This window comes from Perca fluviatilis, chromosome 5 (genome assembly GCF_010015445.1).
Source record: "Perca fluviatilis chromosome 5, GENO_Pfluv_1.0, whole genome shotgun sequence".
Classification (NCBI taxonomy): Eukaryota; Metazoa; Chordata; class Actinopteri; order Perciformes; family Percidae; genus Perca; species Perca fluviatilis.
The window spans coordinates 33973445-34045533 of record NC_053116.1 but is presented as its reverse complement, the minus strand read 5'-3'; the positions used below and the strand labels follow the sequence as shown (position 1 = coordinate 34045533).

The 72089-nt window shown below is 41.8% G+C and overlaps 1 protein-coding gene across 1 annotated transcript; it reads right to left on the bottom strand.

Annotated features, from left to right (window-relative positions):
* Nucleotides 1-18425: 18425 nt before the first annotated feature.
* On the bottom strand, nt 18426-52928 carry wu:fa11c10 (protein FAM110A). Its single transcript, XM_039801233.1, is given in 5 exon segments — nt 18426-20855; nt 20857-21513; nt 21978-22395; nt 30706-30782; nt 52802-52928. Coding segments are annotated over 2 exon segments (1449 nt in total). The 5' UTR covers nt 21504-21513; nt 21978-22395; nt 30706-30782; nt 52802-52928; the 3' UTR covers nt 18426-20053.
* Between the last annotated feature and the right edge of the window lie 19161 nt (nt 52929-72089).

Below are 72089 nucleotides of genomic sequence, written 5' to 3'. Positions count from 1 at the left end.
AGCACACATTTAGAATTCTCTCCCCAGACCCAAATAAATCAAACCAGAAGCATTCACTCAGGCCCGAGCCATTACACCTTAATAATGCACTGCATACACACACACACACACACACACACACACACACACACACACACTCACAAACTTTCTTTCCTGTCTTGCAAAATTCCTTGGATCATTCTGGCGACCTAGTTTACAGCCCTCGCCTCTGAGCCAGAGAGAGTTGGTTCCTTTTGAAGATGCATTGAGCAGCGCAGCATGACAAGCCCATTATACAGCCGGAGGAGGAAAAATCGCTCAATTACAAACTGGCAACTCTTTAGGGGAAAGCAACGTGCACTATTCACTTAACCATATCAGTTTTTATGACTCGATAATAATAGTAAAATAATAAAAGTGTTAGGTTGCACACAATAATCTATTCTCTCTTGATGTATGATATAGGATACGGCCTCACATAATACATAGTAAGTATACTGACATATTTTGCTAATGCAATTTTGATACATGAGTGATGATGTGACAGACATCCTCCAGTGTGGAAGCTCCAGTGGATCCACCGTATCTGCCTCTGCTGTACCAGATGGATGCTTCGGTGCCAGGCAGCATAATTGACATTACTTTTTGTTGCACTTTTGTGTTGGTGATTATACATTTCTGTGCTCATAAACGCTGTCTTACAAATTTTCCCAGCCCATGGAAAGTTGGAATTAGAGTGTTGTTATGACGTTTTTAGAAGCCAAAGAGAAAACCACAGATTATTGTGTGTAAAGCAGTGATGAATCAACAAATATGCATCACCACACATCCAGTGGCTTTGGACTTTTTGCACACATTTGTAGATTTAATTTAACATGGAATAAATTGTTTTTGTTTTTTTTTACCAAGAATCAAAAACATAAAATCTCCGGTTTACATACAGTAAGTATTCTGAGCATTGATTCATTACTTTAGAGAAGCACCTTCAGCAGTAAATACAGTTTCAGGTCTTCCTAATTAAGGCCAGGTCACACCAGAAAGTGACACAGCAACGTACATTCACACATCTTTGGGAAATATGTGACATATATGCACTACTCGCAGGGCTAGTTGGTGAACCACTGTAGCTGGAGAGCTAACCGCTAACACCCTAGCAAGCCATAACTATATTGTTCGACCCAAGCATTTTGGCTCGTGGCCTTCATCAGGGTGCACAAGCCGAAAGGTGTTTGGTCTATCTATATAGTTGTTCTGCAGACTACAAGTGATGCTGGAGCTTTGATCTCTTCAGACTTCTTTCAGTTACACTTTACTTGAAGGTATCTACATAAGAGTGACATGACACTGTCATGAACGTGTCATAAACATTATAAACAAGTCATAAACGTTTATGACATAACGCTTCTTTTATTAAGTGTCATTCGGGTTTTTTCAGGACAAGTTTTTGTTATGGTTATGGTTATGGTTATGGTTATGGTTAGGGTTAGGGTTCATGTGTCATGACTGTGTCATGACAGTGTCATGTCACTCTTATAGATACCTTCAAGTAAAGTGTTACCCTTTTTTCCCTTTTCCATCCACCTTGGAAGTAGCTGAAGTTATGCCGTATGCCATACTCAGTTTCTCCAATCCTTCCTGGCATATCCATAATGATATAATCATTGGATTAAATGAAATCTATAACACAAGAAAGTGTGCAAAAAGTGAATGGGTCTGAATACTTTAGTAAGCCACTGTAGTATAGTACTGGATTTAAAGATAACAGTACGTGTGGGGTCTTGTTTGTACTGTTGCAAAGAGGCACATCTGCGGGACTTATTATCCAGCATCAAGAACACAACAGTGACCTTTGCCCTCATAAAGTGATAATGGTTGGGTAAAATAATGTTAGTGTACATACAAACACACTAGAGCACACCCACCCACACAAGCGCATGAAGGCATTCGCAGATGCAATCAGGCAGATATGCAGTACAGTAGATGCAACCACGCTGCACTGATGAATCTGCACAAACACACACACACACACACACACACACGCACAGACACAAGCCTCTGCACATGCACACCTAAATGCATGCATGCATGCACAAATGCAATGGACACAAACACTCTCACAAATACACACGCACACAATTTAAATTTTCTTGTGTTTTTTATATATATATATACAGTTTATATATACTTTGTGATATATATTTACATCTGTACATAGTAGTCAATGTTCATGTTTACCTCTTTCAAGCTTTGCTGGCCTTTGTTTCAAGCGGTTATCGCACTCACACACACACACACACACACACACACACACACACACACACACACACACACACACACACACACACACACACACACACACACACACACAAAATCCCTTGTATAACAATAGTGAAATATTAATCCAGGCTCACAGGCGGACCCTTCCTCAGTAGTGAGATGGGCTGATGAGACGAGACAGTAACCTACATATCATGAGGTTTCCGGCTGGATCACCAGGTTACTTCACATTAAAAATCGCTCCACTTATTTTACCGGCTTTCATTGCACTGTTACAATTTAGCTACAGTCTTCTGGCTGCATTATGCCGTGCAGCCTGGCATGGAAGATGAAAGGAAGTGTTAAAATAGAATAAAATCAGTGTAACAAAATGCCGCGACAGCCCTCTAAATCAGTTTATGATCCTGAAAAAAATATTTATTTGACAAAGCAGATTCCTGAAGGAAACTGGAAGCACACCAGTCTGTATTGCTGCGGCACTATCTCATCATGCACAGATTCAATGTGACACAACGTTTACACAGTCTGTGTTTGATAGGATGCTGCAGCTCAAACAGTGTTTGATCCACCAGAACATCTTTCATTCTCTGTGTATGGGATGTCGGTTACTGCTTCAAACGCTCTGCCATCATCAGAGTGGTTTTCAGCATCTGCACCATCAGAGAAGGGTTTCATTTACTATACTATGCCAAATAAGAGTATAAGGTATGGGTGTGTGGTGCATGTAAGAGGGTGCATGTGCATTCAAGATGGGACATAACATTAGCATGTTCGTCCATGTGACATACTGCACGCCAAACTGAAAGAAAAGAGACGCGGCCGATTATAAGCTTTGCAGCCTTACGGAGGCAGTTTTACCAACATTAGCTCGAGCCAAAAGTGGGCTACATCGTGCATGTGTAATTAGAGCAGGGTTTTTACTCCCTGAAAAGCTCCTCAGCTATGTGAAGAGGGGGAGAACACAGAAGAGGATGAAAACCAAACTGAGAGAAAGAAATAAAGGGCTGTCATTGTTTTTTTGTGAGAATGGTGCTGTTGTGTGTATTATTTACATGGTCTGAACGCCCTGAGTGTGTTTCTGTCTCTGCGTGTATCTATTGTCTGTCTTTGTTCAAGGCTGTTTTTAGTTTTTAAGATGGAGGAAGAGATTTGGGCTCAATTGATTACAAACTCTAGTCAATTTGTGAAATCGAGGTTCTCTCGCTGGGGAGTCACCTTACCGTCTCAGCGGGGAATCAGCGCCCGAATCAACTTGAATTCTCCTTAAATTGTAAAAGCATCCGGCCTGTCTTTCTCCTCTGGGAAATGCTCTTCTGGGACGGCAATGCTTAAAGTACAGATGAAGCCATCAAGCGAGTTTTTTTCCAACGCGCTCGCTGTGCTGCTGCTCTGCACACAAGAAACAGGTTTCAGTGTGATCCACACGTACAAATCACTTTCACGCACAATTTATTTTCTATATTTTGAATGAAACAGAATGAGACATGAACACATACTGTACATGTGAAATGTCAATTTTTTTGTTTTGTTGTTTTTTTTCAGCGTGGTTGTTTTTAATCTGCAACATCATAACTGGCACAAGCACACCATGCTAAGCTGGTTGTTAGATACATTCCCACAGTTCAGTTCAGTCCAAACGACAGCTGCTCATGACCGTTTCACTGTATTGCTGAGTACCAGCTGTGATGCAACGGTCCTCTTAGAGACAACTGGCTCTCTCTCACACACACACACACACACACAAATTCTCTACGCACATGAGGCCCCAGTGACCCATCGGCATAATGACTCAAGTGGCCTTATGAGGAGGCGATCGAGGCACACGTTGAGAACATCACTGTACTGATTTCTCAAAAAAAAAAAATAATACTTGAAAAGATCGTTCCAGTTTGTTGAGGCCACCCGTAACTGATGTGCCGCAAAGTTTTAAATGGACTTTACATAATGTCTGGTGATGAACTAGATAAGCATTCAGAACTAATCCTGTACAAATGACGGCCTTAATTAGATGTTACTTTCAATTCATCTCCTCATATCTTAAAATCAAAGTGAAATTTGTATTCCTCCTCACTTTTTGTCTACGGAAATAGAAGCTAAAACGATGCTGCAGCTAAGTGTGCATGTTCTTTCCATTTTTCAACAGAGGATAAAACCGTATGACAGCCGGCATTGATAGGAGACCTTACATACTGTCTATGTAGGAGTCACGCTGGCAGCCTCCATGGTGCGCTATTTTTTTTTTTAACCCTTTTTAAACAAGCCCACAGAGAGTTGGTGATCAACCTGTTGTCCTTTTACAACATTCAACATTTGGGAGGAGGACCCATTGTGCTGTGAACGTGGACTGTATATAAAGATGGACGACGCGTCTCCACTTCCTCCCACTGTACAAAAGTGAAGCAAAAATATCCCAGATGCGGGCGCTGCCATCTTGCAATTTTGCAGCAAGAGTCTGCGCAGTAGTGATCGGGCGGTGGTGCCGCAGTATATACGTCCCGCCCATACACCCGCTCGACCAATCGTGAGTCAATTTAGAGCTGAAGATCTTTGCCCGAACCGACAGGACCCGACACGACCCGACACGACACGACCCGACAGTCGGGTTCGGTCTTAATTTCTATCATTTTACACGGGCTCGGGCTTGTACTCCGGGTTGCGCGGTAGTAAATGAGCGGTCAGGTGATGTGTTAGCGCAAAAATGGATGCTGAGGAGGTGAAACGGAGGCTGGCCTCTGGAGGACTTATTTTATTTCTTTGTTCCAACTTCCAAGTGGCCTATAGCCTACGTTAGTCATGATGTTTAAAAATGTATAAATGACTCAATTCTTGACAAAAGATAAAAGAGCTGTGTGCGTGCGCACATTTGAATAATGTTGGGCTGTAAACAGGTTCGGGCTTTTAAAAAGCTGTCAATCAAAATGTACTTGTCAGGCCGAATTCTCTATTCCGTTGCTCTAGATATCTCATTTAAGGACGAGATCTTAATCAAACACATATGCAGGGTAGTGACTTCCCATGCATCTGTCACAGTGCAGAGACAATGCTGCAAATATGTAACCAAGGGCAAAAAATCCTGCTATCTTATCACACACACACACACACACACACACACACACACACCTATAGAAAAAAACTTATGTGCACATGTTCAAACAGTTCAGACGTGATCAGATTCTCACGGGGAAGCATATAAGAGCGATGAAGAAATGAGGCTGATGTTATGACAGGAGAGGACACAAACAGAAAGGAATGTGCTGGTTTATTGTCTCACTCAACAATATTATTCATTTTGCGTGCTTTGATTGGGCCTGCGTGTGTTTTTGACAGCATGTCTAAGCGTTTGTTCCTGGCAGAAGCAGGCACACAAAAGGAAGAGGAATCATCATTTCGTGGTATTTTAGTTCTCATTCGGTCTAAAACAAAAGGCCAAATGAGCAGAGATGTTACATGCCGAGAGAGGGCCGATCAGTTCAGTGAACACTGAGCCAGTATAGTGGTGCTTTTATGTAGATGGATGGTTAATGGGTCACGAGTTCACAGGTCATTCAGCTGTAAAGATCCCACACCGCCGTCACAACAGCCAAGGGACACAGGATGAAACGTGTCAACTGACACAGTCTGCAACACAACCAACCATTTAGCTGCTATATTTCAGTCCTTTAGCTGCATGATGTCTGCCAATCCAACTAGCTATTGGTTTCCCTTCCATTCTGTACGATAGATCAGTCAAACCACCACCTCACGGCGAGGCCAATGAGGTGGAAGGGCGTTTTGAGGAAGTCGGACAGGAAGCTCGAGAAGTGCAAAAACTGGTGTTCATTAACAAAACAACAACAAAACTATACTCAAACAGAGGGCACAAACTGAACCCCGAGAAATACAAAAAACTAAATTAAACCGAGGCAAAATAACATCAAACAAACAAAACGGCAACCACGCAGCAAGCTGCCAAGTCCTTTCGGGTACTGCTGACATTGCTATTTATACATATATGTTCACCCACAACAATAGGCACCCCAAGTATCATGCAGAACTGTCTTACCTATTGTTCTACACCTTATCAGTGCCCATCCCCTCCCTGCTGAAAGGACCTAATCAGGCAAACCTGTATGCACTCTCCTTGATTCAGCTGATCTACCCCCCTACATCACAGGCAGAACAATAACTAAAATACTAGCTCAATGGTGTTTTAAGCCCCCACTGTCAACTTCAAGGCAGCGCTGCGACCGTCAACTTCAAGGCACCTAACCCTAACCCTTGCCTAACCCTAGTGCCTTCCATGCAGCACTGCCTGGAAGACGACGTTGGGGGCTTAACACACCGAAATGTACTATGAACCCATACACCCACTAAACAGGCCTATGTCAAATGATAAAGTATCAAATAAACTAAAGCATTACACTGAAATTAAGGATTAAACAGATACTAGTCTTTTTTCATTTTGGGAAAAGAGGCTAGTGCAAAGGAAGGAAGGCAGCCTTTATCACAAGATACGATAACTTCCGGTCCCGTACAATTTAACGGAGCCGAACAAACGGGGGATGAGGAACAGCTGAATGTACTCTCATTCCATCCATCTAATATGCATGTTTGATGCTTTCATATGTCGACACTTTCACTCATACTAGCAGTCAGGCCGACCGGCGGTCAGATGTTGCTGGTCGTGACGCTAGATTTGGTTTATCAAAGATGCTAGCAAAGCAACACGGTGCAGAAAATAAGCACAGCAGAAATGTCAGATAGGTCGGACCTCCGTTTTTAACTATACATCTTTAAACGTTGAAAGCGCTGAAAATGGCATCAGAAATAAACCAGTCTGCCGATTTCACATATCTCCGCAATTCAAATCAACTGCCAGTTGTCTACCCGGAAGGGATTTTTTTGTTTTTCTATTCACGTTTTAAAAAAAATGGAACAATGCAATGTCCGTCTCTGTTGTCAATCAAATGGCAACGCTGTTCTCGTAACTTCTTTCCATGTTATCAATCAAATCAAAGGATATAAATTGGGTTAATTTCATTCATTTGACTCCCTCACATTTCTGTTCATTGTCATTCATTCATGATGTTGCCTTTAACTAATCAGTGTCTGTGTTGTAAGTGTAATACATAATCTCATTTTGAGTTCTGCTCTGTATTTGTTAAGAAGTGGCAGGATACCTGAAAGTTGGAAATAACAGCAGGGTGGGAAACTTCCTACATTGTAGTCAGTCAGAGAAGGGGACTTTTCATTCAGTCAGAGGTTAGGTAAACATTAAGCCTCTGGAAGCCAGCTCTGTTTCTTTTTCTCTCTCACACACTTGCCAGTCACATTTTCTGTGCGTTTGGCAGCCTTCGTAGGCGGGTAAACTCCATGTTTCCGCTGATTGCTGCTGTGGAGCTGCTGGCCAGAGATTTTGTTTTGGCTGCAGATGACCGGTGTGAATTCCCTTCCAAACATTAAAAAAAAAATAAAAATCCTTCACACAGCTTTTAAGCTTTGCAATGACGTATATAGAAATCAAAATTTCCTTGCTTCTACTTTGCTTTTTCCCTCGATGAGTGTGCTGTCCTGTCAAGAGTTATTTTGTCTAATTTTTCCACTTTCTGTCGTCCCTAACGTACAACGGAGCATTAGGGCCACATCAAGGGGAAAAATAATGGAGGAAGATTTTTTATTTATTTAGCATTTCAAGAATAAAGTCAAAATGTAGAGAATAAAGTCAACATGACGAGAATAAAGTTGAAATACTTTTTTGAGAATAAAGTCAAAATGTCGAGAATAAAGTCAACATGACGAGAATAAAGTTGAAAATACCATTTCGAGAATAAAGTTGACATGTCCAGAAAAAACTTGATATTTCAAGAATCAAGTCGGACTTTTGAGAATAAACCAAACTACTAGTCTTCTACAAAATGCCTTGTGAAGGCCTATATGAACTCGTGAAATTATACTTCAGAATCGGTTTTAATAACAAGGAAATTCTTTCTCTTTTAGCGCATAAACACAGTATGGTGACAAGTATTAGGACTTTGAAGACATAGTGCCGAAAATTGCGTCTGTTCAGAAGGAGAAACCACACAAACTTGGAAGAGGTGGCCGTATTCCTGCTGAAACTGAAATAGCTTGTAATGGACAGATGCAAGGCTATCGATGGTTACACCTACGCGCAATACAGAGAGGATCTGTTGTATCACAAGACACAATAAGACCATTGATCAAATTTTTTTATCCTGAAGGAGTGGAGCTCAGGCGAGCGTGGCACTCCAAGGATGTAACCCATATCTACGATGATGCCTACATGGCAGCTGGCATGGCGGACAGTCGCTCTAACGGGATTAAGTTGAATTTATTCTCGTCATTTCAACTTTAATCTCGAAATGCAAAATAAATAAATAAATCTTCCTCCTTAATTTTTTCCCCCTTGATGTGGCCCTAATGCTCCGTCGTACTAACAGGCACTGGCTAGTGAATGAAAGAGAATTTACATGAGCGAAGAAGGATCCAGACACAGCCAGCGAGGCAAGTCTGCTTGGTGTGTGCACATGGGACTGTTGCCATGTCAAAGTCCAGCAGATCTGTTCCCAGGATTCTTGGCTGAGTCCGAGGCCTTCAAACCCACAGGTTCAGTCCACGTCCGGTCGGGAACGTCCTCACATGAGTCCAGGCGCCGTGGCTGAGTCATAAAAATGGAAGGAAAAGTCAGTAAGACTTACAGAAAGAAAAATATAAAACAAAAGGAAAAATACTAGATTCAGCTAATTGTTCTGAGACTTAAAGACAACAACACACACAGTCAAGTTGTTCACATGAGTGCTCTGGCCGAATCACTGGAAGGAATAGCAATTTGGTCACAGTGCTCGTGTTAAGTGCCGTGAAATTAATACTCCGCTGTTGCCCTGTTTCTCGTTTCTATGGATTTCCAGATTCATAGGAAAATATTGGTATTTTTAAACCTGAGTCTTAGTCCCATAAATGTGGCCATTCGGATTATGGTTCATTTTTTGTCAACTTTTCACTTGCTACCTCTGTTATAGAGAAATGGTAAAATGCGAACAAAACAAGGTATATTAGGACAAGCAGCACGAGCCTCCTGTAGAGCTTAAGGGCCCTATTTTAACGATCTAAGCGAATGGCGTGAAGCGCCTGGCGCAGGAGCATTTAGGGCGTGTCCAAATCCGCTTTTGCTAGTTTGACGGCGGAAAAAAGGGTCCGTGCGCCGAGCACATGGTTCAAAAGGGTTGTACTTAGTGTCTTCATGAATTCATAGGTGTGTTTTGGGCGTAACATGCAATAAACCAATCAGTGTCATCTCCCATTCCCTTTAAAAGCCAGGCGCGTTTGTACCTTGGTGCATTGCTATTATGATGGAGGATTTGCACCTTAATATTTTATGTAATCTTTTGCATGTGTGCTGCTGCGCTTCCCTGTGTGTGTGTAACAAGCATAGTGTGCACGCGCTGTGCTCGAGCCTAGGCGCATTTTACTAATGCGCTGTTGACTTTAGACCAGGTTTTTGTTGGTCAATGGCGCGATCACTTCCCGCTGCCTCAAGATAGCAATACGCCAAGAATGCACCTGAACACACCTCCCTGTAAGACCAGCACGCCCATGGGTGCACAGATGGGCGCAGGTGCATTTGCGAAACGGGAACTTGACAACTGCGTCGGCCTTAAACTAGCAAAGACACTTCGTCGGGCTTCGTGCTGCGCCGGGTGCGAGATAGGGCCCTAACAGTGACGTTTTGAACGGCTCCGGTTCCGGAAGTGATTCTCCCCGTTCAATATCTCCATTGACGTTTCAGAAAATGCTTATATAAAGAGTTTTAAGCCTGGAACAAAACTTTTTTTTATTAAATAAATAACACAAGAAAAACTGAGTCAACAACTTTGTGTTTTACTTTGTTGTCCGTATGGCCATAGATATGAGAATAAAACCCAGGTTGAAGAATAGTGTGATGTTTGTATAGTAGTTCTGTTCCTTATGTCTAACTGACACACATAACTGACAGTGAGTGATAGTCCGTGAAATAGAAAACGACTGAAGAGTAAGTAATCATTTCACCGTTGGTGAGGTCGCACTCATCTTCTGTGGTGCTGAGTGTCTCTTAGGCTTTCACACACCAATTTATATTCAAAATGAATTATTGACAAAATCTCTTTGCACTTATCCTCCTTAAAGACTCTTAATGTGGTCCTTGTGAGTGTGTGTGTGTGTGTGTGTGTGTGTGTGTGTGTGTGTGTGTGTGTGTGTGTGTGTGTGTGTGTGTGTGTGTGTGTGTGTGTGTGTGTGTGTGGCTGTGTGTGTGGCTGTGTGTGTTTTATATGAGTGTGTGTGTTAGGAAAATGTTCCTCTTTGCTGTGGCTGTGTGTGTTTTATATGAGTGTGTGTGTTAGGAAAATGTTCCTCTTTGCTGTGGTCTGTGAGTACATAGTGTTGCGAAACATCCACAGTCCACCTCATTAAAACTGAGCGTACACAAACACACACACACACACACACACACACACTAATGTAACACTCTTAATCACAACGCCAAGTCATGCTTTCCTGCTCATCCACACATCGTCTTCTCTTCTGAGAAAACAGGACTAATTATACGTCTGCTGGAAGACAGTCAATGTACGAAACATTAGGAATCCCAGTTAGTGCAATTCTGGAGGGATTAAGTCAATAATAAATTTAAAATTACTCAACCTTTTTTTGTTCCACAGGGGTATAATTAATCAATTACCAATGTATTTCTTAACGGTTTTGTCTCTTTTGGCGCTTTTTTCAATGTTTTTGGCACTTTTTTGACGTTTAACGCTTCTTTTCACTACCATGTATAAACACCACTAACACCAACATATTACTACATAGATAAAAAGCAGAAATTATTATTATTATATATTATTTAGACTAATATTAAAGGAAGGGTAATCACAGAATTGCATATGTCAATGTTCAGTAAAGATTTCTATTTCTTTTCAAATGCTAAAAACACAAAATTCAATGAAAGTAGAGATTTTTGTTGCACTTGCGAAGCGCGTTATATGGAATCATCCATGTTATTTTTGGGTAATCAAAATTAGGTCGTTAAAAAGAAACCCATATTTCTGATATAGACATTTAGACAACGGGTCAAATTTGACCCGAAGACAACACAAGGGTTAAGCATCAAAATGCTGCTTTCCTAAGCCCTTCTAAAAAACTTTTTTCCCACAGGACCTTACATATGTCTCGGTATGATGACGCTGCTTCAGTAACAGTACAGTAACAGTACAGTAACAGTACTGGAACAGTACTGGAACTTGGATTGCGGTCTGGAGAAGCAGACAGGAAGCTGAGCAGTGTACTGCTGCTTAGGGCAGATCTGTCACACAATAACACAAACACATTAGGCCCTTCATTTCACTGCTCCACACACTTGGACCGACACATCACTACTGCAGCACAGAAATCTCCAAAGAGTCATCTTTCCAGGAAATCCAATTTTTTATTTTATTTTTTTTAACTGTGTTCACTGTCACCAGTCACATTCAAAAGCCTGGAATAAGATTGATGGTATTTGCTGTTTGATCCTGGCTGGATGAAAGATGAAATATGCACTGTGTCCAAATCTATAGAGGAGCATAAAGAAAACAGAGTGTGCTGTGTATTTAGGCAGCAGGCAGCGTCCAGAGGCTGATATGATTTAGATGAACAGATAGAGACAAAGAGAGGGAGATGGAAAGATGGACGTCAAGCGATAAGGGAAGCAACGCAGCACACTGCAACAATGCGTTAAGCTAACACAGACAACCCAGTTTTGTTTTCCCACGGGATATACAGTTGGTCCCAGTGAGAAATATATACACACACACACACACACACACACACACACACACACACAAACACAAATATAGTCATAAACAGAGATCCCATCTGCCCTGGTGCTTTAATCAGCTTATCACTCCCTGCACTGAGGCTGTTCAGAAGGACTATATCAAGCTTTGACATACATTAGTGTTACTACTGGGATAAAGCAATATACGGTTCCTAACAGAGCACCCCCCATCATACACACACACACACACACATCGTGCCATGTACACATGTCCAACACACTGGAGCTGACAACACACTAAGCATGCAAAGAGAACACACTGATGAAAGATTGGAAACATCCTCTGCATGTAAGCACCATAAAAATCATTAAACATGCACACACACTTGGAGGACTTACTGCTTGGAAAAACAACACAAACAAGGCCGAGACATGCAACATGGCAAAAATACAAACTCTGTGTGTGTGTGTGTGTGTGTGTGTGTGTGTGTGTGTGTGTGTGTGTGTGTGTGTGTGTGTGTTCTGACAAGATGCCAAAGCCCAGCTGATCTCTCAGTAAATATGGACATATGGTCAGCCTCTGTGGTGAGAGAGAGAGAGAGAGAGAGAGAGAGAGAGAGAGAGATGACACTGGGATGGTTCTTGGCGAGTATCCCTTATCCGTCCACAGGGAGACCGCAGCAGGCAGAGACATCTTATCCTCCCAGGACATGTGTTCCTTTCCCAAAGCTGAAGCGTTTAGTCTTTTTGACTCTTCACATCACCCCGGGGAGCAGGTCAGAGGTGTCCACTCTGGGTTATCTAATGATGAGACTGCAACGGGATGAAAACAAGGGAACTGTCGTGCCAGACCGACTAGTTAGTTATGTAACTTCCACCGAGCGGTTCGAAGGAGCGATGTGAAACGTGTACATCATGTGTCAAAACGAAAAGTGGGACAGCTTGGAACAAAACCTGGCAGCTACAGTCAATCTGTGATCTCTGTCTCTCTTTCATATAGGCATCAAAACCATATATATGTTTGTTTGTTTGGGTTTTTGTTGGGGGGGGGGCTGCTCTGCTTTGCTACATCAGGGCTCCAGTCAAGTTCACTTGGAAGTTCACAAATAAAGATTTGAAATGCATTTGTTATTGTTCTGTGTCCTATTTAGGAAAGACAAGTTAACTTTTCTATATCTCATCACAATAGCGAATCCATCTATATAATGTATATATTTATATCAGGAGCATATATATATATATATATATATAACTAACTAAAAAGCGACTAAAATTAACAATAATGAACAAACAAGTGACAAAATCAAATCATTTCAAAACATTTCCTGACAGTTCAAAGGAAAAACTGTCTCCTGATTTATTTTCAAATAAATAGTCGGTACCTCCTGCCATGAGTGCAGAGCTGCTGATTTCACTTGTTAGACATTAAAGTGCTCAAATCATGCTCATTTTCAGGTTCATAATTGTATTTAGAGGTTGTAACAGAATATGTTTACATGGTTTAATTTTCAAAAAACACCATATTTTTGTTGTACTGCACATTGCTGCAGCTCCTCTTTTCACCCTGTACGTTGAGCTCTCTGTTTTAGCTACAGAGTGAGGCATCTCACTTCTGTCCCATCTTTGTTGGGCGTCGCACATGCACAGTAGCTAGGTAAGGACTACTAGCTAGAAGCTAGCGCTGCTAGCGGTTAGCCACCTCGTTCTCAATGGCAAAACACTGCTACAACACTACAGAACTACTGACATGTCCCTCGTCTGCAGGTATTCCACGCAAAGTCGGAAGTGCGCCCTCGTTTAGAAGAAATCTCCCCGCTAATCCTGCCTTGTACTGACCAAAGTTGGAGAAACAGCTAGCTGATGTGGTATTAGCTAAAGTGGTTAGCACACACCAAATGACGTTGACGGCCCTGCCGATTTTGACCAGCTCATCCCGAGACTGAAGGCAGGATACATTCAGAAACCGTATCTCACTCAAAACAGCATGGATGGGTTTTTTTCCAAGTTTGTATGCGTGTGGAAGCACCAGAGACACAAAATAACACCCCGAATCCCAGAAAAAGTTTGTTTTTTTTCATAATATGGGCACTTTAAAGCCCCAGAGATGCCCAGCTGCTCCATGACTGAGGGTATTTGCTCCTAGAAGTGGGACACAATACTTATTGATAGGCATAAAATCACTTTTACGGCGTCCATGTCCTTTTCCCCAATATCGCTCTCTTCTTCCCATCTCTACCTCCTTCCACCAACTTCCTCTCTCATCATCTTCCATTTCCGAGCCTTTAAACTGCTGTGATCTGTCGCTTCTCTCGGTCCCCTCGGTGTAAATCAGAGTTGCCCGGGACATCAGGCGGCTGCTGTCATGATGCCCAGACCCAGGCTCCAGGCGGAAATATTTATCGTTTGCAACAGTGTGCTCCACTTCACCACACTTCCCCAGTCCTCTAGCCACCCACGTCCTCAAAACCAGTAAATTGGGAGAGCTGTAAATCAAGGCCACGTTCTGTAATGATATCATGATGTGAAGGGACTGGGATTTCTGACAAGCGAGGCCACTGCGGAGTGGTCTCGGGCCTGAAGGAGGCACGAGCCACAGTCCATCTGTCTGAAAGCTCAATGATTTCATAACTCAAAATGGAAACCACCAGATATCAGACGTGCTCATCAGAAGTGGCATTTAACCCTGGAAGCCAGTTTGCAGGGAAAACAAACACAAGAGGGAAAACTTGGTGGTGATGGTGAATCGGATCCAGACTGTTCAGACACCCAGGGCGGGTTAGTGCTTTAGAGTTCAAGTACTACTCAGCCTGTGTTGTATAATGTCTTCTGGAAGTCTAAAAAAGTACCTTGGGCAACACAAATTATAACATGGTCTCACAAAATATGCTATCAAGTTGCATTATTGGATCCAGTGTTTCTGGGATCATTACCCTAACGTAAGAACGCACCACTGAAAACCACTAAGGCCCTGTTTACACGAAAACGACAAAATATTTTATCGGATGTGCCTTTCATTTAGACGGCGACGGCGTTTTTGGGGCTTAAAAATGCTAAAAAAGTGAAACCACCCTCCAGAGTAACAATTCTAAAAACGCTCCAACCGTCGTTCTTCTTCGTCTAAAGGGTACAAAACGCGACTGTGCGAGTGTGTGTGTGTGTGTGTGTGTGTGTGTGTGTGTGTGTGTGTGTGTGTGTGCCGTGTATGCGTCTGTGTGTGCATTGTTTGGAGCAATAACTCCACCTCCTCATCTGTCCAGACAAAATTGTCAGCTTTTGTTGTTTTCGCGCTACTAGGGAGAGGAGAGGGAGAGAGGAGGAGGAGAGACTTGGTGGATCGCATTTCACCAGACAGTATATAAAATGGACCAACAGAGCCCGTTGCTCTGGACGGAGACCAGTGAAGGATATTAGAAGCACTTTTCCGGTGAGCGCTGAGCGTTACTGCGCAGCCTCCAACTGAGAGAGATGACCTGTCTGAAAGTGTGAAGTCTTCTGGTAGCTGTGCCAAGAGAAATCTCAATCATTCCCAATCTTGCAGAGACGGAGAGCGTAGGTATATGTAAGGAGATAACATAGGCACAGGCTAATTATTGCTAACTAAAATGCAAGTTAACATTAGTAATTAAACCTCAACAGCTAATGTAAGTCGAGCTTCTCCTGTACTATACGGTAATTCCTCTACTATGCGACAGTAAGTTGCGTGGTTTTGACACAATCGTTAGCCTATTTTTACAAAAATGTCTGCTACGGAGCCATAACGTGAGGTACAAGGTAATGGAGCCTTTTACACATTGTCGTGTATCTTTAGAAATATACAATGGACAAATAGAGTCTTTAAACGCTTCAGATGTTAAGTTATTCACTGTCAAAGTGACGCCAAAATGAATGGCAGTCAATAGGATGTACTGGCTGAGTGCTTGTTAGCATCAAAATGGCGCCATAGGAGGTTCGAGTTCTGAAGAGAGGCCTACCCACTTGCATTTCACGCACTTTTGCGTCACCATATGCACGCAGATTTCCCCCCCATAACGCTCGTCTAAACGCGGAATAAAAAGTGAGAACGCAACGCCACTTTCGGCTTTTTTTTTCTCTTCAGATTGTTTCCGTTTAAACATAGCCTAAGCATGAAATACTGACCATCTGTATGTTTGCAGCTTGTTCTTTGGTGGAGAGGGGCAGATATACTCAACTTGGAGTCAAAGCAGTTACAATGAGGTCCATTAGTGACCCAGAGTCACCTCAAAAAACTTCTCTAACCACTCCTGCAGAATAACCTGCTTCTATCAAACCGAGTCACCTTTCAAACCTACAGGAGGTAAAAACTTCATACTCAAACATACGTTTTTAGCGTTCCTTCCCTGGTCCTCCTTCATGTTTTTTTCCTAAACGTCATGTACCTCATGTGGCTCCTTTCTAATCTAAGCTCAAAACATGCTTTTATTTCACTGCCTTCCCTGATTTCACCTGATTCTGTTTTTATTCTGTCGCATGGGTTTCACTATTTGTTGCTTTTAATACTTTTATTTTAGTTTATAGTGTATCGCTGTTTTTTTTTTATTTTGTTTTTATGTAAATAAATTTGTACCTTTGTTTTGATAAGTGCTATATATTTTCATAAAACATCCTTTTACAGTCATAATCCCATATTAATTCCAGCCCACTTTGCACTATTGTTTTACAGTCTAAAAATTTCAATTTTCTTATATATATATATATATATACACATACACTTTCTGATATATATTTACATCTGTACATAGTAGTCAATGTTCATGTTTACCTTGTTCAGCTTTTGCGCGCACAACACACACACACACACACACACACACACACACACACGGCCAATAAAGCTGATTCTGATTCTCAACTTACAGTGCAATGAATGCATACACAGTGCGGACAGCATCACACCCATTCATTTTACCCTCCAACATTGTGCTTAATTGAGCAGTTGCTCTCTTAATGAGGGTCCAGAGCTCTGAAACAGGGTGTGGGTCTCGTGCAATTCCATGTGAGTGACTAAATGAGAGACTAGAAATCCAAGAGCAGAGTGAGTTTGTATGTGTGTCAACATTTTTCCATCTAAATAATGTAGCAGTCAGACTCTCATAATAACACGATCAAAGTAAACAAAAGCCATCCAGAGGAGATCAGTGAAAGTGCTGTGTGTCAATTATTGATGCTGAAACGAGGGGCCAAACACCTGCCTCTGCTGAACTGGACCCGCACCAGATTCTTTTTCAAATTGTAAACCAAGGACTTGAAAGCAGCACTTCATAAACACCCAAATCACTGAGGAAATCAGAGCAGGGTCTGTTTGCATCCATATGCTAGGACCAGGTGGGCTCATCTTCACATTTAGTCAACTTCAAAGTAGAGCTCGGCGATAACTCAAACATCACCATATTTTTTGACCAAATACATCGATGGCGATATTGTAGGGTTGACTATTGGTGATTTCACAAAATACAAAAAATGAGTTTTGATAAATAATCACCAATAATGTGGAAACAATGACTAAAGCTTAATTTACAGTCGCTCCGCAAGCTGTCGCGCCGCGTGGTCGTGCACCTCTGAATGTTTGTTAACTACGCGCCGACTGTGTGGGCTGCGCTTTCAATTCAACATGGTCGGCTGGGAAGAGCAGGTTTGTCTGTACAAACAGATGTAGGATTCTTCACGTACAGACCACAGGGAGTCAAACAGCCTTAAGGGACAATTCCGGCGAACCTAGGGGGTAATAACACATGGGTACCGAGTCGACCGTTCTCTGGGACATGTTTTCATGCTAATCGAATGTGACCAGATTTAGCGCAAACCGCTAATTAGCTTATAAAGCTAGTCATCGAAAGGCATGCAAAAGTAAAAAGAAATCGCTATTTCTATATTACTAACAAGGCTCAAAATAGCACCACACTTCCATGGTAGCATAAAGAGGGTCCCTACATGGAAACCGAAGCACTGAGAACTTTGTAAGTGTACAGACAGTTTATTAAAAAGATAGATTAGAAAGACCGTACCGTTCACGTATACAGGCAGGCGCCATCTTGGGAAAACAGTCATGACCAGTCGAACCACGAACGCCGTGTAACTAGTAAACAGTAAAATAACTCAAGCACGGCGTTCGTCGTTACTTTCGCGACTAGCTTTATAAGCTAATTAGCGGTTTGCGATAAAACTGGTCACATTCGATTAGCATGAAAACGTGTCCCAGAGAACGGTCGACTCAGTACCCAGGTGTTATTAACCCCTAGGTTCATTTTGCGCCGGAATTGTCCTTTAAATGTGTGGTCAGAAAGCCTCATACATCGATGTCGGTAGAATATCAATATAATATCGATATATTGCCCTTAAAAGACCAAAAAAATAAGAAACAACAGCGTACTTTAAAACATGTTTTTATTTTTTTAGAATACACAATTTTGGATCTCTCACTTGAAGACTCTTTGGGCATCCGGTGCCGGATTCAACAGCACACTTTGTTCACCGTCACTGCTGTCGTGTTCTCCAGCCCTCTGATCTGAATGCAGCTGTACGCTGCTCTTCATTTACCTGCGATAGGTACACGTACGGAGAGCAAAGCCTGGCCGATGCTCATTCTGAATATCCTGAAAAGATGAAAGGAAGTAGATGCAGAGGGTGGAGAACTTGTACAGGGGAGACAAAACCTCACCTCTTGCTCTCCTCCTGCGACAAGGAAGTCAAATAAATACACACACTTGATTTAGTTCTGCCCACAGAGCAGTGGGCACATGTTCCCCTGTTTACAACGTTCACAACTGGTGCCTGTATTTGCATGTTTAAATGCATATTGTAGTTGTACTAGATATGATCAGATTGCACGGAAGAGCAAAGATTGAATTCTGTACAAAAAGTTGTCCAATATTAAAAAATACATTAAATTATTTTTTCCAAATAAATATTGGTCCGTTTTCATTAGTATGTCAAGTACATTTTCCTGAGTCACTTTCAGAACCACCATATATATATTTTTTTTTTTCTATGAGTATGCTCTTTTTTAGTCTTCCTTTTACCCATTCTTAGATTTTCTCTCCATTCTTACTGGAGGTAAAATAACTTTTTCATGCTGCACTTACTTCAACCATCATATGACTTGCTCTCTCATCCATGCCAAGACATACATAGTGAACAGATTTCGCTCACTGCACCAGTGCAGCATCATCCAAGACATGAGACCATGTTTCAGATGCAATCACACACCTAGACAATGTTACAGTCAGATATACACACAGCACCAACTGCAGCTGCTCCCATATTTACTGGAATTGACCTGAATGCACGTCTGTGCCGTGAAGTGATAATCCGTGTATGAGCAGAGTGTGTGCTTTGTTGACGTGACAAACCCTAAAATAAAAATGTGTACAAATGTTCCACTCGCATGCTGACAGAAAATTGTATAATAACAGTCTTACAGCCAAAAGATTTTTTGAAAATACAAATGTGTTTATGGAAGCTTTTTTTTTTTGTGTGAAGTTTCACAGTATCAACGTGGTTCTCTTCCACTGTGTAGCATCAGAGTCTCCAGCAGTTTGCAGCCAAGTTCCAGTGGCTTTGTGCTGCGGAGCTCTCTGGTACACACAGACACGCACACACGCACGCACACAAACAAACAGTACCTTTACATGAGCAACCACAATCGCAAAAATCCTCTGCCTTCATGCTCACATCATCATTTATACCAGTCTATTATTGCTTTCGTAAACCAATATTGTCATACAAGATCAAGTGGAGGAAAAGGGAAATGTATCGTCCATTTCGTCCTGCAGGGAAGCAGTCCAGACTTGCAGCCCAGATAACAAATTACTGATGTGTAATTTCCATAACGTGTGAGTCTTGACAGGAACTAGGAAAAAAGCAAACTACTGGATTATCCTTAAACGTGATGTAAGGCAGCAGAAGATGAACAGATGGGCTTTCCCGTCTTCTGACGTATATGTATACAATACAAAAAGTACTGCTTCCCTGTTAGACTTTTAAGTCCTCGTTAGTCTATACGTTAGAGACAGCGTTGTTGGCGTCTCGCGCCTGACGGATGCCGTACAGCCACTTGATGACTCGCGCGTTCCTCTCGATGACGGAGATGCCGTAGGGGACCCGTTCGTTGGCTCTTGCGGGCCCGCCGTCGGCGTCCTCGTCTCCCCCGTCCTCCCTTGCCTGGGCAGCCTCGTCCCCGCACTCCGAGCTGGGCGTGCTGACGCTGCGCAGCTTGGAGACTGACACAATGTCTGAGTTGGCTCTTGTGAAACGCTCCACTCCACCCATGCCCTCCACCTCCCCCGGGTCCAGCCCGCAGTAGTTGAAGAAGCGCTCCAGGTCGGCCGTGGCGCGCGAGTAGCGGTCGCTCAGGTCCGACTTGGAGCGATGCAAGGACGGGTGCTTACGGGCAGAGCCCTTGGAGCTGGCGTTCGATATCCGGGTGAAAGCGGGGGAGGCTGGCGGGATCATGCCGGCTCGGACCAACATGGGACTAGGCGGGAGGTAGACTGGAGGGGAGGGCAGGGTTTGGGAGGGGGTCATAAGCTGCGGGTGGGGTTGGGGTTTGTTCTGAGAGGGTGCAGGGGGTGGTGGAGGTGGGACCAGGGGGTGTGGGACTTGGCCCTGGGCAGTCTGTCTGGGCCTGAGCTGCGGCTGCAGTAGGGTCCTCTGAGGCTTCCGAATGTCAGCCTGAGGCCGAACGTCCACCCTGCGCACTGTCACTGAGTTCGGGGAGCTGTAGGGCGCCGGAACCCCTAACCGGGGTACTCGTGCTGGAACAGGGGGTGGGCGGCGGCTGGGTTCTGCCGGAGCGGGGGGGGGGGGAGGGGAGGGAGGAGGAGGAGGAGGAGGAGGGGGTCCGAGGGGGGGGGAAGGAAAAAAAAAAAAAAAAAAAAAAAAGGAGGGGGGGGGGGGGGGGGGGGGGGGGGGGGGGGGGGGGCCCCCCCCCCCCTCGGGCTGACAGGCTGCTGCCGATGCTCTTAGCTCCTGACGAAGGAGATGAAGAGGAGGGGGAGGTGGAGGAAGAGGACTGGGAACAGGGCACTGGTCCATCGCATACATCATTGATAAGATTATTCAGAATATCCAAGTTAAGAGCAGGTCCTCTTCTTCCTCCTGGTCCGTCTCTCCCCCCTCGGTTTTCCACGTCAGCTGGGCAGCGGGGAACTTTGCGGGCCGGGGGAGTGCTGATCTGGCACTGGAGCATCATCCCCGTAGGAACGAGGGGCTTGCGGATGATTGGTGGTTTGATGGGGGCCTGGCGGGTGAGGGCCACCTGCTGGCTCTTCACGTACTTGGCCTTGTCGGCCTCCAGGCGTTCCACGGCGCTCAGCTTACGGGCCCCGGGCTCAGCCTGACGCCGGAAGTAGTCTGGACCCTTGTGAAGTATCCTGAAGGGCATGGCGGAGGTGAAGGGAACCCCGGCCAGACGGCCGTCTGACGGCCGCAGGGTCTCCACCGGCATACTGGACGAGCTGACGGAGAGAAAGAAGAAAGAAACATTTTCTATCAGTCAAAAGTTTTTTTGTTTTTTTACTGAATTATGTACAAAGGAAAGACACGCAAATAATGTAAATATAACCTGCTGCTGATGTGTGAAGTGTGTTTATGCTGTTTGTTTAATAAAAAAATAAAAACATTTCATCACAAAAAAAAAAGAATGAAGAGAAGAACAAGAAAATGATACACTATTTGTTGTCTTAAACGGTAACAAAAAGTGATTTATAGCAACCACATGTTGTGGACATGAGGAGATAGAAGTTAGACTAGAGACAAAAAGAAAAAAGTGACAGAGGGAGAGGTGGGTGAGTCAACGAACATCCTTTTAGAGCTCCTGCATGTCCTCTCTAGGCTCAAGAAAACAGCTCTTTTGTACCCTCTTTTCTTCCCACTCTCCCCCGCTGCTTCCTCCCTCGCACCCTCGCTTTAACTTCCTTACCAGTCGCTGTGCTGCTGCTCTCACTTCTCCTTTTCTTCCTCCTTTCTTCTCAGTCGCCCCTCTTGCTCTTTTATCCTTCCTTTCCGACGAGTCTCAGTCAAAGACTACTTGTGGGACAGGGTCAGTCGGGGTCAAATTCCACATCGGGCCCGACCAGACCACATCTATTAGCTCAGCGGTGACCCAAAAGGGGGGTCTGGCTGCAGATCGGGGTCACTGGTCAGCCACAGCTGATAGGAGCTCTTTATCCAAAACTGCAGGTCTGGTAGATCAGCCAGCAATGATAGCGGCAACACACTGGCCTTTAAGATCCCCTTCAAGATCTCTGTCCAACTCGTCTGTCAAGCCCGTCCGCCTGTCCAGTTTTTGATGGGACACAAAAAGCCGTCCAGAAACTCAGCTGGAGAGCCCCACAGTCCTGAAGAGTGTAAAAAAAGAAAAAAGAGATGGTATTCAAAGTCAGATAATAGTAGCGTTCTCAGTTTCCTATCCGCCGCTCATTAACAAAAGCATCCACACGCACTGGTAGACACACACACACACACTCACACTCACACACACGGCTGACAGACGGGGACTCTCTTTAACACTGAAGTGGAGCAGACGGGACAGGCTTTAATACAGAGTCTAGCTCCTCCCAGTCGGCCAATCACACGTCAGGCTGGAAGCCTCAGTGGGGCACAGGGGTGGAGCGGGAGGCGGGAGGCGTGCTCCAATTGGTCCACCCCGAAAGGGATTCTGACCAATCGAACCCCTCCCCCCATCTGAGCACAACAAAACACTGAGCAGGGTTTTCATTCAAATGAAAATGATTTGAAAGGGAGAAAGGGGGGGAGAGAGAGAAAGAGAGAGGAGGACAACGGGCAAAACAGCTGCAATCTTTTACATTGACTTGCATCAAGCTCAGCGGGGGGTTATGAAAACATTGTGAAAAACACTGAAAGCCCACACAACTGTTCTTCTTGTTCAGGTCTTTGTCTTCCAGCGCAGAAGCAAGTGCGGAGGGTGTGAACAACAGAGACACAGCAAACAATAGACCATTGCCTTATTCCACGACTAATTGTGGTTACATTTGTATTTTTAACTATTCAGCGGGTGCTTGTAGTGCTATGGTCTTAATGTTGACAGTGTCTAAACACTGGCCTAACAATTGCAACTTTAGTTTAGAGACAAACGAACAAAGGCAGGCAGTGAAAGTTTTTTCACAGTTTTTACATGTTTGCACCCCATAACTTCTGTATTGTTTCTGGGTATTGGGAATTAAAAGCACTGCCGACACACTTCGTTCATGTATTTCCCCCTGTTTCTCAAAGCTCTAATTTCCCAGAAAAACAATCCCCCCCCCCCCCACACACACACACACACACACTCCTCCACTCATCCCTCCCCCTGCATCTTACCGTTTACAACATTACACTCCAGGGTTACATCACACCCAGTTAGTGGGCCTGTTTCTCTCTCTCTCTCTCTCCCTCCCTCCTCCTCACCTCCACCTCCAACACATATCTATTCGCACATTTTTAATTAGTCTTTTTATAGCTGTCTTCCTTCCTGTCTCCTTCAACATGTGACCCCGTTCCCCCCCCCAACATCTCCCTCCTCTCATCCCTGAACAGCAGCAGAGAGAGAGAGCAAAAGCAACCATGACAGTTTAGACTTGGACACACAGACACACACACACAGACACACAGACACACACAGGCACACACACAGGCACACACACACACACAGACACAGCTTGAAAACCCACAGATACGCACGTAACAGTCACACACTTTGCTTTCATCTTGACTATGTGACAAGCCAAAGACGAGTTTAAAATAGTCTGGCTTAAATTGCAAACACATTTGCATCACAGAAAATAATGCTTCACAAACATTAAGCGACCAAAAAGCCTTTAGGCAAACCTCAAGGGAGTACATTCAGGAGCCAGAGCAAAACATACTATTATGCTAATAATGAAGGCACAATAAAGAAAATGATCTGAGTGAGAAAAAAAAAAAAAGTGACACTTTTTGGCAAAGAAAGGAGGGATTGTTCAGTTAGTTTCAGTTACAGGAGGATAGAAACCCATTAAGACACAGAAGATGATGACATCATCATCCCAGTTTGGACTTTTGGCTTATCAAAAAGGGCCTAATGATCCTCGGAGAAACTCAGACAAAAAGGTTGCATACAACTTTTTCACATATTCAATGGTGCTCCAATGTACAATGTCTGTCAACAAACCAAGCACATGATGCAACGCTGGCGCTCCACCTGCTAGATTAGGCCTAAACGTTTGCACCGCAGCACAGTAAACACATAAAAGACCACAGTAAAAACTGGAGCCAACCCCTTATACTTTACACATACAGTATCCAGCAATAAAATATGTCAATTTGTTAATTATTTTTTAAATATATTTTTTTTAAATACACAGAAACACCAGAAAAAGGTCTTCTGCCTCCCCACTCACACACTAACATAGAAATTCATCCTAAAGAATAAGTGAGGACAAAAGTCTGGTCACACAATCAGAAACCTCAGCCAGTTCAGGTTTAGTATGCTGTGGCCTTGTCATTACCCTCAAACAGGCCTCTACCGGGGGGAAAAACACATCCTTTTAGTCCAGATTTAGAGCCTCTTCAGGTCCACAAAAAGACCAATTTCTTCAAGAATGGCCAACATCTGGCTGGTCTTTGGGTACAAAAAAAATTATACAAATACTTTGACAGGGGTCCCAATTTAATGTGTAATGGTTTAAAATGTGTACACATACTAACTTGGCCTCCTCTCTGCCTTTTCCAAAACATAATGTAGTTTAAAGGCTCCATTTCTGCCTCTGGCACACAACTTAAACTTAATTAATATAATAGACTAATCATGTAAAACACAAAAGGGGAATCATGGGATCTCTCTCCAGTTCAAACACTATAAAACACAAGGCTTTAACAACCATGCAAGAGCTATGTGCATGCAAACACACACTTTCACTTTCAGTGGAAAACTACATATAATCCACTCATTAACTCTCTTTGTTATCTTACTGGACCCAACAGTTTAGCCATGGATACTGTTGAAGATGGAGAATTGGAAGGAGAAAGATTTTGAACTACTACAAATGGCCAAATGGCTTGTGAATGTTCAAATATTACCAGCCACTCAATAGATTACCATTGTTTTTTTTGGCTAGTGAGTGAAGCAAATCTACCAGTCACACATATTTTACCAGCATTTGGCTGGTGCTAATTTATAACTGTGTGTGTGTGTGTGTGTGTGTGTGTGTGTGTGTGTGTGTGTGTGTGTGTGTGTGTGTGGTGTGTCTCAGCCTGTCAGTCTTGTTTTTCTAACTTTCCATCTTTTGCTTTCCATTCATGTTCTGTTCTGCACAACCAGCTGATGTCTCTAAAAACGATGAGCGCACCACAGGCACCAACCACAGCAACAGACCAAGGAATGAGATTTCTTTTCCACGACGGAAACTTGCTCGGTTCGATTATCCTAAAACTATGCGAACCACTGTGTTGTTATGAATCTGACCGCTTTCACATTCGGCTTTCCAACCGCCATATTAGCGGGTAATGATATGGCATGTGACGTCTCCTGTGTGTGTGAGTGAGGACAGAAAGAATAGAAAGATAAAAGTGTGGCAAAAAGGGTGGCATGGGAAGCTCCTGCTCAAAAGAAGGGATGACTAACCTTTAACCACAGCTGACTATGGTCAACTACCAACCGGCCTGCTTAAGACTAATTATAGGGAGAGCCCACGACTGGTAGCAATTGGCCTCTTTTTTTGCCTATTTCCTAGCACAAAGTTACTGAGTGACTAAATAGCAAACAGCAACATGTGAGAAAATGGATTGCGGCCAGAGAGGCGAGGCGAGAGTAAAGAGGAACACAGGCCAGAACTTATAGTTTTATACTTTTTTTTCCTTTGAAAATGTCCTAAATCATGACAAAAACAGGAAGATGCAGCACTCTTGAGGGTCCAAACATTGAGGGACAGGAACAAGGTTGCATGTCATGTGTGGGGTCCGTGAAGCCAGCTGGCTCATATTGCAGTGGCCTTGGTTCCAGCGGACATTGACCCCAGACTGTATAGAAAACAACAGAGACCCCACCTAAAGAGATGTCACCAGAAATCCCCTCCTGTCCAACCTGAAACGTAGACACTGAAGAAAACATCAATAATCTTGTGAACTAAATGAATGATGTAAGTGTAGATGAAAAGATAAGGTGATTTATTTATTTATTTTTTAATGGATGTTCCTTCCATTCATGATCTTAACGACATCGGGTGATAAGGTGATTTCTATTAATTCAATCTCAGAGGTCTGTTTGAGCTAAACGACTTTCCTCAAGCTGGAAGGGGATCAGTATGTTGCTCAGGAGCAATGTGCGGCTAAATACAAGCAAACTAATGTTTAAATCCTTCAATGTCAGAGAAAAAAAAACTCAGTATCATGAATGTTCTTTGAAAGAGTCACCTTCACCCCAAGCAGAGAGAGAGAGAGAGGAGGGGGGGTAGATGCGGCGAGTTAGTCAGCAGTGATTTCTCAGGTTTGTGGCCCACTGGAGGAATGAGAAGGAAGCAATGATGCATTTCACAACAGGAAATGTTTGACAAAGACAGAAAAAACAGACAAACACACTCAGCTGGAGTGTTTTCTTCTGACTGTGTGACCGGCAGGTTGGCCGTGTTTTATGGTGACCTTCGCCCATCTATTTCTGGGCACTTGGCCTCTTTGCCATGAAGCCGGTACACAATGCACTGGCAACCGCTGTAGAGGAATCATACACTGAGGTAAGCTGTAGCACAGACTGTCCAATCTAACCACTGCTCAACTAAAAAGAAACAAAAAAAAGGAAAACAATCAAAACTCTCGTGAGTACAACATTTGCCGACATAGCATTAAACACAAAGTACATCATCTGATGAAATCCCATCATGGCTGCCACTTGAACACTCCATGTGTAATTCACTCGGTTAAGCATCTTCCTTGTATCCTCTGGTTGAATGATAGTCTAACCTGATGGAAAATAAGCCCAAACCTGGGTATAAAAAAAGGTTATGTGCATGCAACACAAGCCCCAGCCCATCACCCCACTGGGACACCCCCGCTTCAGTTTGTAAGTCCATAAAAGCTTAAAAGAAGAGTTCAAAAGGTTATCAGTCACACCCCTTCCAGGCTGATTTAGGGAGCTCCAAAGACAGCTAATGAAGACAGAGAGGCCAGCACCAGACCTCATGGGATTCAACCCTTAACACTAGAACCGCCAGAGCCCACCGCATTAAAAGTTGTGATAAAAAAAAAAATTTGAATTGGTCTGTCATTGTTATTGCTGTTTCCCTCCTCCTGCCCTTACATTTCCTTATCTATTCTGCACTATTCCCAAATTGTCATAATGATAGAACATTTAAAAAAACCAAATAAACTGGTTTTTGGTGTGGTTTTCACCCCCCCCCCGCCCCCCTTTGTTCACCAGGAGTAGTGCTGATTACCGTTGATGCCCTCGTCCGCAGCTGAATTGACGCATATGCATGATGGCCGTACAGCGCATTGAGACAATGAATGGGACATAGAAACTCATTTGCACGTCAATACTCACTCACATGCACTTCTATGCATACTAAGGTTCTGTAGGCCCACAGTATTCATTCTTTTCATATGTCATATGTAAAATATCAGAAATTAATCTAAACTAATCACACTTTCTGTCAGACTATAAAAGCTGTGTCCTGACACGGAAGTCCTGGGCGTGCGCTATAAGCAAGTAAATAACGTAGAGCAAGCCGGTCATTATTTCTAATTAGAACCTCGACAGGCTGATGCAGGACGCTAACGGTCTTGCATCACCTCTTGGCCATCGGACTTGGTGGTTATAGTACCCCTAAAATGCCTGGCAGTGCTAATGTTAAATGCCCTGGCCTCACCGCACAGTGCTGCGCATCTATCAGCTCCAGCCACGCTGATCATTTCCTACTGAAAACAGCACTTGGCTCGGTGGAGAAGTTGGCCGACATGCATGACTGAAGTGTCTGGACTAGAGGGTTATGCAACTATTGTGCACTAAGGTCTAGTCAACTGCAAAAACAACCATTGAACCATAAGCAGACAGTTATTATAGCATCTATGTTCATCTTGTATGGCCCTCCCCCAGTCTCTTCACCCATTGGTCTCCCCTTAAACCCCCTCCTCCACCTCTGCCCATCACTGTCTGAGCCTGTGGCCTCAGGAAACACACACATCCATGCACAATTACACCCAAGGGTGGGATGGAGAGGGATCCAATGAAATCCTGTCTCATGTGTAGCTGTGCATCCATGAATGTCAGCATCCACATTTTTGTGTGCGTGCGTGCGTGCATGTGTGTGCGAAAGAGTTTTGACTGAGTAGGTAATCAGTGGAGAGCAGGTGGCTAAGTATTCCCTCAGGAAAACTAAAGGCGGCAGCTAAGACAAACATATTATAACATCTGCCACTGGCCCACATTAGATAAATAGAAAAAATATATATAAAAAATATAATACTACAACATTTTTTCATCCACTCTTCTGTATTTAAAGTTGTAAATGAAATGAATTATCACCAACTAGAAGTAGCATCTTACAAACTGTCACTGGAAAAGTAATTGAACCAAATTAAACCAACATTTTGAAGAGTGCAACACTCTTACAAAACTCAACGAATTCGGGTACATTTTGAAGTACGGCAGGCAACTTTAGTACAAAAAGTCATCTTATATTATATATTTATATAAAATGATAAGATGTTTGGTGATTTTTTCTCTCCCTGTACTGGATAACTAGCATGTAGGATTACAACCCCTCAGATTTACAATGCCCGTAAGGGATTCTGGCATTGCAGAGCATCCAGAGGGTGAAAAAAACTCAGATCCAGCAAAGAATTTCTGCTGATTATGGAAACTGTGATGATGCCCTGCAAACTGATCTGTAGATCTTGGGAGATGAGTGTGATTTGTGTCTGTGTTTGGATCAGGGGTTTGAGGCATTTTTTTCCTTGCCTCACTCAGCTGGAGCTAATCTGTCAGGTAACACACACACACACACACACACACACACACACACACACACACACACACACACACACACACACACACACACACACACACACACACACACACACACACACACACACACACACACACACACACACACACACACACACACACACACACACACACACACACACACACACACACACACACACGGAAACATATGTGCACATACAGACAAATGTACACACTCATGCAATTACATGCCAACTGCATACTAAAAGATACAGAACTGCATACCTGAACAGTCACACACACACACACACACACACACACATCTATGCTGCAACGATAGAGGCTGAAGGCAAACAAAAAATGCAGGGAGAGAGAGAAAGCCCCCCCCCCCCTCCCTATAACGTGGTGATGAAAACATTCCAGAGACACGCAAGCGTGGATGCAATCACATACTGCTGTCCTTAGTCAGCTACAGAGCCACATCGCACACACACTGGTGGGAGGGAGAGTGGTCACTGTGGAGTCGCCTCAATGGCTAGGCCACACTGTTGGCTTAGATACAGGGAGGGTCGCACACACACACACACACACACACACACACACACACACACACACACACACACACACACACACACACACACACACACACACACACACACACACTGTACTCACATGTACAAACACACTCACACTGTACTCCTCCGACTGTTATCCCTTTATAATCCCCAATTACCTATCCACTGACGGAAAGAGAGGTGCTGAAAGTCTAAAGAGCGGTCACGAAAAGCATGTTTTTATTTGTTTTAGCCAACAGCCTAATGTGTTAGACATTTCTTTCTCTCCCATACACATGCAGGCTTCAAAACTGAAGTAACTCCATGCATCTTAAGAGAGAAAAGAGAGACAAATGAGCTCCTACAACTTTGTCACATCTTTGTCCCTTATCAACACAGTCTGTGAGATGAACCGAAGTATCTCTGCCATGTCAGCGGTGAGAAACGCTTTCCTTCTCTGCTTGAGATAAAACGTCAACATGAAACTTGCTAGAGATACAATACATCCACTCTGCCAGCCTGCCGGGCAGCTTCTCGCCCTGTTACAGCTGTGAGGGCTGTGGGAATGAAAATAGTCCTGGAGCAGAGCTGCCAAATGTTATAATCAAGACCAGTATTTTTAGATCTGGCATTCCATCCCAAGGACAAGGAAGCACAGGCAGAAGCACAGAAAGAGACAAGAGCTGCCTCTAAAATAACAGAGCATTTCAATTGCTCTGTATGGTCTACCATCAGTATTAAGACTTACGCTGAGCTTCTTGCCATGTTTAACATATTAATAGCAACCATGGATTGAAGGCATTTACATAAACAGGCCATACAAGAAAGCAATAGCTTAACTCACTAAAGAGTTAAGTCAAAACATTGCTCTCAAGCGTAAAGTTTGCTGTCGATATCTGCCAGATCAACAAGCCCTCCCCCCTTTTTAAGTACACAGACACAGCCCCAAGTCTACACACCGGAGGCACTCTGATCTGCTCAAACAGGACAGAAGGTAAAGTTTACTTACGTGATGTATACGAGTTCACAGGAAAACCAGAAGTCGCGAGTTAACACCGTAAGAAGCAGGTAGGAGCTCGGAGTCTGCGCGGCACAAGAGCCAATGTGCCGGTAAGCGTAGTGTGCTCCTCTGTGTGTGTGCGAACCAAATGAACACTAACCTGTGCGTCTGTCTGCTCCTTAGGCTCATATGCTCCCCTCCTTCTCCTCCTACTGCCTTGGAAGACTCCGCCCCCCTCTGTTGAGAAACAGGAAGACAGTTAGGAGAGCAGGAAGCAAGAGCTTTTCCTAGCAGTCACCTGATCTCTGACACTTTCTCATTACCCAGTCTTTTTGAAGAGCCAAATCCACTGTATAGAAGTGGCACCCGTAATGCAGGAAATGGGAGCAACGATTCATTTAACCATGCGGATGTAGTGGTACAGGAAAAAGGAAAAGTGTCACCAGCAATCATCATGAAGAAATCAATCAATATAGACACAAATCAGAGATCAATTCCGTTGTGTGGACAGTACTGTGAAAGCAGTTTCTTGTTAGGTTCTATCAGATTCTGCAATGCACACTTTTCTGTGATTTTACAGCTATGATTGCTATTGCTTCTCATGAAAATTACGGCCTTTTCCTGCTTATTCCAAACAAACTGCTGCCATTTCTGCAGCTGAAAATATAAAATTCCTGTTCACAAGAGGACTTGTCCTGGGAAAGAACGAGCAGCAGGTGTTGCGGGATAGACTAGTCTAAATTCAGTCTAAAGTTTGAAGCTACTTTCTATTAGACATCTAATCGGAAAGCCTCTGTATTTGTGCGGGTGTGTGGTCCGTCTTTGAAATATCTCGTGAACCGTTTACACTTGGTTTCCTGGGTACCCAATGAACTTGGGGTTTGGAATTTGGAGCAGTTTGGACAGCGTTGGATATTAAACCGTGAATAAAACTAAAAGGCCGCGGAAAAAAGGTTGAGGGAAAAAAAGCGCGGCCATAACGCTGGCTCTTCCGTGTCTAACCTTCACAATAAAAGGTCCATTTTAAATTCACTCGCATCATTTCGCTTAGAGGAAACTCAATCAAAAGCTGTTTTTGCTGACACTAGATCGTATAGGCACTATATCGTTTTAAGTTGCTGAGAGCTGGAAATTCACCACTTCTTCCTTCTCGCTCAGACTCACCCTCTATGCTCACCCTGGGTCCGGTCGTTCAAGTGTACTGCTAACTTCTAACACTAATAACATTACCGTCGGCAAAATACCCCCCGCGATTCAAATCCATACTTAAACGTTAACCGTCAAGCCACTAAGCCTGTTTGGAAATTAACACCTCTGCTGAAGTGTTAAATTTGTTAACGATGGGCTGCTGACAGCACCGCCGTCATAAAGGCTCTGACACACCAACTCGACGGCCAACCGTCGGCAGAAAAGGCAGTCGGACTGATCGGTCGGCTCCCGTCTCTCAAAAAAGTGCCTCAGGAACACACCGAAGCGACCCCCACTTGAGCGTAAGTTCTGAGCGTGCGCGAGACGTGGTACGTCTCCATAACAGCAGGCAGACGCTAATCTATATTGTCGCCCAAAAAAATAATAAAAACACAGCGCACGCTGTCGTGAGTCATTTTTTTCATCAGAGAGTGTTGATAATAGTCAAGAAGGATCGTTGTTGTCATTACTCGCTGAACAGAAGATAATACGATGGCTAGTAATAAAAAGATACTGGCGTTGTCAGCTCTCGGGCTTCTTCTTGTGGAAGAAGCACTGATTCGCTAGTCAAGGGCTAGCACTCCACCAATCAGATTGGTCACTGAGTCCGACTGCCCACTGGCCAATTCAACAAGTAAAATCGGCCAAAATGAACGCCGATGGCTCCTCCGACTGACGACGGCACGGAACACAGCGAACAGACTTGAGTCACCGACCTCGCCAGACTGTCCGACGGCCGATTATCGGGTTGGTGTGTCAGAGCCTTTAAACGTAACGTGACTGTAACACCTCTCAGTTCACTTTCGATTTCCAAGAGGCGTTATCAACGCCGCTACACACAATTAGACAGACCTACAACCAATCAGAGCAACCAAGCGACGCAGCTCTAAGCAACCCATGCAAGTGCTTGATCAGTTTTGAAGCAGGAAAGAAAATGGCTGCCTGGTCACAAACTTCAAACTTCAACCTCAAATTACAGCAACACCTAAAATGTGTTAAAGTAAAAAAAATAAATGAATAAATAAATTTAAAAAAAGGCAATACAGTAACATCATTTTGATTCATATTTGATCAAAAAACGTCTAGTTTTTAGTAGACAGTTTGATCTGGTCACTCTTCGTATTAGACCCGCCCCATGTGAGTTAAACGGTTGTGATTGGCCTGTCCAGCTGGAAATCTGTCTGAATGGGAGGGGCGGGGAGCCAGACCCTCTACTACGTCCCTAACTTCCTAGTTATTCGAGATAACTTTAGTCTTTCCTTTCCAATAGATTCTTCTGAGATAATGAACAATGTATTCTAGTAAGTGAGAAAGTCAATGTAGGGAAGTGGGATAACAGATGGTGAACGAAAGAAAAAAATAAGATTATGGAGGAGGTGTGGTCAAGGATATCCTGTCATTAGGGCCTGCAAAACAGTGGTTCAGCAGAAGCTATAACTACTGGAATATCTCCTGTGAGTTTATATAAAGATTTGTGTCCAAAAAATTAATCAGTAAATGCACTTGTATCCATTCCCAGGAAAAGTTTATTTCACTTCTTGCACACAGTGGCTGAGCTGCCCTCACTCCTCACAGTCCAAACACACACACACACACACACACACACACACACACACACACACACACACACACACACACACACACACACACACACACACACACACACACACACACACACACACACACACACACACACACACACACACACACAAACACAAACACACACACACAGCGGTGCTTATTTAAAGGAGTCAGCAGAGCAGGGTACACCAGACCAACCTCCCTGTGGCTCACACACACACACCACAATGCACAAACCGACACATATTCAGGCACTCACACCCACAGTCTAATGTCAAACACACACGCACACACAAACACACACGCAGTGGTCAGTCATTCTCCGGAGGCAGCAGCAGGGAGTGGACTTGCGCTCAGGCTCCTCACTGTAGAGGAAAATCAACCGGCAGCTCTGAAGTCAAAAACACAACAGCGGGAGTTGATGGGATAGGACAATAAACATTTCAGCTGGGTCAACAAATTTCGACACCTTCTCCACCTCTGTTAATACCATCAATCACACTCTCCTCCCTTCCTTCCTCCCCTCCCCTCCCGCGCATCCCTCATTCCAAGGATTGGGCCTGGCTGATAATTACATATTTATCATCTCTGTTCCTCTTCTCATATATGGGTGTTTCTACAACTACAGGCACTTTTGGCATTGTGAACATGAGGGGGAAAAAAAAAAGTGTTCAAATCTAAATTGCCACAGTCTAACAGGTTAATATAACTAGTCTAGTTTGATGATCCATAAGAGAACGCACTTACATTATAAGACAAATTGGTGTATTTTTACATATTTTCCGACCCGAACTGAACAAATGTCATTTCCATCACATGTAAATATTTGATTATTATTTAAAAATAGTATGATATACATCATTTCTTAACAGTGTAAGACCACTTTCACACATAGTTTTACCAGTTTATACATATTTTGCTATTACCATAGATTTGTGGATTAAGTAAATTAATTGTCATGAGGACCAAACACAAAGCTTACATCCACCGCAACCTGAAATATAATATTGGATTGGTTAGATACATTTCAGAAAAATAACTACTTGTGTTTATTACATTAAGTGGAACATTATCCAATAAACTATGCAGAAGTTTTTAAATGAGTGATTAGAATTTTGTTAATATTTTAAAAAAAGTTATGAGGTGGTGGAAATGACTGGGTGTTGTGGAAATGACAATTAATGGACGTCCATGTAGAAAAACAGAAGACATTTATTTGAAACCTTCTGAAGCAGACAATTCCATTTAACAAATCATTAGTCTCAGTAGTCATTAGTCTGTTTGGTTCCATAACCAGATGAAAAGTTACAGTCTTACTGTAAACAACTTTAACTACAAATAGTCACATAAAAAATGTAAGTTACGCATTAATTGTGATTGTAAAATTGTAACATTCTAATTGGTTATATTTGGTATACATATGTGGCCACACAATCTATAAATTGCACCTGGTAAGTATAAATGTAATTTCCACCACACCTTTGTCATTTCCACCCAAGAAGGTAATGTGTTGGAAATGACGGTGGTGGAAATGACAATCCTACAGTATTTTGTAAAAAAATCCAAGCTAGTATTACAGATTAGCTATGAATTAGTAGCTAGCATTGCATGCATGCAAAATACATCTATTTATGTTAAAAAATCTATTTATTTACAAACTCAATTGATGTTACGCCATGTTTGGAAATGACATACAATAAAAATATTTTCATTTCAAGCAATATTGAACTTGAGTTTTCATCTCCAAGTTGGTGAAGAAATTCAAAATCTCCTCCATGTCAGACATGTGCTGTGATGTAGGCTAATTGTTCATCTCCATAGAAACTACCCAAACAATCTTTCATAAAATCGTTTTAAAAAGGGACATTACAGCGTTGTGGTGGAAATGACGGCAATACTGTGGGACAACTACATTTTGTATATAAAATCACATTAATAGTTGTCTGACCTTAAATACCACAATTATGTTTTGATTATTTTACTGATACTTTATTCAATCATATAAAAAAAAAAATAAATAGATAAATCATTTTTTGACACTTCTTTTTCATTATTGAAGATCAGAAGTCTGGGTGTGGGACAAGCACAAAACAGCAATATTTGCATCTATAACGATGTTTAAAAAGGTGAAAAAATTATTGTAGACTACCGGTAAATAGTTCCTAAAGTTCTTATATTGTAAAGTTAACTATAAAAGTGTGAATTTTTCAAAATTAAATGTTTTTTATAAAATATGATCAAAGGACATGAAAGTGCCCGTAGTCTAAGAATCGCCCATATATCTTTCAGCAAAATATCTACTTTTTTCTTCTTAAATAGATCCATTTTCTCCTAACTTGTCTGCTTCACCTCCATTCACCTCCCATGTCTTTGAACTTCCCGTTTTCTACCTTTTGTCTCATTCCTCTCTTTAACTTTCTTGCTCCTCTTATGGCAGTCCCTTTCTCTATCTATCTATTGAAAGCTACATGATCTCTGTGCCAGGGGGAAATATTTTCAACATACTTAGCTGTGAGCATCCCAGCCAGCCCTCTGGCAGTGGTAAAGCACCTCCCCGCAACAGAACACGCACCTTCGCTCGCAGACACAGAGGAGGCAGGTGGATTACGAGCATTAGTGTGCGTGTGTGGTGCCTTCTCATTTGGCCAAATACTCTGTGATCCATGATGCACAGATGCACACACATGCTCACTTACCAACACAATGATAAGTCTATTATACCCCCCCCCCCACACACACACACACACACTGGATGTTTACTAAAAACACACTGTTAGCTCTACTCACAATTCTCTTTTTTCATTCATCAGCTGGAAATGTCTTTTTATAGTGACCACTGGAGAGGACGAGGGGTGTAAAGTTACTGCAGCTCTAGCTCTTTTCTCTCATACCAAAATCATACACATCACACGCACGCACACACACATTCCACGAATGCAGGGACACACCATGCTAACATCTCACATTACTGCTCACATTACACACTGGCATGCCCAAGCAGGCTGTCACCCTGCATTCTCAGTTGGTGAAGATACCAAACTGCAATCAAATCTCCTCAGAAAAATCTAAACTGAGCTGAGTGAGAACAATCTTGAGACGTCTGTAGAAAATGAACAAAAATGCTTCTTTGTAATAACGCAGGCGACGAGCACAAGCATTTGGCTGTGGTCCAAACGCTTATCTGCTCAAATTTGCAAGTCATGTTGAATTTGGCCATGTAAATGGGATTATTTCACGAATGATAACAGATGGCGGTTGACATTCAAATTTCAAGAGGGACTTCTTAGCAGACCAGGTTAACACTGACATTCATTGACTTTCACATACTCAAAATGTTCTGCAAACAGACAAAGCCAATATTTTAGGAATTCTAAGTTGTGATTTTTTTCAAAGCCCTCGAACCCTACTTTAGATCACACATAGCCGATAAACAAGCCATACTGCCCCTCGGCAGAGAAAACTCTGTATTCAATAAAAATAAGGTGTGTTAAAATTAGGGCTGCAGCTATCGATTATTTTAGTAATCGAGTTTTCTACCGATTATTCCATCGATTAATCGGATAAGAAATACTTAATAAGAAATACTTAGTAAACAGCAATAGTAAATATTTATTATTGCTAAAATCTCTCCCCCACCACTCTCCTCTCCTCTCTCTCCACTCTCTCTATACTCTCTCTCTCCTCTCTCCTTTCACTCATATACCACTCTCTCTCTCTCTACCATATATACTATACACACTTACTATACCACATCTATTCACATCTACCTGTATGTAAAATGCGCATGTAATAATACGTATATGTAATACGCACGCATGTATGCGTACGTAATAATATGCCGCGTATGTACGTACGTGGCAATAATGCGTATGCATGCGTATGTACGCAATATGTGCGTGCGTAATGTAATAATGCGTACGTAATGTGCAATACGTATGTGTAATGCGTACGTGGCTATTACGTGCGTAATGTGTAATGCAATACGGTAATAATACGTTTTATGTCATGCGTATGTCACGTATTTTAATGCGTGCGTAATATTATGCGTATTTTTTTGCCGTAATGTCGTAATAATGTGTGCGTACCGCTATGCGTAATATTATACGTGCGTAATGTCGTATGTGTGCGTACGTAATAATACGTACGTATAATGCGTACGTAATGCGTACGTATGTACGTACGTACGTACGATACGTACGTATAATGCGTGTGTGTAATGCGTACGTATAATGCTGTCAATACGTACGTACGTTTTGTCTGTTTCTTTTTGCTTTCCGTATGTATGCGTTTTGCTCGTTTGCTGTTTGCGTTGTCCTCCCTCTACATACTTATACATATATATTACTACCATATACTCTCTATATATATACTTAATAATACGTAATAATAATAATGCGGCAATAATACGTAATAATAATAATACGTATGTATATGCAATATGTATACGTATGCGTAATAATATTTAAGTAATATGCGTATGCGTATACTCTCTCTCATCGGAATACTTATATATCTCTCTCTCCTCTCTCATCATATATATGTCTACGTACGCATGTAATAATAATAATACAGCGCACGTATAATAATAATAATACTGCGTACGCTTAATAATATGCATGCACGTATGTAATAATACGTACGCATGTAATAATAACAGTACGCACGTAGTAATGTACATGCACGTATAATACGGCTGCGATGATGATGATAATGCCGATGCCATGCGCAGTGATGATGCTGCCGATGCTGTGCCGCGCATGTCGATGATGATGCGGTAACCGCCAAATGCCGCGATGATGATAATGCGTGTCAATGCGTGTCAATCTTTTTTTTTTTTTTTTTGCGTCATCGCTAATCTTTGATGCTGCGTCAATGCTGTCTGCATTAATAATCAATGCGTGCCGTGTCTCCTCTCACTGCTCTCCTCTTTTTATACCTATTATACGATACCATATAACATGTCTCCATATACTGATGACATACCATATATATATACCTACTCCTCCTCCTCCTCCTCTCTCCTCTCATGTCTGTCTCTCTGCATGTCCTTGTCTCTATGCCTCTCTGCAGCACATAATATAATATATATATATATACACATGTAATATATATATGTAATATCTTTTTGTGTTTCTGTCTCTGCCATGTCTGCTGTCTGTCTGTCTTCTGTGTGTCTGCTGTTTCGTCTGTCTCCTCTGTGTGTGCTGTGGCATGTTCTGTGTCTCTGCTGTCTCTGTGTGTCTCGTGTAATCTGTACTGCTGTCTGTCTGTGTCTTGCCTGTGCCTGTCTGTGTCTGTTGTCTGTGTCATGTGTCACGTAATGTGTGTGTGCTTTTATTAATAATAATAATAATAATACACATATATATATATATATGTATATATGTATGCTCTTTTCATATCTACATATATATGTAATATGTATGCTGCAATAATTATTATTATTTTATAATACTTTTTTGTGTGTAATAATATGCACATATATATTTATATGTAATTATATCTTTTAATAATATGCATATGTATATGTAATATGTGCATATATAATAATACGTTATTTTTATTCTTCTTTATATGTTATATGTATATATGTTCTCTCTGTGTCTGTGTCTGTCTGTGTGGTCTCTCTCCTTGTCTGTCTGTGTCTGTGTGTGTCTGTGCTGTCTGTGTCTTGTCTGTCTGCCTGTGTGTGTAATAGTATGTATGTATGCTGCAGCATAAATGTATGTGTAATAAAATGATGATGAAAATATATATGTAATAATATGTTCTACCTGAAAAATGTAATAATACTAATAATAATAATAATATTATGTCTATCTAAAATACATATATAATAATATGTGTAATAATAAATGAAATGTAATATGCATATGTATATGAAAGTATGTAATAATAATAATGCATAAAAAAAATAAATAAAAATTAAATTAAATAAAAATAAATAAATAAAATAAAAATAAAGTATGTAATATAAAAAATGTAATAATAATAATATATTTATGTAATAATATATGTAATATATGTAATAAAATGTATATGTGTAATATGTAATAATAATATATGCAAACTTAAAAAAAAATAAAATAAGTATAATATAAGCAATAAATAAATATACGTATGAATTAAATAATAAATAAAAATATGTATATAAAAATAATAAAAAATAATAATAATAATAATATTGTTTTTATGTAATATTAATAATAATAATAATTATAAAGTTCTATAAATATAAAATGCCATATATTGTCTCTCTTCTCTGTGTGTCTCTCTCTCTCTCTGCCTGTCTCAACTGTGTGCCTGTGTCTGTCTATAACCTTGTTACACACAAAGACTGGTTTTTGTTTTTTGGAAAGACAGCGTTTTTTATTGCTGGGAGTTCAAGGTTACTTTTTGGTTGGGGCACAAATGTAAATCTTTTTAAGCCCTTCTTGCCTCCGGGCTCTTTGCGCTGGATATGCAAAAGAGCTGTTCACTGACCAGAGGGTAAATATGACGGTACAAAGCTTACAGCAGGACTATTCAACTACACTGTTCTGGGGGACACATTTTCAGAAGCCTAATACACAGTGAGGAGAAAGAATAAAGAATGCAGACATCACCGGCATGATGACGTCATTCACGTGCATATTAAGTAGCCATGCTGGGGGGAGGAGCCGGTTTGTCTCTGGCAGCAGCTAAGTTTCCAGAGATTAGTAGCAAACTAATAAACAGTTAGATCACAAACCGACAGCTTTCGTTTTACCTTGTTTGGTAAAACATGGCTATTAGCAGAGTAGCATGCTGTAGGCTAGTTGTGTAAAACAGCGCGGTGGACGAGAGCAGCAGACGTTGATTACCTTGTGTCGGGTTTGCTCCGTGGAACGGATGAGTACACTGGATGTTTTCTACAGAGATGATGTAGAGGTATGTTTGCAGCTTAAAATGATCCCAACCTTTCTGTCGTTTTCTCTCGCCTGTCTCTTCTCTTAGACCCTCGCTATTTTCGTCTTCCTTCATTTGTAATCTGTTTTAGGAATCGTTTCAGCCCTAGTTAAAATTTCAAAGAGCACAGACTCGTGTCCCTCCATGCCCTCTGAATTAACTTGATACCCTCTATAATCCTTCGATGGACATCTTACCTGATACCCTCTATAATCCTTCGATGGACATCTTACCCTGAAATACCTCAGCAGATGCTTCTGGCACAGTAAAAGGACACTATGTCTTCACGAACAAAGAGCAAAATGATCTCAGCATGTGATGATGATGATTAGGGATGCACCGAATCCAGGATTTGGATTCTGCTCAATATTGGGCTTTTTGATGGGGTTCGGTTTCTACCTTAGAATTTTTTCCCACCGAACCGAACCCTACGCTTGCACTGCGTGCGCTACGCTGGTCGACGTAATGTAGGTGGACCGTGCAGGTGCAGTAGGCTGTGAGAAAGTGAAAATGGAACTCGCGAGCAGAAAAAGCGCCGCCCGGCAGCACCCCCAGCCAAAAGAAGGCAACCCAGGCCGAGCCACACACCCAACCCGCAACGCCGACCTGTCCCGCGGCGCACACAACATCGCGGCTGCCAAAACACCTGCGCATGAAAAATCCGAAAGAATACGAGCCGTGCATGAAGGAATCCACAGACAGCAGCCAAAACGCAGCAACCCCAGGTACGGCAAAGGAAGGACAGTCACAGCTAAAAACTGGTGTTAACCAGACAGTGCCTCTCGCTGTCAGGCGTTCTCTCGGCAAACGAGTGTCCCTACAGTGGGAGCGGAGCGACCGGACGGCCGGCTGCTGCTCGTTAGCTAACGTTAGCTTTCTAATTTCACCCACCCATTTCACCCAACATGCCTTTATCATACACTGGTTATCGAAAATTTGCCAAACTAAATTGTCACTCATCTGGCGATACCGATGTGCTTTCCTACGATGTGAAAAGAGCGTGTGAATTCAACATTAAGTTGTTACATTTAACTATTTTAGAGGCTGTGGACATTATTTACTTCATTAATGTGTTTACTGTGTTAATGGACTGAGGATGGGAGTAGGATTGGGTATTCAGTTTCGGATTAGGCAGAATCTTCACCAGTGGATTCGGTATTAGGCCGAACCCCAAAAATCTGGATTCGGTGCATTCGTAATGATGATCGATACAATGAGATAACAGAAATGTGTCCTGTAGAGATTTCCCCATACAGTTCCCACAGAGGCAGGTGTTCTTTTAATATCTTTGCTTGTACGACTCGAGTGCAAGCAATGCTGCAAAATTCACATTTACATTAACCCTGGAAGATTTAATTCATAATGCCCACTTCTACTCTGTATCAAAAGGGGTATTGCACTACCATGAAGTTGTAGGACTCACTAGAGTTTTGTGTAATGATCAAAATTGAAGCAGCGGAGACCCAGATGTGTCCATAATCCGTAATCTCTAGTATGGGCCAAGCTGCAAAAACACTAGATTGATGCTACAATTTCCATAATTAGGGCTGCAATTAGTTATTATTTTCATTATTGATCGATTTACCAGTTCATTTCTCGATTAATAGTTTGGTCTACATGTCAGAAAATGATGGAAAATGCCCATCACCATTTCCCAGAGCCCAAAGAGATATTTTGAAATTGCTTGCCTTGTCTCAACAACAATCTAAAAGATATTTAATTAAGTGTCATATTGACAAAGAAAAGCAGCACTTAAGCTGGAACAATTATTTGACCATTGTGCCAGAAGAAATAGTCTGGTACATAACCCACCGTAAACCGTCAAATTGTTGCATTTACACTTTTTTTCCTTGTACAAATTAAACAAATGAGATGCAAAAGGTAATTGATGTTAGCCAGCTGCAGCTTCATATTTACTATTACAGACATGAGCGTGGTATCAAACCTTCTCATCTAACTCCCAACAAGAACTCAAATAAGCATACAGTATTTCCCAAAACGCTGAACTATTCTTTAAAAATGTCTCAAATCCAATCTGAAATAACACCAATGACATCATAAAGGTTATCGTTTTAAACTTGAAAGCTCCCTCCAAAGGAAGTAAGTAAAATGTATTCATAAAGCAATTTTCACAGACATAAGTCACAAAGTGCTTTACAGGGGCAAACACAAAGTAGAATGTGAACACACAATACACAATCAGTATTACACAATATTATTGAATGTGCAGTCCAGGTGCATACGGGTCAACAAAATGCCTGTCTCAACAGGTATACGGCTTTATCTGATTTTTAAAAGAATCCACAGAAACAGAAGACTGTAAGTGAGGAGGCAAAGCATTCAATATGCAGCCACATACGCAGGAGCCTGCCCATGCAAAGCTCTATACTGTACGTAAGTGTATGATTTTTAAGCTGAATCTAATATACAATAGGGAGCCAGTGAAGAGACTTAAGTACCAGGGTAAAGTGAGATTTTCTTTTTGACCCAGGGAGCCAAAAGCAATAGAAGACAACTACAACTATCATTGTTTCCAAGGGCTAGAGACAGAAAAATTTAACTTGTGTACAATTGGAGTGCCCCAATAAATGTAGTCCATTGAAACTTTGAAGAGAAAACATGCTACCACTGACTGAATTACATTGTTGTGTTGAAGGTATACACAGGTTAAAAAAATGTATGTATTAATTAAAGCTGCGAGCAGCGATGGACGGGACCTCGCGCCTCTGGGTTACTCAGACGCCGCAAATCGTCAACAATGAAAAGAGAACTCCCCGCTGAGTTCAAATCAATAATACTTCACAAAAAACTCACTTCATAATATTGTTTTTTTTGAAAAAAAGGGGGTGGCAAAAAAAAAGAGGGGGCACACAAAAAAAAATAAAAAAAAATAAATTTTTTTTTTATTTTTTTTTGATGATACCTCACACAAGACTCTACCTTAGATGGGTCAGCATGTATGAAAGGGGGCGTGGCTTGAACATAGGGGGCGGGCCAAACCATCACCAATGAAGAATGAAGTCTCTGCTGAGTTCAATGACACCTCACACAAGACTCTACCTTAAACAGTTCAAATGTTATAAAGGGGGCGTGGCCTGAGTAAGTGGGCGTGGTTAAAGTATAGGGGGCGGCTCAGTTTCACATGTAGACCACACATTCTAAGTTTCATGTAAATCAGATGATGTTTGTCATATAAGGCGCATTTCCTGTTTCCAGCAGGGGGCGCTATCACCAAAAGTCAATTTTGGCCTGTAGGTGTCCTCAGGCCTGGACCCATGTGATTCGTGAGAAATTCCGGGCAGATACGACAACGTACACTCAAGTTACAACAACTTCTTTGTTCATCGCTAAACACTCAAAATGGCCGCCACGCCACGCCCACACCGTCTGATGAAAAGTTTTTCTTTAATAACTTTTCATCGTTACGGTGTTGGGATGGTACAGACCAAGTTTGAAGTCCATCGGATGAAATCTGTAGGAGGAGTTCGTTAAAGTATAGCACCTTGACTTTTAGGCCTACTTCCTGTTGCCACTAGGGGGCGCTATGACTTTAAGTAAATATCGGCCTTTATTTGTCCTCAGGGTAGGACTCTTATGAATCCTGAAAAGTTTCGAGGTAATCGGACAATGTACACTCGAGTTACACCCACTTCCTGTTTCGGCGGCGCAACGCACACAGCCACACCCTATGACGAAAAGTTTTTCATCTTTAACATCTTAAGATGGAACAGACCGAGTCTGAAGTTGTTTTAAAGTACGACATGTGGAAATGGCCAAAATCGCACTAATTTCGAACTTTGAATTCAAAATGGCGGACTTCCTGTTGGGTTTAGGGTATGGCTCTAATGAAGTTTTTTGTACATCTTGACATGATACATATGAGTACCAAGTTTCGTGAGTCTACGTTAAACGCACTGCAGGGGCTCAATTCTTTTAACTTTCTAGGGGGCGCTAGCGTGCCATTTTTGTGCGGCTATTCCCGAAACCCTTAAAATACGTAGATTTTCACCAGACTTGATGCGACCGCCAAATTTGGTGAGTTTTTGAATATGTTAAGCCCCTCAAAAAGGCAATTCATTTGACGGGAAAAAGAATAGAAAGAATAGAATAGAAACAATAATTCCCTCAGTTTCAATAGGGCCTTCGCCGCTGTCGGCGCTCGGGCCCTAACTAAAAACAACTTCGTTTCAGTTTGAGAAAGCAACTAAAACAAACACGTAACACTGCAATTTATAACACCGTCTTGACCTTTTGCTCTATTTATTTGTACTGCAATACCCTCACATGCAACTCTGCAGACAGTCTGCAGCTACATGAAGAGTATTGAAAAAGTGATAACCAATGTGACACAAGAGTTGGGATCTGTAACACACTCACAGGCATATTAAAAAGCTGTCTGTTTGAGCTCTCTGGTTACTAGGTCAGAGGGCCCAGTGTGGAGGGGGCAGGGTAAATAATGGTTAACAAGAAGCATGTTGCTAAACAGCGACCTCAAAACAGCCAGAGGCGCTGATGACAGGCAAAGGGCAGAGTCACTGTCACGTGCAGTGAGGAATCATGGCCTTCTGGGAATGGCCCAAAAAAAAAAAAAAAAGGGCACGAAGAAACAAATGTTGGCTACCAGTCTGTTGTCGTTTGTCTTTGAAGGGTGGGGCAGACAAGGGAGATCCTCCAAACGTACATGAGCAAACATATTCAAATGCCGTTTGGAGCTCACACATTCTGGGTGTGTTTGGGATTAATGAAGACAAACCGATGAGCGCACACTTTGTGACGTATCAAAGCCAACCACAAAGTCATCAAATTGGATATTGTGTACGCAGTGTTTCCCACAGGTTGAGAATTTACTTGTGGTGGTGGGTGGCGCAGGATGTGACGGCGCCGCTCAGTAATAAACTAACAAACAAAGGTTTATGAACTATTTATTGAAAACAATGACTACATAACATTAACAGATAATTTAGAAAGAAATAACTATGTACATATTAAAATAAACCAGACTAGATGATACAGATGAAGTTTAAACAATCGAACCACGAACGCCGTGCAACCAGTAACCAGTAACATAGCTCAAACTAGGGGTGGGCGATATATATCGTTTACGATAATATTGTCATTGTTGTGTTAACGATGTGCAAACTGACATTATCGAGTATTTAAATTACTTAGAAAAAAAACACTTCAAAACAGGCATGGGAACGCTACACATTCACTCATGTCAACAAAGATGGCGGCGCGCTATTGTGCAGCGGCTACTAGCTCTCCTGTCGGTGTATATTTATACAAGTACAGCCACACTGAACTAATCAATATAGGACTACGATACAACACAGCCGTTACGAGAGCCTTCCAGGCGGCTCATAACATCCCGGAGGACATAGCCAGACCGGGCGCTGCGTGGGTTGTTGTCCGCATCTAGCACGACGAGCTAGCTACCGGCAGGATGAGAACATAACTCCGGCAAGACCAGAGGTGGAGGACTGCATTTTTGTGCAGAATGAATGGAGTACCAACCGCAGGATCGTTGTCCAGCACGGCTCACCTGACCTGGAGCCCTGCCGGTAATATACAGGCCATTTTATTTACCACGGAAACAGCACACTGCCGTCTACATAGCCCCCGATGCTAACGTTAGCACAAGTTTGGCTCACTGCTTACCATAGCGAACTAACTCCAGCGCGATCACCTGGAGGGGATGCATATTATAGTAGGGGACTTTTACAAGGCGTCCTTAAAGTCTGTACTCCCCAGCTTTTTCCAGCATGCAGCTTGTGCTACTAGAGGGAAGAACACACTAGACCATGTATACTCTAACATCAAGAAAGCACACAGAACTGCGCCTCTCCCTCACCTGGGCCTGTCAGGTCACATCCAACGTAGTATAGTATTTTGTCTTTAAAATTGTTTTTACTTGAATACTTACATTTTAAAGAAAATAAATAAGAATTGTTTTCATTCAACATTGTGCCCATTATTATAATCAGTGATTAAGTAACTCAGACTTTTAAAAACACAATTTTAAAGGATATCGTCTAATTATCGTTAGTCAAAATCTGCAAAAATAGATATTTTTTGTCCATATCGCCCACCCCTAAATTAAAATAAATATTTAGTACAGTAACTTGGTTCATGTTTAAATCAATAATGTCTCATATCTTTATGTACTAGTAATTCTATACAATAATAGGTCAAATGCAGCAAGTCAAAAGACCAACTGGACCTTCTTTGTCAGTTTGCACACATTTCTTTGAAGGATTTCAAAAATATCGTCTGAATATCGATATCGAGATATTGGGAAAAAAACAACGAGATATTCATTTTAGTCAATATCTCCCACCCCTAGCTCAAACACAGCGTTTGTGATTTGACTGCTCATGACTGTTTTCTAAGATGGCGTCTGAATGTAAACATGAACGCTACGGTCTTTATAATCTCTCTTTTTGATAAACTGTCTGTACACTCACAAAGTTCTCAATGCTTCGGTTTACATGTAGGGACCCTCATAATGCTACCGTTTAGGTGTGGTGCCATTTTGAGCCTCGTTAGTTGTGTAAAATAGTGATTTATCAAGTGCCCCAAAAGCTAGCGTTGGCACCTAACCACCGGTTTTGCGGTAGGTTGTTTCAAGCTAGAGACACATTCGATTAGCATGAAAACATGTCCCAGAGAACGCTCCACTCGGTACACATGTTATTAACCCCTAGGTTAATTTTGCGCCGGAATTGTCCTTTAATCCAAAAAGCCACAACACCACAAACAAAATGCTACTACTAAGGATAGCCAAGGCTGAAGTGAATGTTGACGCTGTATGAGGGCTGCACAATATAGTTTTTTTTATCATCATCAGCGGATCTCGATCTACCAGGGCGGGGACACCCAAGTAGAACCTATGTATGGGAAACACTGGTATGCAGTCATCGTTGAGTCAGTCTCAACTGTCTGGATTTCAGCCTCAGACCCAATATGATTAATGACTGAATCTGTGTGTGGGCTGTTGGTTATATAAATAGCAGCAAACAGAAACACCACTTGTGCTCCTTCACCTGGCAAACACAGACAACAAAGTAGAACAAAGTAAGTAGATCAGTGTCAGACTGATGTACACGTGTTGCGTTTCAGGTGGAAACCAGTTCAGCCATCAACTGCATTGAAAACAAAACGATAAAAAGGGTTTCTGCAGGACACTAACTTAATGCAAGGTCTTCCTCTCTAGGTTACCTCTCAGTGAGCAAAGCGCCGTCAGTTTGTCTCCGGGTCACATCTTCACTCAGTCACGCAAGACGTGAGGGATCTGCATGCAAGTCCTGAGCTGCTGACCTCCAGGGTTCAGTACAGACAAGAGACACAGCTTGCCAGGACAAGGAGTCACAATGACCTCATTCCTCAGGGGGAGACTGGCCCAAACTGGGAGCACCCAAGAGCCAATGACAGAAGGGAACTCCAGCCACATGACTCCTAATGTCTAGGATATTTAGGCCAGAGAGGGCTTAACCTGACTGTGAGGCTAGCAAGAATGCACACTGCACTCTTGCAAAGTGAGACGTCACAGCTTGATATCAAGAGGAAATACTAAAGTCCAACTATCAATGAAGGCTGATATAAGCCTCCCTAGTTTAATTACAGTTGGTGCTCTATATAAGACTCTGCAACAATGGGTGTGCGAGGTAACTTGTATTCGCTTGAGTACTTTGATGTCATGCCATTTTATACTTCTACTTCACTACATTTCAGGGAGAAATATTGTACTTTGACAGCTGTAGTATGCTGTGTGTGTGTGTGTGTGTGTGTGTGTGTGTGTGTGTGTGTGTGTGTGTGTGTGTGTGTGTGTGTGTGTGTGTGTGTATATATATATATATATATATATATATATATATATATATATATATGGTTATATTTATTTATTTTTAAATATTTTTTTTTTTTGGGCTTTTCCGCCTTTATTTGATAGGACAGCTAGGTGAGAAAGGGGGAGAGAGGGGGAAGACATGCAGGAAAACATCACAGGTCGGATTCGAACCCTGGACCTCTGCGTCGAGGCATAAACCTCTCAGTATATGTGCGCCTGCTCTACCCACTGAGTCAACCCGGCCACACGATGCATTGTTTAAACCACCCATCAGTATAATATAGTTCAAATTAGTTCCACCTTCACTAGCTACATGGTAAAATAATAATTACACATTAATGCAATGGTAATAATCATCCAATAATAAGATAAAACACGGACAGGGGCCATTCCTCTGCCTCATAACTTTTACTGTTGAAACTTTTAAATTCTGGTCCATTTTGGGACAGCTGTGATTACCGGTGCTAACAATAAGCACATAATTCATAATAAACACGTTATTGATCACTGTAGGGCAGGAAACACTTTGCACAGTTACTCCGTTTTAAATACAACAGGAGGAAGGCGAGCAACTCACATATTTGCATGGTTAAATAACTACACTTGTACTGAAAACAAATGTGTTTCTCTTGAAAATGCCTGGGGCTTGTTGTTCTGCTCTCTGGATTGTGTCATTTTACAACGCATGCGCACAAATGATGTCCAAAGCATGCCGGTTCTTGTCTTCCAAATTTCTTCTAGTACATGCATGCATCATTTCCTGTGAATCCCTTGCGCATGTACACGCCATGATCTGAATCCAGCACTGCACCACTGACAATGTAAACTACATGGTAACTAATGAGTGTAAATTCATTTAACGGCTACGGCAGAATAAATACCATAAAAAAAATGGGTTTCATATGATGAAATTTTTGAGGATTATAACTTTAGGTCATTTTTTTCTGATAATTTATGTACCTTTGCTGAAATAAAATTATGAATTGGTATTTTTATAGTGTGATACTGCCACTTTTACTTAACTAAAAGATCTCAATACTTCCACCCCCATTCATGAGTGTACTTATGCATTCAGATGTGCAGCTTATTTAGTGTCAGTGATATCATACATGTGGTACCTATGCACATGAATGCATAAAGAATCTATTTCAGCCACATTAAATGAGTGCTTTGAACAGCGTTGCATAATGCCAGATTGTATCTGTGGCTGTGTGTGTGTGTGTGTGTGTGTGTGTGTGTGTGTGTGTGTGTGTGTGTGTGTGTGTGTGTGTGTGTGTGTGTGTGTGTGTGTGTGTGTGTGTGTGTGTGTCTGCAACGTCTGGTGTGGTTATGTTGTATACTTTGGCCAAGTGGAGAAGATTACTCGGCCTGGTGCGAAAAACGATGCCAACATAAAAATGACCTCATGGCAGCGCAGATGACCTGCAAACAGAGCTACGTCACTGCAGAAATATCGGCCAAATACAGGTAGAACCACAGGACAGACAGCAGCCAAACGGAGACAGGCAAGAAACGAGAGAGAGGAAGACAGGAAGAGAAACACAGCAATAGACAAGCAGGACTTGGCACAGTCAGCAAAACAACGCACAGCAGCCAGACAGTTAAGTGTGAGAACTGAAGCCACACAGCTTCTGAGTCACTTAAACACTTTTTGTTCTGAAACAAAGGGCAGTGCGCGATTTGACTATGGCACCTAACACAAAACACCAACACGACCTACTCGCCTTGGGAAACTCTACCAAAATAGCACATGTATTTTCTTCATGCTTTTAGAAGTGGAAACTCTAAAAATGGTCAGTCTGCGAAGAAAAACACATTTTCATATGTTGTTTTTCAACAATAATGTTGGCTATAATATTATAAGCCACAGTGGAGCATAACTATTATTTGCTGGCTATTCTTTGTGATGAATGGTATGGTAGGTTTGGTAGGAAAAACAGGGTATTTTCCAGCTAATCACAGGTTTGGTGTCATAGACCTTCTAAATTGAGAGAAAGCAGAGAACATCACTAGCATTAGATACAGTGGTAAGTTACTCTATTATGCATGCCATCACAGCAAGATGATGTAAAAGTTGAGATTAAATGTTCCAGCGTGTCTGTCTGTGGCAGTTAGCCTATGTTAGGCACAGACTGTAATAATACAGCCACTGACATCTACAGTAGTCCTTAATTACAAAGGATTCCCTTATTTTTGCCCCAGCCAAATCCACACCGCTAGGATCAAAATACCGACAAGTTAACAACAGGATGGGCGGACAGAGAAAAAAAGATCCTCCGAGACTGAAAACATCATGAACCAAACCCCAAACATGGTGACTTTCTGGAGAAAATCTACTAGCACACATCTTATTACATCTTATCATCTTTTCACAAAATGTCTTGATTCTTATTTTTTTAACCCGGACATTTAAGAAGTAGGCTACTTCCTTATTGGAGCCGCAGCACTAAAGAAGTCAAACATCAGAGACTACAAAGTTGAGTCGGTCTCAACTTTTCGCCGCAGACCCGCTGCGTTGTTTTGCTTGTCCATCCTGCGGCAAATCCCGCTGCAGCCCAAACGCACTACCCCCATTCAAAATTAATGGATTCCTGCGGTTTTTTGCCGGACCGTTGGACGGCCAACGCAGGTTGTCTAACGGAGCGCTGTAGAGGATGGTCTGGCAAGCAAGGCTAGTGTGAACTGACGTACTTAGAGCTGTCTTCTTGTGATCAGATTAGGGCTGGGCGATATGGAGAAAATCAAATATCACAATATTTTGGACCAAATACCTCGATATCGATACCGCAACTATATTGTAGTGTTGACTATTGGTGCTTTTACAAAATATTTACACAATGAGATTTTTGATAAATAATCATCAGTAATGTGGATATAATGACTAAGTGGGTAAAGGCAAATAATAGAACAGTTACAACAGTCTGGTAAGTTCAGAAAATGGCATCACTTTACTGTAATGCAGCCTTTAAAACCAGGAAAAGACAACACTTATGTCATATCACGATATTACGATATCCAAAATAAAAAAATTAAAAATTAAAATAATTAAAAATGAAAGGATGAAATGTTTATGTTTATTCCAATACAATTCCAGTTCCACTGGAAGAATGAGAAGTTTAAATTGATTTTGCCCACCAGAATGGCAAAGCTGCTGATCAAGCTAATCTAAGATCCTGAATTAGACAAAAGGCTCTGTTACCAGGGGAGTATATACAGCCAACATCTTACACGCGCATTACATAAGCAGAAGCCCATCTCCTGCTTTGATACCACTGATGTAAAAAAGTACATCCCCTGGACAGGACATTGGTGGGTTGTGGTGGGCCTCTGTCTTCAAACCCCCCATAAGCTTCTTTCCAGACATCACCAAGCCCTACTCTTCATCCATTTGATGTTTCCCCTTGTCTAAATGAAAGAAACTAATTCTCTGCGGATTCTTCAAAAGACAAATGTGAATAACAGTAGGCAGTTCTGCACCACTGCTATTTGCACTCTGTCACGCACTGTTATTACCATTTGAAAAGTTCCATGCTTTTTCCATTTGGATATAAGAAATAGGGTCAGCCGACTATTTTTCTTGTTTTTTTCCCCCAAGATGAACGCTCAGTTACTGAGGGGGCCATACAAAAAAAAAAATATGACTCCACGCTGAGAAGTTAACTGACTTTTCTTGAGTCCTGCAGGATGCACATTCCTGGCCTGGAAATGATTACGAGTGGAAATTACAAGGTGGTGGGTTTGTTGCCGTTGCCCAAAGTGAACAGCTTTTGCAGGTCTATTATGAGCATGAACCAATGATTAAGCAAACGTAGTCTACTTTTCTCACGTTATATTTCATGTGACAGGATGGCGCAGTAGCTCAGCAGAATGTCGTTCAGTCAGATTATTTGGTCATGTTTCTGTAGCTGGAGCTGACCTTTCACCACCCAGCAAAGAGGAAGAAAAGAGAACACTCATGATTTTTAAGCTGACTCCAGACTCAACCTGCTGATTCAATACAGGAAGGGGCATCTGATTCAACAGCAGCACATCTCAGACCTCAACTTCCGCCTCTGATGGCGAGAGACGCTTTCCTCGTTTCCTCCCCCATGCATGGTGTAAATGCTCCAAAACCCAAACAGCGTGAAGCATTGTGTGACCTTTAAACCAGACAAGACTCACATCCTGTAGTACTGAGGTGGACTTCCTCTTTTTATGCAACAGACATCATGTTACCTCAGATCTTTTTTACATTCTTCTGGGAATCCCAGCTAACAGGCCCGATTTCCCAACATCACCTCCCCAGTAAAATCATCTCTGCGGCGGATTACGGAGGGGGTCTCAGAGAGATTACAGACTTGGTGCATTTACAGAAAATGTTTGAGTCACTGACGTTAACGCTACCCTACAAAAAACGGTACATGGGCATGTCGGAAATCTTTGAACAATAAAGTAAAAGGTAGTATATTTTGTTGCTAAATGGAAATAATAGTGCCTTTAAAAGTCACGTTAACAGTGTATAAAAGAAACAACCTATTTTGGCTTCTTTAGCTACCTCGACTGTATAATTCGAATAAATATTTAACCAACTGCAAGGGGCCGCGGAGGGATTTCAAATCTTTGTTTTTTTCACTCAGCCTATCGCTAAAAGCCTACAGCCATTACGCTAACGGTTACAACAAAAGCCCCATTTATTGTTCCACATGGCCAGTTCCATTATAAAAGACCTACTCACCTGTGTCTACGTCTTTTTTTGGAAGAGGGTGTATTTATTTTCGTGTGTCGAAGAAGGGTATTACTAGATACTAGATACAGGGAAGCGTTGGTCAACGAGTCCACGCTCTCTTAATATATCCATGGTCCACTTTCACAAAAACTTTCAATGTTGGCGCGGCTGATACCATGAAGGAACTCCAACCACACTGTCAGAAATAGCTGGCCTTTGTTATGTACGCATATGAAACGCAGTACAACATATAAAATCATGAATAGATTAATGTGTTGGAGTGACAGTCGATTCAATGATTGTGAAATGCTGAATTAATTTCACTTTATAGTTTATTTGGGATAGACAGTTAGCGCACCCCTAAAATGATCCCACTTTGGTATGGTCGGGTTCCCCCTCATTGGTCAGCCTGGGCCATTTACAGTTTTGGAGGACGCTGCGTGCCCGGTACCTTGGTAACCACTTCTTCTCGCGAGAATAAAAGCATGAAACGTCATACAAAATGACTAGACTTGAACGTTTTTTTGTTTTTTAATTCAGAATACACAGATATACAAAGAAACAAGGAATTTTTACAAATCCACTATAAAGAAGAAGAAGAGGAAATGAGATATAACTTTTCCTTATTTTTCTTAACCTCTCCATCTCCAAATTCTTTCAACATATTTTCTTCTTACTGGGTTCGGGTAATATTCCTTTAATAGAATATTTCTAATAACTTTGTTGGTGCATTTATAGTCACGGAAATCAATTCCTTCAATGCAGAGCGGCCTCAGACTAGGAGAAACCTTGGAGTACCTAATGTCTTCTCTCACCATTGATTTCAGAGACATTGGTATAACTTTCAACCATCTATCATAACACTTGACATTACATTGAACTTGATATTTCTCACAAAATCCTTTGTGCTGTAACAAGATTCCATTACCGTCCATAAAATGAGAAATTGCCCAGATTCCCTTGGATTTCCTTTCCTCCGTGTACACAGATTTTATGCTTATCAATATGCATCTATTACAGTATTTCAAACTGGAGTATTATGAGGTGTAAAATGATGTTTGTGGATTAACTTCCAATAGAGAAGGATCTGCTGATGGAAAGAAGAAAGTTTGACCAGTAATGAATTGCATTCAAAATCACATCGTAGAAGAAAGTCTATTCCACCCATTTTTGAAAATAGTAAACTAGACTTGAACGTTGAACATGCTTTTATTCTAAAAACGCTTTTCTCAGAAATAGTGGATTGATTGATTGATTGATTGGTTGATTGATTGATTGATAACTGCAATTTCTGCTAATCTGATATAGAAACACAACTTTATTTTACAGCTGTATATTTATCCAGAAATAAATGTGGATCGTTTTATTTAAAAATATTTTATATATCGCTGAGCACAAAACACTGAATTTATTGTTAATATTATTTTTTTGGTGAGGTACTTCAAAAGAATGTGAATTTACGCCCGTTGATGAATATATTTATGAATACTTTTTCATCATTTCGTTTATTTTTTTCATATATTGTGTTTTCTTTTATTTACTTTCCAGTTGTTATTCTAATTGAATGGCACATTCAAATGAAATTGTATCTGTTTTTTATGAATGTGATATTTTTTGTTTGAATCAATAACAACAACAACAATACTGTCTCTTTTGTCGGACTTGGATGAAATAAACATATTTTTAGTAAAAGACTAAACAAAACAGGGATTGTGGACAGTGGAGTATGAGGAATCACTTATTGTATTTTTAACCACTGTATTATCTCATCACAGCACAAACATATTCTGAAATAGTCAATGAACTGAACTTAGTGAGTGTGAATCCTATAATATGCTTAATTATAATATACCAATAATGAACCAATCAGAGTTTGGTATTTATGGAATGGACCACCGGAGGAAAATAGAGGAGGGTCATTACTAGAGGAGTAACTTAGTATTTGAAGTAATGCAGTAATGCAGGAAGTGTGCATTTAGTTTCCATGCTTATTGTGTTTCCACAACAATGTTAGTGAGTAAATCTACTGAAATGGCCACCACATCATAACAGAGGAGTGTGATGCGTCAGATGAGAATGCAGAGGTTAAATCACAAATATCATTGCTGAAAAAAAAAAAAAAAACATGGTAATCTGTATATCTTTGCCAAGCGCAAACCAGTACAGAAGGTATTGATGAATTGTTGGGGGAGGGTCGTGCCTTTTTATCCAAATCGTTTTGGAGGGTCATAGAAAAATTACTACTGGTGAGGGGAGGGTCATGTCTATTTTGACTGAAGGTCCCAAAACTCCTCCGGTGGCCCCTGAAATAAATAACGAACAGTCCCTTATTATAGCATTACTACAGGCCCTCTAATGACTGAAAACAGACTGCAGGAATACAACATTCCACAGCCTATAATAAAAAAAACATTTAGAGCTGAATGATGGGCAGGAAGGTTACAGCTCTACTGCAGTTATTCCAAAATGATCTACCTCCTCCATGTTCTCCTTCTCAAAGCGAGGGGGCCAGCAGAGGGGCTTGGGTTCAACTAATGACAAAACAAGCTGGGGGGATGAGCTAATGTTTTGGCAACAACCTGCTTTAATTAACCAATTCAGGATGACCTCAGCTCTACGGAGAGAGGAGTACGTTTTCCCCCTCTTTCTCCATGTGCGTGCCGAGGAGGATACAACACTTACCACACTGTTCCCACGAGGACAATCATTGTTTTCTTCCTCAGAAGAAAGTGTTATTCCTCTGCAAGTCTTCCTTTGAATGAAAGGAGAGGCTAAACTTCTGGAGAAGTGTCGATAAGAGTGAGAGTGATGCAACGAGTAGCCTATATGTGCCACACATCAAAGAGCAGCCAGCATGCGTGTGAGGCAATCGTAGCACAATTACATTATAACTGCAGGTGTTTGGCGATGATGAATGTTTAGTTATTATGATTTTAACAGACGTGTTCATGCGAGAGACAGGATTTTGTTTACTTTACGCAAAAAGAATGTTAAAACGTCTGACCTGTAAACCATTCTGTGGCGCTATGCCCACATCTAACCACTTATCTTGAGGAAACAAGTACGTATATAGGGCTGGAAAGAAACGGGAGGAGAGAGGGACAGACTATCACAGTTGATAGGCAGTATCAGCAGTGTAGTATCATCGTTTTTTCCTGGAACCCACTATACTTGTTAGGATGGAAAGAACATTACACCAAGCTTCTTTCAAATACCTGGCAAACAAAACATGTCGTTACACACCTTGTAAAATATCCTTCTCGGAATCTCTTGTTTGTACTGCTGAGTTTGGCACACATCGGTCCACCAAACATCACTTATTTCAATCAAACTGCTAGTTTTAGAGTGGGTTTACTTGCTTACTGCTGCCCACCCTGATGTGTTCGGTAAAGCTTTGAAACAAAATGAGCCCTCTCATTCAGTTTCAATGGGGCCACTGTGTTGGCACAATGGGGGATTCTGACGCAACAGGATCTGGCAAATAAAACGCAACGTCGTCAGCCAAACGACTTGGCTTGAACCTGCCTAAATGTAATGCAAGGTCATCCACTAAAAAAAACCCTGTGCAGTGTTTTGGTTTCTAAACAGCCTTTAAATTCATGGGTGTATACCTCAAACTAGGGCTGGGCGATAAAGAGAAAATCAAATATCATGATATTCTTGACCAAATTATATACGATATTGTATGGTTGACTATTGGTGCTTAACAAAATCTTATTTACACAATGAGATTTTTGATAAATAATCACCAGAAATGATTTAAAGACTAAGTGGAACAGATAGAACAGTCTGGTAAGTTCAGAAAATTAAATCACTTTACTGTAATGCAGCCTTTAAAACCAGGAAAAGACAACCCTTACCGTATTACGATATCCAAAATCTAAGATCCTAAGGTCTCATATCACGATATCGATATAACCGATATATTGCACAGCCCTACCTCAAACCATTAACATAAAAAGAAAAATACAATACAATGAGTAATACATCCATGATTTTGAAGACTTGGCTGAAACCAAGAAAACAGTCCTCAGTGGCTTATAATATTACGAGGAAGGATTTTACAACTCTGCAAAGTAATCACGGTGGCAATCATGTGATTTATCTGCAACGATCTCAAAGTAAACAGAGTGGTAGGTAAGGAATGTGTGCCTGCCCGTATTGCATAGCGTTGCATAAAAATTTCATCCGGGTCCAACTTTTTTAGCGGGAGCCCACTGTGTTGCCAAGCCCACTGTGCCAACCTAGCGGTTCTGATCAAATGACTAGGGCCCCATCAGACGGAGAGGTTTTTGCAGGTTGCAAAACGCAAAAGCGCACCCATAGAAATAGAATGAGAGAACAGACATTCCTATTCAAATCAACATAGCAGGATGATCAGAGCGGCAGCCATTTTTATGTGTACCATTGCCATTGAAAAGAACTGTGACTGTTGTAGCAGGCTAATTCCCAAATAAACTTCCGTAAAAACAGACTTTCGGCATGTCACGGACAAACTAAGGGTAGGTTTTGCAACAAACAGGCAGCGGAGTAGTACGAAGAATGGGAAGACGACTTTTGTGCACTATGTCTGCTGCCTAGCTGCTGGAGAGGAATTGAGGATTGCTGGATTTAACAAGAGACAGACAAAAGGAAAACGCCGGCTTTGTGCGGACGGTAGGCCAAAACAGAGTTCTTCAACTAATGAGTGTGACACGCTGACGTGTGTTGTCACCATAACAACTAACAACAATCACCATTTTCTCTTAAACATTCCTGGCTTGAATGCAGGGCAGTTTGCAAAGCAAATGTGACTGTACCAACCTCACCTCTCAGCCCTCTGATGAGGGTCTGATAGTTGACCTTTGCCCTGCCGTCACCAAACATAGGCCAAAACTACGTCACCCTGTCACATTTAGGTTGTAAGATTATGACACACACACAAACACACACACACACACTCTAAGACTATTATAATACACATACATTAGAGATGGTCCAATATCGATACCGGTATCGGTATCAGCTCCGATACTGCCTAAAACGCTGGTATCAGTATTCGGAAGTACTGGAGTTTATGCACCGATCCAATACCTCGTAATAAAAGAAAATCTACGTTAAAGTAGTTTATTTATGTTCTTTTTCTGTTATAACTGACTGTCAAACTGGATAATAAAAGAAAGTTCTGTGGCATTCACTGTTTGTGTTTCACCTGAGCCAGACAGACAATAAAGATAGAAATCATATCACAGCCACACAGGGATAGTAGTATACAGTTGTTAAAACATAATAAAATATATGACACACTGGTATCGGATCGGTACTCGGTATCGGCCGATACGCAAGTTCAGGTATCGGAATCTGCATCGGGAAGCAAAAAATGGTATCGGGCCATCTCTAACATACATGGGCCTACAGGCAACGTGAAGATAATTCTGCTTTTTCTTTGTTTTCTACATAAAGCTGGCTGTGGTATTGGTAAAAGAACCTCAATCTAAGTACCAGTCATAAAAAGAAGTGAAATAAATACAAGTAGGTAAAGTTGTTGGTGTTTTATACGTAAATATTGTTTGTGATGCTAAAACTGAAGCCTCAGAAATGAAATCTTCATCTTTCTGAAGCTGCATCAGTAGGAGTGTCTTGAAATGAGACATGACAAAGCTAGTTTTGACTCTACTTGTCATAAAAACAAAAGCGTTGGTGTCTGGCTGTGTGATTGTGTCTTTATTTAGTAAGTCTGGAGCAAGGGGTGCGCCCTTCCTTCTAACTTGAGTGCTGTGAGGGTTGGCAGATCTTAATTTCATGGTTCCATAACTGTCTTATCTCTTTTTATCTGCTACCTGAGCCCTGGGCAATAAACCCCCCCCACACATCCCCACTTCACACCCACACCTTTAAAACGCAAACTCTCAAGGAGTCAAAAGTATTCATGAACTGAAACAGCTCGGAGCACTTTTCTTATCAATTCATGTTCAGCTTCTTGAGCATTTGCCTAAAGGCTCGTAATGAAATGCATAAACGTTGCTGCTTCCCTCCTTATGTAACATAACAAATATGTCCCCCACCGATGAAACACATTTTCCACAGCCTCACATTCGATAAAGAGCCAGTTAAACAGCAGGCTGGCTGTTGTTTACAGCCCCACCTGTGCTGTGTTGATGGTCCTTTCAATGACTTCCAGTTAAGGAGGAGGAAGCTCATGAGGGCTCAGACTCTGACCCCCGGTCGAACCGCTGGACTTCAGAGAAGAGGAAATCATTCGGGGGCCCTGGAAGACACGACGTCATCAGTTGCTGTGGTTGTTTTTTGGCTACACGGTAAAGCAGGGAGTAGAATATATGAGCACGCCCTTACCGTATATGCTGCATTGTTATTGCACAATGAGTTGTGGATTACACCTTACAGTGGCCTTCAGCATTTCCCTCAAAGAGGATTCTCAGTAATGATGCTTTTCGTAGAGTGGGATTCTGTATAAATATTAAACTTATTAACTTAGTTTCTGGCAACTTGGGGATAGTGTAAACAACACTGACATATTGTCACTTTTCTAAAGTTTTCTAAAGTTAAAGTTCTAATGTCTGTGCCCTATGTATATGCTTGAGCCACTGTTGAATGCCATTTGCCTGAGGAAGACCCAGCAGGGTCGAAATGTTACAGCACAATCAACATATGGGAGAATTAGCAGAGTGCGGGCATCTCATTCTTTTTAGTTGTATCTGGCTCCTTTTCGCCCTGCACCTCACCGGTGGGGATGTGCACACAACCACTACTGCTCTACACTTTTCTAAAGTTGTCACGGTGAACTTGTTAACTTGTTAGCCAACAGTTTCCCATTTACACATTGAGCAGATGCAGCGCAACATTAGCATTCATTTAAACGCATACTATGCAGTCCTTCCAGAAAAATGCGGAGTTTTTTTGTGATTGTCGCGGGCAAAAATCGTTGATTATGTGGCACGTTTTCTTACAAAAATGCGATGGAATATGCGGGATATTTATTTATTTTATGCAATATTAATTGCGGGAACTTGCAAAAACTGCGATTTGATGAAAAAGAGAAAAAAAGTGATTCCCCCAACACCCTGCTTTTCGATGATGTTCACGTTGCATAATTACGTCATTTCATAACGTTCCCATGGCAACAGGGGAAAATGACTGCTCTTGTGTGAAGTAAACGCAACATTTTTCAACTTTCTGCTAAGATATATGTGACTTTTTTGCAACAAAAATGCGGGGATTATGAAATCATGCAAGCCCCGCATATTTTGCGCGGAAATCGGCAATTTATGCGGTGAAAGTGCGGCGTATTAGAAAAAATGCGGCCCCCGCATAAATATGCGGACTTTGGCTGATTATACATTGAATTATGCGATCACATATTCGCGTTTTTCTGGAGGGACTGACTATGCAGGATCAATGAGAGAGACAGAGAGAGAGAGGGAGCAGGAGTGGTGGAGCGAGCTGGAGAGCGGATAAAGAAAGCGAGCTGCGTTAGCGAGAACAAAGCAGTGAATCAGAGGAATGAAACGTTATTTTCTGATTGTCCCACGGCAGTTACATTCTAAAGCACAAATGAACGCACACGCACACCTCCGCACAACCCTGTGCGAAGGTGCCACATTGCCGGATTTTGTGTGAAGGCAGCCAAAGAGCATACTTCATCCTGTCAGCTGTGGCCTCTCTCCTCTGCGTGTGTGTGGCTCACCCCTCCCTCGGTCAAACATACCTGCAGCTCTTTAAATACATCCATGACACAGACAGAAAAACAGACAGCAATGTGACACGTTTGCTACGTTTTTATGGTTTTTATAGAGTCCCACCCTCACATTCTCCGTGCTGTTACTGGCTGAGGGCTACCTGCCCACTGCTTAAGGATGACGCCCAGAAAACGTCCCGCACACAGCAAAAAAAGAAATAAAGAGAAAATACAGACATAGGGCCGGGTCTCTGCAGATACAGACAGGTGTCTGCCAACTCCTGAGGGAAATATCTGGCTCTTGAGCTGCTAAATGCTCCACTGTGTTCACTAGTGTTAGGATATCACTAAATTACATCATCGTTTGATTCCTGGAGGAAGGAGAGGCTCGGGTTGAATTGAAAGTTAGGCAAAAGGTTTAATAAAACAACACGGTGAAAAAGACACAATCAAACATAAAACATAAAACACTGCCAGCAGCAGACTGCAGACATGCTTCCCCTTGTGGGGACACAGTTAGCAGCCATGCGACATGACAAAACAATACACTGTAAACAGCGGTCTTCAAAATACTTCCCCCTGCAGGGTCACAGATTGAAGCCCCATGACATGACAAAACAAATGTTACACTGCAGCTGACAGCGGACTGAATCCATGCTTCTCCTTGTGGAGTCACATAAAAACAGTCCTGAGATCGTCTCAGGATCCGGATTATATTGCTGTCCCTCATATTAAGGACACACCTCTGAATTTCAAGTTTACTACAGGTCTCAGACAAAGGTAATTTATCTTGGTAGTGCTGATTATATTCAAGTTTACAGAGTTTGCATTTCCTTTGTTCTAACCCAGACTTGGCACCAGGAGGTTGGAGACTCAAAGAGACGTTTCTCTTCATATGTTAATAGTTGGTTTTAACCTAATCAATTTAACCAAAGACAGGAAGAGAGGGGGAGAGAAATAACCAGCTGTTTTTACCTTAGTAGGCTAGTCATTCTAGATTCCATTCCTATTTTCATAACCTGACTGCAGCATACAATTTATTAAAACATAAAACATAAGCATAGTTTTAACTTTTTACAACCTAACACTAGCTAGTTGCCATACAAAATGTCATGTCAATCAATCCAACAGGTGTTGAGCATAGCTAAAACACTAAAAGGCTCGATAATTCTCTGTGGGGTTCATCAACTCAAGTAACAGCTTTCTCATTACAGAATAAGAATCAGAATCAGAATCAGAAAAGCTTTATTGCCAAGTATGTTTACACACACGAGGGATGTGTCTTGGTATCGTAAGTGCAAATCACATTAAAACATTAAAGCAACATGCACAAACACACCGAGTCGCCATATGCGGCGCCATCTCAACTCTCTCCTAACTCTCGCAACAGATACAGCATGACATTGGGAGAGTAGAGGGAAATAAAAAAGCCGCTCTCAGACTATCCTCATAAAGATAAGAACAGTGTGGGAACAGTAAAAAACACCTCAGCACATAAGCACACAAGCAATACATTTGCACTGCTACACATCACATAACAGTACATTTGCACTGCTGCACATAACACAACATAACAATATAACATGACACGCAGTGGGGGTGGGACTACACTTACCGGTAGTCCTTTCATCCGTTGTTAATAATATAAAAATATAGAGCAGCTTCAAAATTGCATGCTAAAAACATAAACACGATTTATGAAGAGGCAGAGCGCGGATTTGTTCACATTGATTCCTAAATTCTTATCATCACATCTTCATCCCAGTTTCAGAAAAACACTATTCTTTAAACAGGAAAGATACAGTACCAACAGGGCTTAATTTGAGCCGGAACACGCCGGAACATGTTCCGGCACCTCCGACGTTGCATCCGGCACCTCCTGTGTCACTGTGAAAAATGAATCACCTAAATGAAAGAAAAATAAATGACTGTTTGTGTAGTGTTCAATGTTGTTATCTGTCTTGTTAGTCTTTATTCCCCATTGAAGTTCCACAAAAATCTTGTGTTTGCATTTTCGAAGCGTTTTGAGGTGAATTTTCGGAGGGAGAGGGACGGAGGGAGGGGAGGCACTTCAAGTGACACATGCGCTTGTGCTGGTTGAGATCGCTGTTAGCCTCGTTTCACTCGGGGGAAATTTTTTTCAAAAAGATAACAAAGTTTGCTTAACTTGTTCAAATACGCTGGCCAGTCGGATCCCAAACAAGCAAAAATCAGGATTGATCAAGATCAAGATTGTGGAGACATTACATTTCGTACCCATGCAGTGCATGTTCTGAAATTAAAAATAAACATTGCCCTGATGTACACACAGCATTGTTTAGTTGTTTTTTTTGTCAGAGAAGCTACGTAGGCAGTGTAATTTTTTTTTTTTGTTCCGTTACCTACACCCCCCCTCTGTGCTCCGGGACGTCCCACTTTACAAATTAAGCACTGACTGTGAATGTCTGTTTAAAAAAAAAAAAAAAAGAAACTTCTCTAGAATGCACTTCCAAATAGAAAAACAAATGACAAACAGTGTGAACAAATGGGAAGTTAATAAAGTAAACATGCTTTTCCCTATAAGAGTTCTTCCTCTTTGCTCAGAAAGATGAGAGAGGAGGACACCACTGCATACAAGTTCCTTGGAAGCATTTTGAGAGTTCACCTAAAAATACCTCACAGCCAGTCAATGCATCCAACAGGATTAGTCAGGTGAAACAGGTATTTTACTGTGAACTATACCTTTATCTTCTTCCTTTCGTCTAAATAAGTCGACCCAGATGCTGATTTGTTTTTTTTAATAAGGTACCTTCAACATGTAAAAGTAGGTCCTGCTGATGTAGCTCTTATATAAGATACTCATTGTACTGTGCATTATTTTACTACAAATGAGTATATTCAACTTTGCTTATGTGAAACAGCAAAACTGCAAAAAAATCATATGCAAATGGTAATAATACACTTTATTTATATAGCACTTTTCTTAATGTTACAAAGTGCTTTACAAAAGAAGAGAACACCAGGCACAAGGCGCATAAAGCTAGCTAGGCCAAAGGACATGAGCAAAGAGGAAGAAAAAACAATAATAAGAATAAGTTTATCAAATAAATATGAATAAAAACAGTGTATACATATAAAAAACATTCATCAAACATTTCCAAAAGCTTTCACGAAGAGGAAAGTTTTAAGAAGAGATTTGAAAGAAGCTAAATGACGCAGCCATCCATCCACATCCCTCCTGTGGGCGAATTTCATGCAAATGCAATCACAAATGTTGTCTAGAAAAATGGACAGGTACTGGAAACATGTGGTTTCCTTCTCGCCTTGACCGTTTATGTTGATTTGTGTTTTATCGGCTCTCTCCATCAGGCATAAGACCATTGAGTTGTTTATACGGCTGGCTTCCTGCTATTCAGAGGCCGTGAGGCTGCTGCTGGAGAAAGGCCTGGCCTGGACCCAGGTAGTCCATCATGACGGACAGCTCCCCTCTCTAAAGCCTTCCTCTTGATGCATCCGACATTATTTCTAACTCCTCATCAACGCTCTGCAGTTTCCTTCGCACAACTATTTATGGAACTCCTGAGAAAGTTGGAGTTCAAAAATAACGGCATTGCTTTTGTTGACTTCCTATTGGAATCTACATGATCAACACTTGTGTGTGAAGGATTTGTTCCTGGAAACTGTCCTGTTGTTATTCATTTCACACATCGTAAATCAAACACAGACGAGAGGGATTATCAAGACGTATCTCTATTCAAGCCATCCAAGTGCTAAGGGAAAACAGTGAGTGAATAATTACACTCAAAACCAGTCTTGTATAAAGTACTTGAAAGCAATACTTGAGTAAAAGTACAAGTATTTTACCAGAAAATGACTTTGGTAGAAGTCTCCTTTTAGAATATTACTTGAGTAAAAGTCTTAAAGTATCTGATATTTACTGTACTTAAGTATCAAAAGTAATTTTCTGATATTAAATGTACTTAAGAATTAGAAGTAAAAGTAAAAAAAAAAAAAAACTTTGATTATGAACTTTATGGCCAAAGGTGTCACCACAGGTGGTCATAATCTGTTACCATGGCGGCAGAGCCTGCACCAGGTGCTTCCGTGACACTATGAGTCATCATGCTTCCTCTTCCTCTTCTTCTTTAGTTTTGGCCTATGGTTGTTGTTTTTGCCACTTGGCAACAAAACAGGCATTAGGTTACCAACTGGGATGGAGCGTGCAGTATCTTGGCAATTTAGGAGCAATGATTGCCAAACCTGCTTTTTTCCAGTTTAACAAATTTGATGCTTAGGGGAAATTTAGTGGAGTAAAAGTATACATTTTATTTAGGAAATGTAGTGGAGTAAAAGTTTCCGGAAATATAAATAACGAAGTAAAGTACAGATACTAGTGCTGTCAAACGATTAAAATATTTAGTTGCGATTAATCGCATTAATGTCATAGTTAACTCGCAATTAATCGCACATTTTTATCTATTCTAAATGTCCCTTGATTTCTTTTTGTCCCATTATTTTTTCTCATTTTAATGCTCTTAACATGGAAAAGTGGATCGGCTTGCTTTGTTCTTTTGTCGCCTGGCTTTAACGAGGGGGGCGGAGAATTTGCATCAGCTGTGTGCTCGGCCATCATCAAGTGGTATTTCAGACTGGACGTTTTGCGATGATAGCTCAGTTCACAACGACAAAACACACACATCACTTTGGTCTTGTTAGTGGAACCATTTGGCAACTTTTTAAAAGTAAACTTTCCATTCAGAATCTTATTAGCATCCATTTCGGCGTCTCGCGCTCCACTAGCCATCCACTCAAAACGTAACGTTAGCCTGCTACTCTTTGGCCGGCTCGCAAGCCCAAACAAGTGTGTGCCGCGTGCCTGTTTTTTTGTTTCCGGTCTAGCTAGATCCGGTGTGGTGTTGTAGTTTTTCTAACGTTACTAGTTGTTGCAACAGCACGTGAAAAAAACGACAAAGTTTGCTAGGCCAAAAAGAACGTTAATCTCGCAATAAAAAAATTGACGCTGTTAAAATGGGTTTGCGTTAACGCCGTTAATAACGCGTTTAACTGACAGCCCTAACAGATACGTGAAAATTCTCAGAAGTACAGTAGTAAAGTATTTGTACTTTGTTACATTACAACACTGCTCAAAACTGAGAAACGAAACAGGACAAACCACAAAATTCAAACACTGTAAGGCAAAACCAAACGAAAATGACAGCGAAAGGGGACAGACTGTGAGAGAAACACGATTGGGTGAAGTCTCGAGCAGCAGAAGTCTGGTTTGCCTTGGCGCTGCAGTTAAAGTGTGAGTTGCGGACAGAGCAATTTCCCTGGCAGCAGATGAGACTTCCAGCAGAGCCAACCACAGCGTTCCTCTGGGTTTTATAATGGTAGTGTACAGCTGTGTTACCTCCACTCGGTGGAATGTGAGAAAAACGGAAAAACTGACACACACATATAAAGAGGCAGTTGCTAAATAACTACATTCAGCTCCTCCATGAGCTCATAATAAAGTCAACAAATTTCTACTCACATGTGGCAACAACCACTAAGACATGGACATGCTCGCTTGGTTCCTGTTATTTACTGGGTAGAAAACACATTTTATTTCAAGATATGGTTACAACTCAATATACAGTACTAAATGCAAACTATAGCCAGTGTCCTCCACTGAAAAACGCCTCCATAAGTTGTTTGTTCAAGCAGCAATTACGACTCATGTTTATGTTTACAGTGGCGGCGACCTCTATTGTTCATAATATAAGCAGGAAGTAAGGTGACGAAATATAACGCAGGATTTATGCTTCTGCGGGGACTCTACGTAGAGCTTACGCCATAGCTTACGTAAGTGACCTGAGGTTTGTAGTTGTGCGCTGGTGTCTGCATCGTTCTAGCGTATCTCTTTAAGAGAGTAGCAGGGCCGGCTTGTTTGTGTGTGTAGTTAGTGTGTGGTAGAGCGAGTGAGAGAGTGACGGGGATTAGCTTCGGAGCGAGTATCGACTGTGGAGGCGGAGAAACAAAGCGTCTCCCCTGTGCTTTCGCAACACGGTCGGAAATTCGTAGCAGGAAAAGTTAACCCTCTCCTTGATTTCATGTTGTTTACGGAGGTGGAGAAACCGGAAATTAGTAGAGGAGTAGAGAGAGATGTAACACTGCTATCCAAGCGGACCAATCACAGTTGTCGCTGTCTGCTTTGCTGTGAAGTGTAGTTACAATTTTTGAGAGGTGCTTGTCAGGCTGTAGGGTCCATTTCTATATGTACCTACAGCATGGATTTAACGCCGGACCATAAATTGGGCTTAAGAGTCAGGCCCCCAGGAAGTGTAGCCGGGCTTTGAAGCCAATTTGAGAAAGTAGTAAGGTTGTGTTCTTTGTAGTAAAGATGGAAATATATAACATTATTCATTATTAAGTGTCACATCTCCACCAAAGAATCTAAACTTGATTATAGGCGTATTAATAATGCAGCAATTTCTAATTATTTTATTATGCTACCATTATTATTTGCAAATACGACAAGATGTCAAGCTGCCAAAAAGAAGCCCTGCATTAAAAAAAAGACTAAACCCTGAAGAGAAGCATACAAAGAGGTAAGAAAACAGGCTTCAAACTGTTCCGCTTAATATGCATACAATTACTCTTCACTTATGGGCTTATGTGTACAATATGTTGAGTTTGTGCATGTGTGTTTGCATGTGTGTGTGTGTGTGTGTGTGTGTGTGTGCAGGGTGACGGGCCAGCAGGCACGTGTGGGGGTGGAGGGGTCAAGGTTGACAATTTCAGGTCAGTAGATCACAGAGTTGAGACAGATGGTGATTTAGCAATATTGGCAGCAGGTTCCCTCAGGGACACCATTGGGGTCCCACATGCAAGTCACCCAACATAAAGATGAGGGGAAAAGAGCAAAGTGTTGAAAATGTGGAGATTGAAAATAAAAAAAAATAAAAAAAAATTGGGTGGCAAATAAAAGGAGGAAGGTTTTCCTTTTTTTCTTTTACTGACATGTCTCTTTAAAATGATTCACTTGAGTTGACAGAAATGAAAATGGCAGGCTCTGACCCTTGCTCTTCCTACTGTTGGCTGCTTGTAACAATCCTATATATCAATGGCAATAACAGCATTTTGTTGTGTCACGATTAGGAATGCATATGTATAGAATAGTTAGGCAAATAAGCTTATTCGCTCTCTTGCGGAGAGTTAGATGAAAAGATGGATACCGCTTTCTCTCATACTCAGACAAATATGAAGCTACAACGAGGACATAGTTAGCTTAGCTTAACATAACAACTGGAAGCAGAGGAAAACAGCCTAGCTCTCTCCGAAGGTAAAAAAAATAAATAAATGCAACTACTAAAGCTCCCTAATTAACATGTTATAATCTGTACAAAGTGCAAAATGACAAGTTGTGGTTTTACATGGGTTATGAGGGTGCTGAAAGTAGCTCAGCCAGGTACTTCCTGGAATCTTGTCAAGAAATTGTCTGGCACATAACCCCTCACAAAACCACAATTTGCTAGATTTGTACGGATTAAAACAAACAAGATATGACGTGTTAATTAGTGATCTTTAGAGGGGCTCGCTCATATGCTGACTTTGTAACCTTTGGACAGAGCCAGGCTGATGCTAAGCTTAGCTAACTAGCTGCTGGCTGGCTGTAGCTTCATATTTTTAACTAATTTGCCAAAAAGAGTGCTAAAGTCAAAGACAAGGCAGCAATAGTGTAAATCTGTGCCAAAGGATAAAGAAAACAAATAAATAAGATAAATCTTGCTTGTTTCTATGCTTCCCTCCGTTTTTCCCTTCTTTTGCAGACAACCAGCTGCTGCCCCACACCTCCATCTGAGCGAGGGATGGTCCCCAGAGAGGAAAAGAGGGGATGGAGGTAGACAAGAGGTGGAGGACGAAGGGCTGGCAGGATGGAGGGAGGGAGCGGATGGGTGTGACTAGACACAGGTCAGACCTGCACGCCCCGGGATCTTTGTGTTAAATCCCCCTCCGTCACCACTACCACTGTTTTTATAACACACGCACACACACACTCCTCTGCTGCCTTTGGGGGTCCCAGTCCAACAGACCCCCACCCACCCACTCATTATGGGGTTTAACCATGGGCGAATGATATAGGGTTTGGGTTAAACAGCAGAGTCGGGGTCAGAGCCCAGGGGAGAGAAAACTTCCCTACCCCAACCTCCACCCTCGACAGACACACACACACACACACACACACACACACACACAGGACCATGGGAGGAGATAAGATAAAATCACACCATTCTGTCATCCTCTCTCTCTCCAACTGGCCTCCAAGTATTCCTCTGTCTCTCCCTTCTCCTCTACCCCTTTTAAAGTTTATGATTAGTTTGTTTTTTTTTTAGAAAAAGTGCTGCCTCAAACACATTTTATGTAATTAAAGAAAAGCAGGTCACACAACTTCACTTTGTTTCCGCAAAGCAGCTGCCATTAGCAAACAGTGATAATGGTAATCTCTTAACACTGCACATGGATACGGTTTGGTGCATTGAAATTTATACTTTTGGAAGAAGGACAACAGAGCAGACTCTAGCTGTTTGGTGCAAGTGGAAGAGGATTTCACAGTTTGACAGTGCATGCACCCTTAAATTAGGCATTTAATGCCATGCTGAGGGAACTATGACAAAGTTGTGATATTTGGGACAGTAAAGGACAATAATTCTACTCACTTATCAATCATACAACTTCAATTCCACCACTCCTCTAATTATCCTTTTTCCTAGACAAATATTTTACTTACATTTATTTGGTTTCGTGCCGGGAGCTAGATGAGACTATTTACTCATACAGTAAATCTAGAGCCAGGAGACGGTTAGCTTAGCTCAGCATAAAGACTTTCAGGGGTTTGTGACACAAATGTATTCTCATTTTACAGCCATACCTTTTACATTGATGTGTATGGGAGCAATGCTTTTTGGGCTAGTGTGTGTCATGTGACGAATGTGGAAGTGGCAATAATACCCCAATAGGCCATTACGCCAAAATCGCTTCGCAGCCCAGCTCCGTTTCTGGGGGCTTTGGCTGGACTTACTGGCTTCATGGAGTCTTCGTTGGTTACCAGCAACCCCACAGTGACAACAGGACGCCAGAAAGTCACTGCACCCACAGCAAAGCAGACGACACCCAACTAATTCTCTCTTTTCCCCAGTCTGAAACGCAGATAGCAGCACGTATCTCTGCCTGTCTGACTGGCATCTTATTGGATGCTGCCCGCATCCGCTTCAAGACACTAGTCCTGCATAAAGTGCCATGAACGGAGCAGGCCCAGCTTACATCCAGGACGTGGTAAAACCTTACACCCCAGCCCGACCACTCCGCATCGGCCAACATGCTTGCTGCTCCGACACACCGAGGGACACCCAATCTCTCAACGAAATCCCAACTGTTTGCCATCTTGTCCCTTAAACGGTGGAACAAGCTCCTCATTGACATCAGGATGGCTGAAATTCTACACATCTAAAGCCACAGGCTAAAAACACATATCTTCTAACTGCACATTGGAAAAAATAATAAATAAAAACTAGCGATTCCAGTTGCACTTACATGTGTGACTCTTTGTTGTTTGGTTCATTTGAAGAATGTGCTTGCACTTGATTCTTGCTGTCCGGAGTTTGTACCTTCATGGTTAAAAGCACTTAATTGGAAGCTGCTTTGGATTAAAGCGTCAGCTAAATGACATGTAATGTAATTTAATGATTTTGTTACCTCTGGACAGATAAGCCAGGCTAGCTGTTTCCCTGTTTCCAATCTTTGTGCTATGCTAAACCATCTCCTGGCTGTATATCTAAAAGACAGATATCAGACGGATCTTAGTCGTCTCATCTAACTCTTTGCAAGAAAGTGAATGCGGCAATTTCCCAAAATGTCAAACTATTCCTTTAATCTTGTTTTTTCAGTCTCTGCCTCCTCTTTATGTATCCCACAGCTCTGCAAAATCACCCCCTCCCACTACTAAAATCAGCACACTCGTCATCACCCACTCCCCACCAAGAACCCCACCGTTCTCCTGTTTCCTCCACGTTATCCCCCCCGCTCCTCATCCCTGATAATCTGGGACAGATGATGCAGAGTGTGTGGCACCAGCCGGTTTGCAGCAGTATGGAACCCCCCGGCGGACTCTCAGCTGTACGCATATAGAGGCACTTCACTAAAACATGAATTATGAATAATGAAAATGAATAATAAAAAGGAAGATAATATATGTATAGCTGGTGCTGGAAGTTGTGCAACTAGGAATAAGTAGGGAGAGATGAATCATTCCATAGTGGTAATGATGATTCCATGTTAGCATCAGTAAATCCGTGATCGACCTCGCGGTCTGTTAAGGAAAGCAGTGAATGTGCATCTATCCGAATTACTTCAGCCTGGCTTGACCAAGTCCCTCCTCCTCAGCCTGGCTTGGCCTTTGTGAAACGCACCAAACCATGGCTGCATATATATATATATATATATCAGAAGCAAGGATCCCGGTCGGGCCTGCTAGCGCAGCTAAGGGAACTACCACACAGATTGACAATGCCAAGGCTCCTACTCACCAACACCAGATCGAACATACACAAAATGAATGAGCTACAAATACACGTGGAACTGTTGCGTGATGATTATCACAGAATAAGCCTGGCTGAACACGCTTCATCACGGACGGCAGCTAACAGCTAACAGCTAGCAGGGCAAGCTAGCTTCCGGCAGGCTAGAGACAGGGTAGGTGAATTTAAACAATGTCTGAGTTGAAAACGCATTTTGTTGTCACATAAGGGCCCTTTCCATGTTGCACAGACATTTTAATTGCATTTTGCGTCTGTGAAGGTTTTTTTTTTTTATATCGACTGTACTCGCATATTTATAGCGATCAAGATTAACATAAAAATTGGCCGGAATTCTCCTTTAAGGAACCTCTGCTTTAACCTCAATCAATTCAGTCCTTGGCAGGTCACATTGTGTTGCTGTAACACTTGGATTGCTCAAAGAACCACACAGAAACATCAACAGGCTGGATCCAGTCACGAGCACGTCGGAAATAGCGAATGACTAGCCAGCGTTGCCCTGTTTGTCTGTTGTCTATAGAAGAAAAAGCATTAGCACCAATTACGTAGATTAGGAGCGGATTCATTCCTGTCACGTTTGCACGAGGCCCCGGGCGATTTTGGTCCCTTAACAAAACAGGCAGAGGTGACGGAGAAGAGCACATTCTCGTAGATTAATCTGTATTAAGTTAATTAGGGCGAAGCTAGGAACCCCATTGGGTCGGGACCCCGGTATTGTGTCCACAGGTGATCCATCCTGGGAGCTGAACCCTCGCTGACACACAGAGGAAGGCTCACAGCTTAAGGGCATTAACAAAACCGACTCTTCGCTGCCACGGTAACCAACCGACACAACAGAGCTAAAAAAAAACTACCCCACAAGAATACTAACAGAGCCAAGAGCAACATTAAGCACCAACTAGTTTGGAGTCTAACTAAATCCAATGAGTGTTGAACTCGAGTTTGTGAGGAGTTATCAGGAGCTTCATTCTTATTAAATTCATCATGTTACATGTCTGAGTACTGAAGTACAATGTTGTTTCCCTTTACTTGTCCTATGTACTTCACTCTGGCCTAAGTTGTTGAGAGA